Raw genomic sequence first — 72,089 nt, 5'->3', positions numbered from 1 at the left:
GCCAACCGGGTCTCAACACCTTACGACGTGCATTCACAGACACTGTGAGAGGAGACAGAGCGAGCATTGGTAAAGCAGTAATATATATAAATAACACATCATCATTCTACAGCATTATTCGCTCCGCCCATATATGTGACATACAAGCTAGGGTTCGGTAATTGACAGTTATGCATGTAACTTCATTCAGTCTAAACATTTGCTATTTCTAGCCAAGGCTGCAGAGACAGCTTTCTGTTTTGGGGAACACGGGGCATTGGCACAGGGAAGGATATCATATTCTAGCAGGGAGACATTCCAACTAACGTTATCTATTTGCTGCGCTCTTCCCTCCTTCGATAGGAGGTAGCCCAAATAGGCCACCTCCTCTCGACAATACTGGAATTTCTTCAATGATGCCTTGTGACCGTGTGCCACTAAATGATTCAATATTAAGACAGTACCTTCTTTACAAATATCCTCTGAATCTGCTGCTATATGCAGATTGTCAATGTATTGCAATAATATGCAGCCTGCTGGTAACTCAAGCATATCTAGCTGTTCCTTCAATGCTCTACTGTAAATACTTGGACTTTCAGTGTAACCTTGCGGAATACGTGTGAATGTGAATGAGCGCCCTCCTAATGTAAACGCGAACAAATATCTACTGTCTGGATTAACTGGAATACTAAAAAACACATTTTTCAAATCAATCACGCTAAAATGTGAGGCAGAAGCTGGAATCATAGTCAAAATTGTGGTGACATCGGGTACAAGCGGGAATTGTGGAGCAACAATTTTGTTCACCGTGCGTAAGTCAATTATATAACGGTAAGGGATTTAATTACCTCCTTTCTTGTAAATCAGAAGAATCACACTATTACCAATTCTACCAGAAATCTCTTCAATTGCATTTCTGGAAATTAAATCGGACACAATGCATTTTAAAGCTTGCTCACCTTCAATCGAGATGTTGTATTGCGGAATACGCGGTAGGGTAATTCCTTCTTTCCAAAAAGATTTTCTGGTTCCAATTTCAAACATCCTACATCGTTATCATTTACTGCCTATATACAAGCTGGTACTTCACTTAATTTAGTCGGTAATTGCAGAGACACAAATTGCGATACAGGAGTTTGTTGTGTCTGAATCGTCAAGTACACTCCATCAGGAGAACAATAAATGACTGCTTTCAATTTCTTCAATAGATTCAATCCCAACAAATTCTCGCTGCAGTTTGTCGTCAAAAGAAATGGACAAGATTCAGTGAATGGACCTAATGTGATTGGCACTGGCTGTGAAACTGGACTAATTACTGGTGTACCTGAGAACCCTACTGAAACATTGCTATGCTCTGACAGTGGTCTATTTGGAACCTGCTGATGGTCGATCGAACATTTCTGTGCACCTGTGTCCACTAGAAAAATAGGCTCCCTATTCCCAAACTTCATTTCTACGTAGGGCCCTTACTTATTAAAGGGAATAGACACTGGTTCCAAATCCTGCTTCGGGCTGTCCTAGGGGAACAGTACATCATCAGATGTAAAGTCTCCGGAGTAATATGCATTGGAGGGATTATCAAAAACATTTGAACCATTCATGGTGTTCTGTTGCTGATTCTGATTAACTTGATTATCCTGAAACTGTGGCTGCATCTGACTTCTGTTCTGGCCCACTATTCCTGGACGACCTCTAAACGGTCTTCTCAAAATAGTCCCATTTTACCTCTGTAATTGCGGGCACTGTGCTCGCCAATGGCATTCTTGTCTGCAATAGGCACATTGATTTATACCTATCGGACCCCCATGCATGTTGGACGATAATGCAAATTGGACTCTAGACGGTGAGTTTCCGCCACCTCTATTACCTTTGGCTACCTGCTGCAGTAGCACTCTTGTTTTCAAATCTCCTTTCTTCCTAATTTCCTTGTCCTTTTCTGAATTTACTCGGTTCTCATAATATTGGGCCAAATGTAATACTTCACTTTGTGATTTTGCTTGCCATGCGCTTTCAGATGTCATTATCAATGTCTGAATTTCCGGTAACAATCCTCGCACAAATGTATCAACAAATAATCTCTTCCCAGGTTCGGTACTTGGATCTTGACCACTAAAATCTGCAAATACTTCTTCAAACCGGTTAAAAAAAATCAGTCGCTCCTTCCGATTTGCCTTGTAAACAAGCAGTCAATTTATCACAAACTATTCTCTTCTCAGGCACTAAAGTTTTCAATTTTGCTACTATTCGTGAGGGCAAAGTTAAAATTACTTGCAGAGGTTCCTCCCCAGCCTTTCTCTGACTATCGACTCTGATCAAAGTTTCCCATGTATCGCCTAGCATTGGTGCATAATTTATACTTCTAATTAGTTTCCATATGTCAGCAGGAAGAATCACAGGGAACAATAAATCAATGTAACTCAGTGTGAAAACAGATGAATTCAAAACTGATTCAATTTCCTTATAAAAACCAGCAGGATTTTTCCTAATATCAGGGACTGTCTGTTTTATAGTGTTCACTTCTTGTCTAGAAGAGAGGACATGTACAAACTGTGCAATACAATGGGCTTCTATCGTTCGCGCTGGAGTTTGTCCTACGGCGGCAATTTCTACTTTTGGGACAAACATGGGAGGCACCTCCCTCATAGGTAATTGCAAAGTAGGGGTTTCTGAATCCGAGCGTCTATTAAGCAACAAAGCCAAATCAAGGGAAAAAGCAGCAGTTCCAGTGTCAGACAAAAATGCTCTTTTATAAATCATCATCCAATCAGCAGGACAACATGCCGCCTTCTTCATGCATTCATCCTGTAAATATTCCAACATAACCTGTAACACCTGTCTCTGCATTTCCGGTGTGTATTGACTAAACGGATCATGCACTTCAATCGGGGAAATGGCAGCATCTGTAATCCATCTAAGCGCATCTCGCATACAAATTTGCATCCCTTCACTAACAGGTTTCAACGGCGGAAGAAATTGTTTCTGGACATATTACATATGCAGTTGACGCTTATTCATTATATCTTTATGCAATCGATCAAGTTCTCGCGTAAACACAAATATTCGCCCTACATGTTCTCGTATTTTCGCCGCATTATCTTGTGAATTGGAAAGGACAATCAAATCACGTAACTCTTGCGGTATCACCGTATCAGTTAAGTCACTCCATACATTAACAAGATAATCTCCCATATATTCTAACAATACCTGTTGTTCACCAAGGCCTCTATGATCAGATATGGAACTTTGCCCAGCCACTTCATTGCCATCATCAATATACGTCTCAGCCCACTGTTTCAGTTCATCTTTTCGCTCCTTACTAATCGCACTACGAGTCAGTCTAATAGTTTCTCTTTCAGGCCCCACTGATGCAGAACTGCCAGCTAAAGTGTATAACTCATGCTCTGTAGGAGGTGGAGGAAATGATGTCATTGGTGCAGATGGGACGGTTGCTGCAGGTGCAGATGCAATCGTGGGAATAGCAGCAGGAGGAGATACATAGGGAGGCGGTGCAACTGGGTCATTACTTGGATGATCATTCCATCGCTCATTCAGTATCTTATTTATCAATTTGTCTGATGTATGCAAATCCTGTGAAGGATATATTTTCTGTATGTCTAATTGGAAGGCCCTATCCATGTTCCTAAAGGCTTCTGTCTGCTTCTGCTTATCATGCACTAGCGCTTTCATGTGTCTACGTGCGTGTTTCTCTCTACTCTTCAAGCGTTGATTCGCTTCCTTCCTCCAGTCCCTTACAGCGTTGAATTCTGGAGGTCTGGCCTTTTTCTGTAGCAATACTGATTCCAAATTTTCTATGCGTGCTAGTTCAAAGCTCCCATTATTTGACCACTGAATGTCTGATACGCGTCTGGTCTGCCTATGCCAAATCGCATTAAACACTATTGCCCCTATACCATACTTGATGTACATTTCATATGCCGGCGACCCCTCGGGTGGTGCGTCCTGGCCACTTTCCAAAGACTGTCTACCGCAGTGAAAAAATCTCCCTAGACAGGAAGACAATGTCCCAGACATGGTTAACTCTTACCTCTTTCACTTGGGCGTTTGTACTTGCAAGTGGTCCAATATCAGGACGTTTAAGAATCAGGGCATGACTCACCTGATCAATCAATTTGTCACTCAGGACGCAATTCACCCATATACAGACGCAACCAATAATCGTCATGACCATGTGTCTGGCACAATTTGCCTTGCTTCCCGGACCCTCGCCTTGATGCTCTCTGGGCGCTGCTCGTTGATCAGGGATCGGCTGTGTACAGATCTGCGGAGGAGTCTCTAATCACTTCTGCAGGGGCGGCTCGAACACCTTCTGATCCCGGTCCGACAGCTTCGTCCTCGACTTGGCCTTGCCTTCAATGTACGCGATCGAGCATCACACGGAGGGTCGCTATTCAGGCGCCATTTTAGTAGGACCATATATGGAATATATATGGAATAAAGGCACAATAACCATATACTAATGACACGCCAGTCGTGAGGTTTGTTTCCCAAATAAGTCTGGCTTATTTTCAGAGTATCTCAGTCGGCCGACCAGGTCTCAACACCTCACGATGTGTGTTCACAGGCACCGTGAGAGGGGAGAGAGCAAGCATCAGTAAAGCAGTAATATATATACATAACACATCATCATTCTACAGCATTATTCAGTCCGCCCATATATATGACATACAAGCTAGGGTTTGGTAATTGACAGTTATGCATGTAACGTCATTCAGTCTAAACATTTGCTATTTCTAGCCGAGGCTGCAGAGACAGCTTTCTGTTTTGGGGAACACAGGGCATTGGCACAGGGAAGGATATCATGTTCTAGCAGGGAGACATTCCAACTAACGTTATCTATTCGCTGTGATCATGGGCTAAGGGTCAAACAGTTCTGAAGCAGAGAAAATACCATCCTTCGTGAAGGAGCACTGTTAGTTGCATATAATTCTTAATTAACTGCCTTCTACAACAGCGTTTGCAAGACAGGCTGGAACCTGGGTTGCTGATTAGTCGCGGCTTATGTACAGCTTCAAGGCTTTACAGAATAAGAAAAACAATGTATTTCTGCAGGGCTTCACATTCCTGCCTATGTTAGCATTCAGAGTTCAAGCTGTGGCCTTGCACCGTGTGTGGATCTGAAGCACAGAATATATTTTCAGAAGCATTACCGAAAAGAAAAAGGCAGGCAATTACAAAAATGGACTCCCAATGGTCACATTCCGGTTTCATGGTTAGCAATGCTTGTCACATGATGTAATTCGCTTCTGGCCACATACTATTCATACTATGCGGGCTATACAATTGCCTTTACGGTTTCACACTTGCTGCTGTTGCATCGTTTGATTCTGAGCAAACCCACCATTATACTGCTGCAAATATGCAGGCAGGTTTAAAATCCCCCCTCTCAAAAATTGGTCGTTTTGCACGAACCCTTGACTTCTACACATGCAAGCAAAATGCCCTGTCATCCGGCATAGGGGTGGCCTCCTAACCTGCCCATTCTGTATATTCTGACCGCCATTCTGCGTGTATTCAAACCCACCTTGATTGTTCTGAAAACCTCTTCCTCGAAATCCACACCTTCTGCACGGAGTATTACTCTGGTCAAACTGCCTCTGGTTATTCACCTGTGGCATACTTGCATTCTGCTGTGGAGTTGGTCCATCTACACTCGTCAACATTGCCCCTTCAGTGGCATATTTAGACACTTTTTCTGCACTAATTTTGCTTCTTCACCTTTCCGGGCATCATCTTTTTTGCGATTCTTCTCCTGCAAGAGCCTGCAATAGTGCGCAATGGTCAGCTGAATCTCGGATCATGGTTTGGCTTCAATACCCACTAATTTCTTGAGCTGTTTCTGCACAGGTTCTGGTAGCCCTTGGCATAATATATGATAAAATACTGATATAGGTTTTGCCCAAGACTTGCGCGTTTCCAAAGCCCAAGATTCATGAACATTTTGAATATAAAGCAATGGATCGTCTCTGTCCTTCATCTTTTTTGTCATTAGCTCACATATCGGACTTGTCTAGATATAGTACTCGTAGCGCTTTCCAGACTGCCGCCCTGCAATTATTGAATGTTGCTCCATCGTCCATATGCCAGCAGCTCTCTCACCAGGTATGGCTACGAGGAGACCTTTAATGTCCCCTATGGCTAACGTGTTACCTCCCGTCATTTCCTCTAATTCATGTATTCATTTCCCAGTGCCCAAAGTTAACATGGGGAGCTTACACCTTAGGTTATCCTTATCCATCTGGGGCCACGGTATATATTGTGGTCTGGCCCCTCCTTTTTTCAACAAGGGAAACCTTGATGCCCCAAACGCATTCTCATCCCTCATCATTTTTCTGTCCAATGCAGGAACGATATTACCACATCGCTTTCTACCAGGTAGCAATCTTAATCTGCTCACATAAGGCGGCGATTCTCCCCTTTCACTGTGGAATTGCCCCATGGGTCGATATGACTGTGTCAGTGGCTCTGACGCCCTGGTTACAGGTGCGTTTAAATCCGACCATCTGACTTCCTTCTCCATTGAAAAACATTCCTCAGGGACACATACGTCCCTTCTTCCTTCCTCATGGACGGTGTCTCTATATTCGTTTGACATTTCCTGTGCCCAACTTGTACAACTTCTCTCATCGTCATCTCTGCTCAGAGTCAGTCTATCTAAAGACAGCTCCTTTGGCTTCGTACTGCACGAGGATCCCTCTGTGTCATACAACGGAGTGCTTTCAAGTCTATCATTTTTTCCCTTCCCTTTTAACTCCTTCTGGGCTTTCATTTCATGATATACTTTATCGATCGCTTTCCCAATGCTCCTCGAGTCAAACTCGTCTTCTATATTTACTCTAGACGGGCCTGGTAATGACTCATACTCTGGAATAAAATCCTCTATATCATCCCATGCTACTTCTGGCTCAGAATCTCTTATCTCCTTTACTAGGTGCTCAAGATCGCGTGCTCTCTTCCTTCTTTTTCGTTCCAAATCATTAACAAATTCTCTTCGTTTTCGTGCTTCCTCTCTTAGTCTGTCTTCCTCTTTTTTCTTCATATCCCTTCTCTCATTTGCCCTCCGTATCTCCTCGCCTTTGTATTCTTTTATCCCTTATTTTCTGTTCCTCTGCTTCTATCCTTTTTTGTTCTATTCTTTCCTGCTCATCGATGGCTCTTTGCCTATTATCATGCTTTCTTTGCTCTTCTGCTCTCTTGTTTTGTCGACTGTTCCTCTTGATACAACTGCTCTCATCTCTGCCTATCTTTTCTTTTCGCCCCTTCATCTTTCAATCATTCCTCTCTTTCCTTATCTTTTTTATGTCTTGTTTGTCTTGATCTTCACGTTGTCTTACATAGTCAATGCTCTTGCCATCGAGTTTTAATAGAATTTGACCACCCATCCGTTCATTCTGTAAAAGCGCTACCTCATCAGCCTTGTCTCTTTCTCCATTGTTTTATCTCTCTTCCTATGTCAAGCGATGTACTTGCTCGATCACTCCTTTCCTTATCGTGTCTCTCTTTTTCACTTGGGACCTTAGAGATGACATCTTTCTCAGTATCTTTTTCCACTCCTTCATCACTGCTTTGCGCAGGTGACTCATATGCCGGTTTACTATATCCTGTTGCTGCTTTAAGCTCCCTCAATGGATATAACCCATCGTCTTCCTTACTCTCATCTCCGGTTTCTGCCAGGGGATGGGGTGAGCAGAACGCTCCTCATCCCCCTCTTTGCTATAAGTAACCAATCTATAGGCGGCTCTTCCTCCTTCTCCTGTTGGTACATCTTCCAAATTTCTAGACTAGCTAATCACTTTTCTAGCTTCTTTCCTGTGTATGCTGCAGGCAGATTTGGTGTCATATGCTGCAAGACTGCCTTTGATAGCCAGCCTCCTTGTGGCCATGACATAAACATTTGATCTGCGGTTCCTTTGACCCATTCCGTACTGTACTGTTTAAGCTTAAGTGCATGTTTCAGTAATTGTTTACAGAGATGCACAAGTGGAGTAATATCCTCCATCCTTAACTTGTTTACCCTAAGCTTTCGTGTGGCACTTCGTTTTACTTTCCAATCACAGATTTTAAAACACGTTTCAGAAAAATAACATAATATGAGTGAGCACCAATCGTCGCAAGCGCCAATCCCACTACAATGTTGTACTTTAATCTTACTAAAAATAACCATCAGGTTCAATTCTAATCAACAAATAATTTTTTCCACTTATGACGTAATTGTTCATAAACACATAAAACAAACAGACAGACTCAACCGGTTACATACATTTCTTATAATTCTCTTCTTAATACTTATTAGCCCTCTACAAATACTCTGACTGGAGTTTAATTACCCCTTTGATCCCGTCTTTAACCGTGATTGTATCGTAGGATTCCGCTATGGAACTTTGGGTTCAAACATCTTCTGTTACGTCATAACAAACGCAGGCCAGGGAGTATCCTCTTATCGTGGCCCCTCTCACGATTTATGTAATTGCTCGGCAACACTCGAGTCAATATCTCGTTCCCAACATATATTATACACTTATCCTCACGTTTTATTTTATCCCGCCTCCCTCCGTTACTCTCTTTTTTCTTTACTCGTCACCCATGTTTTTGTCAGCTTGCTCAGTTTTTTACTCACCAATATCATCTTTTCCTCTTCCGACTCTCGAGATTGTCCGCCTTTTTTACCGCCTCTTCAACCTTCCAATCGATCTGCTTCGCGTAGACGTGGTAGGGGATTCTATCTGAAAAAAGGGGATCCGTCACACCTGGTCTTGCAAGACAGTTGTTTGGTTTTACACTAGCCACTATTTACGGGGAACTTCACGTTCTTTCAACCGAATGGCAAAGGTTGTGTGATATTACCAAAACTCTAAAGTTTACTCAGATCAATGGCTCTTAAACCATTCTCTCTCTGCTACCAAGTGAACTGGATATTCCAGCCCCTTTGATGTGCATCAATTACCCCTGAGATGGATGGGGATGCAGATCTTACTCATACACCAAATAATAGAGGCGACTCTGGAAGTTGACAAAAGAAAGACTGTTTTAATGTCAATTATATAAAACAGGGTGCATAACGAACATCAATGCAAATGTTCGATCTTAAAACTCAAAGCATTTAAGAAAAAGCTGTACTTTAATAATCAATGTGTGTCATTACTGACGTCTAACCTACGTGTTACCAACATCCTCCTACGTGGCAAACTACAAAAACCTAACAGAGGGAGTGATTGGCACTAAGTGAATATCTATGTATATGATCCAGACTAGTCTAAAAAAGTGCAACTATGTGGTTAGTTACTTAACATCAGGTGGGCAACTAAGCCCTCCTCTAAAAAGGACCACTATGAAGGTCACTAAATACACAACGTCCCATTGGTTTACACACTATAGAACCCTTGAATACACAGGTCCTCTACAATTGGTTGGCACTCTATCCATCTTCAGTACTTTTCCACCTACGTTAGCAGCCTGCAGGCTGGCCGTCCAGATGCTGGTGAGGTTGCCTTAACTTTAGCTTCCCACCAATTAGCATATCAATCCATCACCACCTCAGCAGTCTCCTGTCAATTAGGCCTTTGAACTTCGTCCTTGAAAGTGTTCTTAGCTCTGAGAAAATTAGGGAGTGAGAAGCACAGCCTGCCTCATGCGTAGGTGTGATCATCTTGTTCATCCAACTTCATGCTTCCAAGTAACTAGAGACTATAAAATCAAGCCTTTTTGTGCATTTAATTTTTTATTCCAATAGACCTCTGACGTCTTGCTTGTTATGTTCACTCCTTCTGGACAGAAGGTTTGTTCTTTCACACGATTTTGTATTCAAAGTCAGTCTACTCCAGTTTGATAAGACCTTTGCTTGTTGGGGTTCATCCAACCTCGCCTTTCTGAGCTCCGCTTCTGTAATTCAATGTCTGTTTTTTAAACTGCGACACACTGAATTGAGTCCTTTTGCTAATGTCCAACCTGCTTTAAAACGTTTAGTGGAAACATCTATAAATCTCTCATTCCTATGTATGTATACGTTGGCGTTTGCCGCAATCTCTTTTACTGTAAGTTTAGAGCTAGCTTCACGATTACTTTGCTGCTTGCATTTCTTCTGCATCTGTACACGTGTAAAATGATTTAATATCTTCATCTGTTTCTGTAGCATACGTTTCTACACCTTGAGCCCAAGATGTCACTTATCGTTATTGCTTTCTTGATGCCTTTATATAATATCTGCATCCTCCGATTACTGCATCCTTTTATGTACTTCATCTTCAGCTCTATAGAACATATAGTTGGTAATGGCTGGTAATACTACCATTCATCTTTGCCTTTTATTGGTTCTGCTTCTTCAGGAATCTCATTCAGATGGCCATCATATTTCGTTGTATGTAGATATGGTTTCCTCAATGGGTAACTTGGCCCCCAGATTTTCTTAGGTAATGGCCCTTTCACTGGTACTTGACTGAGTCTATATTATGCTCTTTGTCGATTCAGCTTTTCAGTGTACGTCTTATACTTTGGTTTCCAGCCTTCTGGCAAAAGGGGCAGGTCGATTGAGGCGGGGGTACTTGGCTCCTTCTCTACACTGTGTACAGTTTTGCCATGTTATTGAATCTTACATAACACGTAATCTCCCATTTTGGCTGTTTCTTGGAGCTTCAGGATCTGTAAGTCTTGGGATAGGGGATTAAGACAGGGCAGGGCAAGGATGCTTTGTTGCAATGTTGATGTGTGCAGATGTGAAAAGATAAGGCTTTCTGTAGTGTGTAAATGTAAGCAATTTTGTGATTTGTCTAGAATAGTTAAATTGTGCTTCAGAACGTTAACGAAAATTGTTTGTGTGCGTGACTGCAGTATCTGTCAGTATGGTGTTTAGGGAGCGTGGGGAATTGTGATGGTTTATCTATAGTGGGTTAGTGTGATGTTGAAGGAAATGTAGTGTAGACATTGCATACCATTGTGTAAACTATGTTGTATTGCTGCTGGAATTGTCTGTCAAGATGTGTGAGGATAGAGAATGCTATGTCAGGTGACACTATGCCATGACAAAAAATCAGGGACCACAGTAACTAGTACGTTTATCGGGACATCCCTTTTGCCTGGCCACTGATGCCTCAAAAACGCTCTGACATGGGATTATGCTACAATGCAGTTAGCTATGCATTAAAAACTGACAATCCCACCATGCATTACAACACATCATGGCATGCTGGCAGTTACCATCAAAATATGCATTTTGTATTTAAAATGTATCATGTGCAATGTAACTGGCACTTACACCATTGGTTGCTAATTTGCCACTAGTTATGGGGCACCAGAGAAGTAAATTTGCCCCACCGACACAAAGGGCCTCATTACGAGTCCGGCGGTAGCCATGCAGGAAAAACCGGCAGGCTGCCGCCGGACCCGAAATATCATTCTGTCTCTGTGATTGCCGGAATCACTGTGGCATTACAACCCCGGTGAGCCGGTAATTCCGGAGGCGGAATTACATAAATCCCCATTCCCATGGAGTCCCATAGGACTCCATGAGGATGGGGACAATGGAAACTCTGGTTCCGTCTATGACGAAGCCAGTGTTTCCATTTCCGCCTGCAGGCGGGTGGCATTACTCCCGCCAGGTGACACCTCCCGGCTGCAGAACTCAGAATCAGCCGGCCCGGAAACAACGGTGGTGGAGGATTTACCGCCACGTTGTTTCCAGACCGGCAGACTCGTAATGAGGCCCAAAGTCTCTGAAGGTAGCCCCTTCAATACCATGTGCGATGTTAGAAACCCCCCAAAAGAATATTTCACATCCGTTTTAATTTACTTACTCAGTTTACTCATTTCACCTGCCTCCTCTCTACAAACGGAGCCCTGCCGCATGCTCGCCGGGTGGATTCATGCACCTTCAGGCAATCCTCATGTTCCTGAGCATTTCTGGGGTAAGCCCTGAATTGTGACTGTGATTTGCTGAGGGTGCAGCAATTATTTCGAATTTGGAATGAAATTGTTTATTTTACTACTGGCAGCATGGCGATTGCGAAAAGAGCAACCTTCCTTCTCTAAATACACCCACTGACTGGGTTTTCACTTTCCTGCACTCGTGTGCATTGGGGCCTTATTGAGTTTCTGGCCTTAAAGATGGCCGCACCATTTTCCTTTATGTAGCTGTTTTGGGCTAGCATCTGTCTCCGCCTCCCATTGGTTGCACTGGTCCAGAAGCGCCAATCGCAGCAACCGGGAGGCGGGAGCCGGCCTAGTGTACCAAGGCCCACTACGAGGCCCTGCTTTCCTTTCTCCTGCCTCCTCTCTACAAACAGAGCCCTGCTGCACACGCTCCAGCTGGATTCATGCACCTTCAGGCAATCATCATGTTCCTGAGTATTTCTGGGGTAAGCCCTGAATTGTGACTGTGATTTGCGCCGGATGCAGTAATTATTTTGAATTTGGAATGAAATTGTGTATTTTACTACTAGCAGCATGGCTATTGCGAGAAGAGCAATCTCCTTTCTCTAAATACATCCACTGACTGGGTTTTTACTTTCTTGCACTTGTGTGCATTGTGGCCTTATTGAGTTTCTGGCCTTAAAGATGGCTGCACCATTTTCCTTTATGTAGCTGTTTTGGGGCTACACTCGGTCTCCCCCTCCCATTGGTTGCACTGGTCCAGAAGGGCCAATTGCAACAACCGGGAGGCGGGAGCCAGTCCAGTGTACCAAGGCCCACTACGAGTCCCCTGTCTGCTCCCTGTCCACTTCAGGTACGCTTCCCACCCTCACTGGCCACCTGTGATGCTGTGTGTAACCCCATCCCCCGGTCGCCTGTGATGCTGTGTACCCCCCAGTCGCCTGTGATGCTGCGTACCCCCCCTACCCCCCTGGTCACCTGTGATGCTGTGTGTACCCACCCGGCCTCCCCTGGTCGCCTGTGATGCTGTGTGTACCCCCGCCCCCCTGGTTGCCTGTGATGCTGTGTGTACCCCCCAGGGTTGCCTGTGACACTGTATGTCCCCCCCCTCCCTGGTCGCCTGTGATGCTGTGTGCATGCTTTGTGTACCCCCACCCCCCCGGTTGCTTGTGATGCAGTGTGTACCCCCACCCCTCCCATGGTCGCCTGTGATGCTGTGTACCCCTACCCACTGGTCGCCTGTGATGCTGTATGTACCCCCCACCCCTGGTCGCCTGTGATGCTGTGTGTACCTCCAAACCCCCTGGTAACCTGTGATGCTGTGTACCCCCCCTTCCTGGTCACCTTTGATGCTGTGTGTACCCCCCAGTCGCCTGTTGCGTACCGCCACCCCGGTAGCCTGTGATGCTGTGTACCCCCACTCCCGCACCCTTGGTCGCCTGTGATGTTGTGTGCGCCCCCACCTTGCACATTGTTGACCTTCACATTTGTGTGCTGCTGCTGCCCTGCAACATGGGGTAGGCAGCATGTATTTGCATATTTTATGACCTTCGCATTTGTGTGCTACTGCTGCCCTGCAACATGGGGTAGGCACCATGTATTTGCCCATTGATTGACGTTCGCATTTGAGTGTTGCTGCCGCCCTGCAACATGCGATAGGCACCATGTATTTGCCCATTGATTGACCTTCACATCTGTGTGCTGCTGCTGCCGCCCTGCAACACGGGGTAGGCACCATGTACTTGCCCACTGCTGGACTTTTACATCTGTGTGCCGCTGCCACCCTGCGACATGGTGTAGGCATCATGTATTTGCCCCCTGAATTGACTTTGCATCTGTGTGCTGCTGCCGCCCTGCAACATGGGGTAGGCACCATGCATTTTCCCACTGAATCGACTTTGCATCTATCTGTTGCTGCCGCCCTGCAACAAGGGGTAAGCACCATGTTTTTTACCCACTGAATTGACTTTGCATCTGTACGCCACTGCCGCATGGCTACAGGGGGTCAGGACCAACGGATGTGATCACCATGTACTTGGCGTATGATGTATTACCATTTGCACATTCCACAATGTATTCACCTCTTACGCTTCCTTTTCTGTAACCTGAACCACCTACTGTAACCGTATTCTTAATTTAAAGCGCCTAGATATCTCCGCTATATAAATGTCATATAAAATAAAAGTTTTAGTCTTAGCTTTATGCTCATTTATTTTGTGAATTTTCATGTATTCAGAATGCCTGAAATGATTATCTCTACAATTACCTTTTCAGATAATCATTTCATGTTTCACATTTGTACTCATCATACATCATGTATTAAAAATGTATACATAATTAGGCTTCAGACAAGTGAGGGAAAGTGAACAAGTAGTTGTGCAGGAGACACTTTGTTTTTGTGCTGGTGATTTCCTGCTGTGTGAATATGCAGCCAAACTCAATCTTTGGTGCTGAGCGCTGCTCTTTCTGCCTGGTAGTTCGGCACTCAGCAGACAGAGTCTGCTGCCAATCCTCAAGACCCGCCGGCATGTGCGATAGCGCGTGCAGGAAAGTGCAGAAGCAGTTCTGTAGACCAGTGTGAAATGGGAAGTGAGGCTGCGACAAAAGCAAGAAACAAAATATACTATTGAGCCTCATTGGTGTGACAGAGTCACGTGAGTGCAACGGCTCTGTCTGCCGTCGCGCATGCGCACAAATAAAGTGGGTGGACTGGAGCTCGTCTGAGCATGCCGGGAGCCCGTGTGAAGTAGACCTGTGTCCTGCGTATTCCTTACAGGTATGGGAGGCCAAAGCTGTCAACGGGGGACTGCGGGCATATTGAGAAACCTCACACTGTCAACGAGGACATCTCTGGGTAGGGGCTCCATAATCTGACACCACAATCAGCGTCCGGATTACCGTACCGACGCTTACCAGGAACGCCACCCATGCAGGAAGTTTCCTAACTGCCATTTTGACTGTTGATGGTTTCGGCCCCACACGTGGGGTGCTTGTGCGCCATCCAGCACTTTTTGGGAGCCCACCAGGGCTACCTTACAGAAAGGCCACAGGGGCCACCAGAAAACATCTGTGGGACCTGTTATTTTTCACAACAACAAAAAATGTTCTGTTCAAGCCACAAGCTCAACGCTCTGTGGTTTGCTCTGATGGACACTGCATGGTGCTCACTAGGGCAGAGTAAATGCTGAGAGATACATGGTGGCTGAACTCTCTAGCATAGAGACATTTATTTGCCCTTCTCTTCTAGTGAGTGGACCAAGGAGGAGGGGCAGGTTGCGCTGTGTCATACCCAAACTCACCACAACCCTGCAGGAGGTAGTTCGAGTGTGTGCTGCCCCCTTGGTACACCTTCACTTAGGCAGACTTGCAGCCTTTCACTCAAAGTGTAAGGTGCCTGTGCGGTCCTTGGTCATGAATGACCCAACTGACAACACTCAAGAAGCTGCAGCATCAACACAACTCAGAAAGATGCCTAGACAACAAGTCACACAGCACACTGGCCCCCATGGCTGTTACGCTCACCTGGTATCCACAGGGACGCCACCCAGCCCTGGTTGGATGATTTGCACTCTCGAACCGTCTCCCGGTCCCTTGGTAAGGCCTCTGGTTAAAGATGGGTGTGCAATATAGGAGAGCTGGATTCAATACCAGATTGTCTTTGTTTTCCCACCTCCCTTGGCCTCAACTCCTTCCTCCCCCTTGGGCCTTCTCCTCAACTTAATATTGTAAGAGGTGGATTCTCCGTCCTGCTCCTCGTGGCAGGGACCCGTAGATGTGGGGGTGAGCAGCAACCAAGTTACTTCACTGGTGCAAACCCCCCTGTGGGAATCCAGGCCTGCTGCGACTCCGTAGGTTTTCTGCTTTACAGTCTTTATATGCAGTTCTTATGTTCCTCTTAGTTCGAATAATAATGTCTTGCTTCTTTCCTTTTAGGTATGGAAAGGTATTTTGGTGTTGTCATGCAGTTTGAAGATGAGCATGGGCAGGTAGGCAAATGCGCGATGTGCGCGATGCTGTCCGGTGAGTAATGCGCGATGCGCGGCGCTATTTCGCCTTCTATATTGCTAACCTGTGTCTTTTCTCTCCTTGCAGGTTGCGATGTTCCTCGCCGAGCACCGTAATGTTCCAGCAATGATACTGACCAGGAGATGACTACCCAGGTAAGAATTGTGTGGCTTTCTTCATTCGGGAGGAAACATGAGTAAACGCTTACTAATGCTGTCTTTCTTTCTCCTCTTTCCAGGTTATGGTATTCCAGGATGCATGCGGTGCCGGATGATGGAGTTCGTACCTTCAGGTGAGTGGAACTGAAGTCAGCGATGGATTGAAGACAGGATACTGTTCCAGGTAAGTTTCGTAGTGTTCTTTCTCTCTCTGCAGGTCCTTGGTTTCAGGTAAACTGGCATCAAAGAACTGGACACGGTGAGCGTTACGCTGCCCAGAGCAGAATAACGCAAAGCATGTTCTTCTGTTTGGGTGTGGTTTAAATAGTCTCAGGTAAAGTAGTCCAGGTAAAATAGTCTCAGGCCTGCCACACCCAAAGTAGTCCAGGTAAAGTAGTCCCAGGCCTGCCACACCCAAAAGACTAGACCGCATAGTTCAGTTCCTTGTAACTGAGCTATTTGTGTGCCTCCATGTTGGCTGAACCCCCCCAAGTTAAATAGTCCCAAGTAAATAGTCCCATTCTAATGTTGGTCTTCATGATGGTTATGAGCCAGGCGCCAAAGGCGCCAGGACTGACTCCAAGAGAGTCTTGGATGAGGTGTTAAGGCCTTTGACTTGGCCCTAACTGGAAGGCTGACTTGCCAGTGAGGGCCAGGGGCAAGGGTCATGACAATGGCAGAGTTTGACATGTCAGGCCCACCATCGAAGCTAAGCCAAAAATTTCTGCTGTGGATCAAGAAATTAGAAATATATTTTCAGGCCACAGGAGAAACAGACGACGACGCAAAGGTAGCAACGCTACTATATGCTGCAGGATCAGAGGTGCAGCACATATATGAATCTCTCACTCCCACTGCTGACTTGTATCAGGCTGTGAAGAACGCACTCAAGGAACATTTTTTGCAACTTGCTAACCAGGACTTTGAGTGGTTTGTGATGTGTAGTGAAAAGCAACATGATGAAGACCACTTCTGCGGTAGACTACGTCAGCCTGAGAGCACGTGCTGATGGGAGAATGAAGAGGGAATGATCCGGGGCTCACACTAACGCAAATCCAGGACATGGGAAGGTCCTATGGGCTTGCTGATAGCCGTGCCACAAAAATGGATGCCGCAGTCAAACAAGTGAAGAGTGAGGAGGTATGCGCAGTTGGACGAACAGTGAATGCTGGCCCGCCTCGAACGCGGCGGCCCAAGAAGAAGTCGGATGTCTCACAGGCTTGCTCAAAGTGCGGATATGATTGCCCGCACACGAGTGATTGTCCGGCAAGAGGAAGAGTTTGTGGGTGCAGTGGAGCTGCAGGTCATTTTGCCAGAATGTGCTGGGCTGCCGCCCCAACTGCAATCCCCAGGGGACCGAGTAGAGCGTCTAATCCAACGACACGCAGGCTAAAAAGCATTTCCACGGTGTCAGAGGAGCTCCAGGGTCTGGACATCACAGAAGAAGAGGAGGAGGACGGGGAGTTGTTCTTTATATCAAACATTGACTTGAAGACAAAAATAAAGGCGGAAACCCACTTGCACGGTCAACATCAGCGAGACTCCGACCTCATTCCTGATTCATACAGGAGCATCAGTATGCATACTTGCATCACATCATTACGAGACACTCCCTGGACCACCGGCATAGCTCTCAACTCACACACTTTTGGCGGGTGTCACCCGCCTTGTAAAGGGCTGAATCACCCGCCAACCCTCCTGCATGCCCATTCATTCCAATGGGCGTCTCACCCGCCATAAACAAAATCGGGTGATTTCACCCGCCTTTGCAGCACAAATAGTTGAGAGCTATGCACCGACCTTGGGGGAGACAAAAGCAAAGATATACTCATTTGGGGGAGCCCAACCACTTCCTCTCAGAGGAGTGTTCACAGCTCCAGTTACGCACGACAACAACATCAGAGCAAGATTCTTCGTGACTGACGTCAGCCCTCATGTTACGCTCACCTGGTATCCACGGGCACGCCACCCAGCCGTAGGGACTCTGGTATCGTTCTCTGCAGTTCCCAGGTGTGACCAGTGGGGAAGTTTTGCCTGGAATACAGGTGGGCAATGTTCAAGACTGGGCAACTGGGGTAAGCAACCCCCCACCACCCCGTATGCCTGAAGCCCCTCTGGATCTCTCCTCACCTTGTTGTTAATTCAGGGGTGCTCTCCGTCCTGCCTTCTTGGCAGGGGCGGGTTGTCCTTTGTGGACGAATGCGATCTAGTTACTTCACTGATGCCAGCCCGTTTTGAGTCTTTCAGGTAGGTCTTATTGCTGTTGTATATTGTTGTTATTCTTGCATGCCTTACTTGGTTTAAATAATGTCTTTTTCTGTTCCTTAGGTGCGCAGAAGTCCAATATGATGCATTGGCTGAATTGGGTCTCGCCGGTAAATGATGGCGTATTAAGAGCTTCTTTAAACAAGAAAGAGAGATAAAGGGGTATGTGCCACCAGCATACCCTTAACATCAAGGGGTTCACCCTGAAGATTTTACGACAATAGAGCTGGTGCTCAGTGTTGCTACCCACTGGCTTTAGACCTGTTGGCCCTAGACCATAGGCGTATTAAGAGCGCCTTGATGTGGTAAGTAGACAAGTAGGTAAGCTGCTGTTGTTAACAATGTCCTTTTGTCTCTTTACAGATGCTGTTCTTCCGAGGTTCGCAGGTACAGCTGAACACGATGAGCGTCATGTTGCAGGATTGCAAAGTAACACGAAGCGTGTTATCCAAGTTGGGTGTAGTTTAAATAGCTTCAAGAAAGTAGTCCAGGTAAAGTAGTTCCTAGGCTACCACACCCAAAACACTATACCGCATAGCTTGGTTCCAAGGAGCCAACCTATGTGGATGCCTCCATGTTGGCTAGCACTTGAAATAAAGTAGTTCCCTAAACACAAGTCTTTATTAAGTATGAGCCTGGCGCCAAAGGTGCCAGGACTGGCCCCAAGAGGGCCTAGGCAAAGGATGCCTAAGTTTGTTGGAGACCCGAGCCAAGACCCCTCCTGGCCCATGGGCTTGCCAGGAGGGTTTCTGGATGTGGGTCGTGACACCTCACACACCTTTGAGCTGCACTGCATCAGAGGCACTAGACATTGTTCACTTTGCGCTCTCAGTATATGAGGCAGACATCAGGGACATAATTGAAAGGTTTGCCAACATATTTCAGGGAGTTGGAAAGTTGAAAGGAGAACCCATCAAGCTGCATATTGATGTAACTGTACATCCGATGGCGCTTAAACAAAGGTGCATTCCCTTTCATCTACGTGCACAAGTGGAAAAAGGAATAAAAAGCCAAGTAGACGCAGACATCATTGAAAAAGTAGACGGTCGAACCCTGTGGGTATCCGGCATCGTAGTTGCGACCAAACCCAAACAGCCAGGTGCTGTATGCATATGCGGACATGAGGTTGCCTAACCTCGCCATAAAGCAGGAATGGCACCTGATGCCAACGTTGGACGATGTAGTGGGTGAGCTGAAAGGTGCCAAGGTATTTTCTTGATTTGCAGGGCACACTCTGGATGTTCTGATCTCCTCAGACCTTCCACTTTCTATCCCTCTCATCACACCTCTCTCCTGGAGTGATCACTTTCTCCTTTCCTCACAGCTCACTCTATCCACCCCTCAGGCCAAGCCAACTCCAGCACTGCCACCCACCTTCTTGGTCATCCGACCCATGAAGCGCGTGTCAGTTGAGGCTTTCGCTGCCACTTTCTGACTGCCCCCTCCCCCTTTGGCTGACTCACACCCTGACACAGCCCTTTCCATGCTCCACTGTGCTATATCTGATACTCTCGATGTCCTTGCCCCTGTCATGAGGATCCGCTTGAAGCCCAAAGCCAAGTGCAACTCCTGGTACGACTCAGACCTTGTCAGCCTCAAACGCAAGTGCAGGGTGGCTGAGAGGAAATGGCTTGCTTCAGGTACATCCCCTGACAAACTGTCCTGCCGTCTGCTCGAAGGGAAATACCGGCTCTCTGGCCGCACCAAGAAGAGAGCTCACATCCAAGCCCGCTTCTCTGCGGCATCTAACAACTCAGCCGAACTCTTTAAAATCTGCAAGGAACTGGCCAATCCTGCTGCAGTCTCTACCTCTACTGTCCCTTCCCAGGCCCTTTGCACGGCTCTGGCTTCTCATTTCATCTCTAAAACTCAGTACATCCTGTCCTCTCTCTCTTCCTCTCCCCCTCATTACTCTACTCCATGCTCTTCCTCTGGCCCTTTTTCAGCCACCTATCCTCCCTATTTCTCTGCCTTTCCCCTGTTCTCCCAGATGAGGTTTCTAAACAAGTCCGATCTATGAAAGTTTTGTCAAAACCGGTTCATCCCTGTTCCTCCAAAACCGTCAAGGATCACATTGACTCCCTGGCTCCTGCTCTGGCCAACTTCTGCAACCACTCTTTCGCCACTGGAGTCTTCCCATCCCCCCTGAAGCACTCCCTTGTGCACTCTCTTCTTAAAAAACCATCTGCCGACCCATCCTGCCTGGCTAACTATCGCCCAATCTCCATCACTCCTTCCCTGGGCAAACTCCTGTAAAAGCTAGCCATCTCCCAGCTCAATCCCCACACTGAATCTGTTGGTTGTCTTAATGACCATCAATCTGGCTTCAGAGCTGCCAGAAGCACGGAAACCGCTCTCCTGAACATCTGTGAAGACCTGCTCTCCAGCCTTGATTCCAACACCCCCTGTGTCCTCATCTTACTTGACCTTTCTTCTGCCTTTGACACGGTCAACCATGCCATTCTGCTCAACCGTCTTCGTGATAACCTTGGTATCACCGGTCAGGCACTGGCGTGGCTGACTTCTTTCCTCTCTGATCGACTCTGCCAGGTCCAACTTTGGGCCTTTCTCTCCTCTATCTCTATCTCTACCTGTGGTGTTCCCCAGGGTTCTAACCTCTCTCCCTGGCTGTTCAACCAATACCTGGCACTTCTTGGCCACTGCATTGCCACTCTCTGCCCAAATTTCCAGTGCTATGCGGATGACACCGAGCTCATTTTCAGTCTACACTCAGCCACCTCTTCTCCTTCACTCATCTCTGACTGTCTGTCTGCTATCCAGGAACGGTGTGCTGCCAATGATCTCTGTCTTAATGCCAGTAAGACTGAGATTCTCCTCATCTGCACACCCGCTCCCTCCTTTCCTGTCACTCTCTGGCCGGCCTCTCTTGGCCCTCTTCCGACTCCCACCTGGGGGGCTACAAACCTTGGGGTCATCTTCGACTCCACACTCTCCTTCTCTCCTCACATCTCTGATGTCTCTAAGAAGTCACAATACCAGCTGCACCTCCTCAGAGGTATTCTTCCTTTCCTCTCCTTCCCCCAGAAGCTCACTGTCTCCAGAGCTCTGGTTCTCTCTAGGCTGGACTATTTGCAACAGCCTCTTTCTAAATCTGCCTGCTTCCACTCTCTGCCCTCTGCAACTAATCCAGAACAAGACTGCAAGACTTGTCCTTGGCCTCAAGCCCAGGGATTGTATCTCGTCAGGACTGAAATCTCTGCACTGGCTCCCAGTGGCTGTGAGGATTAAGTTCAAAACCCTCTGCATTGTCTACAAGGCCTTTTGGGGACTGGGGCCTCCATACCTTCAACTCTTGCATCCTAAGTATGTTCCTATTAGGCAAGGTGTGTATGCAGTACCCTCTGGGAACACTACAAACAACTCTGACTACCGGTATAGGCAACCCAACCTTTGGTATAAGCTTGTACTACACAGTTTTGGTAGAGTGTTGAGCAGTCAGGCTTATCTCAAGAGGGGAAATGTGACCTCCAGTGGAGTAACACAAAGATTCACAACTACAGGTATTCAAATAAACTCTTACACTCAAGGTTTCTTGCATAAACAATTATTAACTTATTTATCAGTCGGTTATAAAGCCTTCTTCAGAAGGGAGCAATAGAATATTAACACACAATTACACTTCAATACTGTACACTCTGAGTTTCTAAATCAGAAAAGACCCTTTTGGGATGGGCCACAGACACAACCTACACCCACAGGTGACTTCAATAACAAGGGTGCTGGGGACATTAATATCTTACTGTTGGCATTCAGAACATTCTTAAAAGTTGGTAAAGGGCAAAGGTTATTAGAACACAAGGGATCACAAATATTCATAAGCAGGGCAAACACTTTTAGATCCTCTCAGAACAGTCATACAATTCAATAGGCTAAGCCAAAGTCAATGGGCAAAAGTCTTGTATAGGATGAAGCACTTCTGGTAATTAAATGGAAAAGTCTTTTCACAAGTTCTTAGGAGTCTTTGATGAAAAGAAGAATCAAATGTAGGGCCACGAGCTGATTAGACTTGTGAGTTGTGGAAGTTACAAGCACTTCTACAGCAAGAGGTAAATTCTCTTAGACTTGTTTTACAGTAGTTTAGCAATGAAGAAAGGATGCAGCTGATGACTTCTGTTCCTGTGCAGCCCTGCAGATCTCACTGTTCCTGGGCCTCAGTCGTGGGGACAAGAGGGAGGATGTTGGGGGACTCCTGCTATGCACTGGGATGGTCAAAACTTGCAACCGGCAAACTTCACTTGCAGTGGCTGTTTCGTGTTTCAGCTCCTCGTGACTGCCGCAAATAGCTACGACACGGTTCCTGGATGTTGAGGTGGGCTTTCCTTGCTTCTGGTTTCCCGCACTCTGTTGAGGGGGCTCAAGGTTGGTCAGTCCTGCTTCTTGGGAGTCCGGAGGATCTTCCAAAAACTCTAGGCCAGCTTAAAAGCAACGCACGCAATCTGGTGTTCCTCTGCCTGGCTGTACGGTTTCCAGCAGCAACTCTGTGGAAATTCAACCAGCTCCAAGATAGATGTCCAGGTGGCTTACTTTGGAGTTGATTGGTCCCAACAACTCAAAGGGAGAAGTCGTCCTTGCAGGGGCTTCTCTGTCGATGCAAACTTGGCATTTCGGACACTGCAGCAGGGCTTCACCGTGCAAAGCAATGGTCCAGGAGTTGTAGCAGGCGTCCTCTTCAAGCTCTTCTTCGGCTCCTTCGTCCAGTGGTCGACTCTGCCTTCCAAGCCAAAAGACTTGCCTTTTATTCAGTTCTCTCCCATTCATTCCAGCCTAGCTGTCACTCACCCAGCAGGGTGGCTATCCTTGCCGGACAGTCAGCCAGCCAATCACCACAGAGTGCATTTGGGTCTCCTAGGAGAATAAGCACGGGGTATTTTGGGCACCTCCCTCACTTCATGCCAACTCCAAACACTCTGGAGCCAGAGGCGGGCATCACTCTTGAATCCCGCCAAGGGTGAAATGAACAAAGAGACCAAACCTGGTTTGGCGCTCAGAGAAAATCACTAGAAGGACCTTTCCACAAAGACATGGCGAAAAAAAAGATTGGGGACCATTTTGCCAAAGATGGCTCTGCGCCATTTTGAAAAAGATGGCTCCCGCGGTTGCTTTACTGGAGCCGCGAACGCGGCAAACCATGGTAGTTCAAACAAAACCACTGCCACCAGCTATTCAGTGAGGAAAGGGTAACATAAAAAATGTTACATGAGGATCTACACACAGGAGATACTAAGTAACCCCTCCAGCACTCTGTTGTAAGATAGTGTGTGCTGGCTCTACAAAGTTACAATGGTAAGCAAAGCCAATTTCACTTTACTGCTCTGTGAAACAGTATTTGTTGCCACAAAATCAGTAGGCGGTAGGACTGCTTAAAAAGCGGTATCCTACCACCTAAATCGGTAGGGTTGGCAAGTATGCATAGGCGGTATACTTTCATAAGACTCAAATAGCAATACTGGTGAGGCTCCCCCCACCTGGGAAACCTGTAATGGAAAAGTTACAGAGTACCTTATCTTGTATTTTACAGCCCAGTCAAAAAAATGTAATAATGCCCTGCTTTCTTTTTCCAGGTTCTACCACCCCAATGTACTTGAAAGGCCACAGGAGCACAGGATCCAAGATGACTCTGGGACCCCTGAACATCTCCTGAGGCTATAAAACACTCTTACCTGTCACAGTACTTTTGGTGCCTTTGCAGGTGAAGTGGCAGAGTGTCTTGGCTTCACTCAACGGGACCCCTGAAGGATGGACCCCCCTTGAAAGAAGGAGTTGCTCAGATTGTCGAGGCCAAGAGAAAAAGAGGAACCAAGTGCTTTCGAAAAGGCAGCAGTTTCAGTCTTTGTGGTGGTGTCCATTGAACGGGTGTTATTCCAGAAAGGCCTGACTGAAGAAGATAAAACCCCTGTGAAACTTTGATGCCTTTCAGTGGCGGCGGGTGCACTGGCAGAAGTAGGTGTCCAGTATCAGGATTGTGCGGTTCACCAACTTTTGGATTTTTGATGGTGCAGCCACAGCATGGATCTCTGGGTGGCTTCTGGCAACCTGGACTTGACCACAGAACTGGAGTACAGACCCTCACCAAGGCTGGACCCTATGGATGTCTTCTTTGGATTTTGGTGGTAGGAAACCCACCGGCGGACCTTCCACTGCACACAGCAAATTGGAATCTTCTTCGGTGGGAAGAAGTGGTCAGATGTCGTGTCAGGGATGTCCCTTGAAGGATTCTTTAAGCAGGTGGAATTTTTGCCGCTCTGGATATCAAGCAGCACTATGCCAGGGTACCCCCTCTCCTGGGCGGTTGACCGCAATCTGGCTTCCAGCTGTCACAAACACTCTTCCTGACCCTTGTTGACACAACTCGACTTCTTCGACTCAAGATGTCCAAGCACTTCTCTTCTGGACTCACGAAGACCCCTTCTCCGGATGACAGGCACACAGGACTGGCTTCCAGGGTACTTCTGATAAAGAGTAGCAGGTTCACGATGGTCCCTCGTAGCTTGGGAAGAGGTCTACTATCCAGGTTCTCTCTTGGATCAGTCCTTGGAAGAACACAGCAGCTTCCGGGTTACGTGAAGAAAATGCAGCCGCAGACTTCTTCCTCCAGCTGGGCTCCAGGGAACAGCTTCCTGCTTCAGCTTCGACTTCAGCCTCTGAACATAAATTTCAAGATTTGTTTCTGAACAAATTGGTAAGGGAGAGGTCCCCAGTTGTACACATCGGTTCCCCATTCACTCAACATGTGCCAGGCTCAGGCAGCCAATCATTCACAAGTGCATTCATGCAGGCAGGCAGCCAATCAGGCTCACAGGCATTCAGGACATTCATTCCACCCAGATACCCATAACGCAGAATGTCGATTGGAATAAGCACCCAGCCTTTCAGCACACTACACTGCATTCACTCCATTTCCAGTAAGTGCTGTCTCGGGCACTATGTCATACAACCAAAACCAGACATCCACAACACAGAATGTGATTTCACTTCAGACTCCATTCATACAGGTTCCACCCCAAAGGGGGTACCCACAACACACAGCCACTGGGAAGGCTCCAGTCAGTCTAACAGGATGCGGCCACAGAGCCATATATGGTATTTCCACCCAGCAGCCAGTCAGGAAGAAAGGGACAGAGACGGGGCTTCTCAGGACTTTCAGTAACAAGGTGTAAAGGCAATAGAAACTGTATGGGAGGATCGGTCTGTAGGACCCCCTCCCCCACATTGCCCACCTACGTGAGGCTCGTGGCTCGTCAGCGGCCCCCCATGCACCTGGGCCCGGGAGGCAGGATGGCTGCTGATCGACACATAAGGCCACACGACCCGTAGTGTAACGTATCATAGACGCCATTTTGAAAATGCCAAGACTCCATTTTAGATGTACTGACCAAAGCCCAAGAGAAATAGCCCGCATGCGAAAGCTGTAGCCTGGCCCCCGCTCACCGCGGACAGGGAGCCAGGCACTTCCCCCGCACCTCCACCCCATGGCAGATCCGCTGAAGGCCCGTTCTCACAAGCAACCAGACACGAACAAGTAGCAGAACAAACACTGTATCGTTTACCTTCCACAGTACATCACTGCCCTAGAAGTGACCTGACTTGTAGCTAGAGTCTGGAAAATAACAAGAACCATCCTAATTAAACAAGCCTCGATCCTGCACCTAACCCCCAACATTTAAAATATATGGTGTCTATGACCTCCCTCCATGAACCCCTGCCCAGATCCCCCAGATGAAGTGCTAACTGCACATACCAAACTCCAGCGGTTCACAGAGTTGTTTGTAAATGATAAAATGGGTGTTAGAAAGGGATGAAACTTATAACGTTACTAAAGCGAGGATGGTCCCTGCCCGCTGCAAGACACCATGTGCCCTGAAGGTTTAATGAAAGCTCTTGATAGATCCCACATTGGGCTAACTAATGATTGCTGCTAATGTACAAAGGATAAAGCGAAAAGCAATACATAGAATACTTGTGTGTAATGTAGTGAAACACGTTTTAAAAGTGTGACGGCCCTCAAGTGTGTTGAACTAGTTTTTGCTATAAACGAAAAGGTAAACAAACATATTGCTTCCATGCTCCTGAGTACACGACCCAACCTGACGCTACCTCATGTTTGTTATTCATCTGTCTGTCCTATGAATTATCAGTATGTGTTCAACTAACGTTATGTATCACATGTGCAACTGCCAACCTCCATTGTTACGAATGAAGAAGTATACGAATTTGTAAGCGATAGAAATATGTAATCATCCTAATGCTACTAACTTTAACATCTGTCCCCTCTTATGGTATAATGTACAGCCCAGTGAATAGAGAATCGCTTGGAGCTACAAGGCCATCTCCCCCTCCTCCAGCCAAGGCCCGCCAGGGCTTGCTGTTGCTCGAACAGCACAGCCTCACCTCCCCACATTTCTGCTGGACCCGCTTCAAGTATTTACCTGCCCCATGTCAGAGGCTGCCATGGCTTGGCCAAGTGAATTATGTGCTACCTGGTCCTAAATCCCACCGCCTTTGAGGGGCCAGATATGTGCCCTTACTGATCCAATAGTACTCCTGTTCACCCCAAGTTAACGGGACATAGAGACAGTTGTTCACCCCTGTACTAACATATCGTAAAACAATCCCTCACCACATCTAACAGAATAGAATGACAAGGCAGCTTACCGCGTGCCTTCTGACAAGACACCTGGACTTATGAGACCTGGTCATTAGGTCAAGAGTAATTGTACACTGATGTATTGGTGAAGCTTCACATTGCATGATGTCTCTCCTGTCTCCCATTTGATGTTAGATTAACGCATTGTAGGATTTGCAGGACAACTGGAATTGTATAAAGTGATGTGTGTGTGTATGTGTGGCCACAAGGGCAAAGTGTTAGTGCAGCCACTAATCATCGACACAGACCGTGTCCGGCCTGGCAGCTCCACCCCGACGAGCCCAGCTGACCCGTCCACCCCACGTTGGCACCACGCAGATGTCTACCAATCCTGGAGCAGCTCTTCAATACATCGCCTATAGTTTAGTCAATGCCACCCAATCCCTGAGACTATGTGCCCCCTATAGCTTACAGGATGCATGACGTATTTTTGTAATAAATATGACCGTCTTGGCTATTGTCAGACAGAGCGCTCTTGGTGCTTGCAGAGTCCTTTGTATGCCCTATACCAATTTATATAAAACCCTTTTACTTCACCCGCACTAGGTCCTTGTCTCATTCCCTCCTGGGGTGTGTCCTTTATTGCCTCTCACTGAGGGGGGTTACTGCCTTATGGGGGACACTTGCTTTCAGTGGTGACCCCGAAGGCGTGATTTGTTTTTTTTATTGTCCCCTTTTTGGCACAAGAAGTTCTAGGCGGCATTGGAGACGCAAGGTGTGCCCGATCAAGAGAGCTGCCCGCCTACGGCAACTGGTACGCTTAGACGTGCGCACGCATTAGGCTGAAAGGGTACGGGTCCCGCTCCAAAAAACCTTTTAGTACCGCTCGCCGGAGCCGCGGGGCGGCCATTGAGTGTGAGGCAGCGCTGCCTGGACGGACCCAGTCCGGCGACTCTCGGATCAAGACGGGCACGTGAGTATTAAGTGCGAGTGATAATAAAAGGAGAAGGGGAAGGGAGCCAGATTGTACAAGGTCAGCTAACGGGTACTTTCAACTATTAATACTATTTTCTTTTTCTGCATATGGACATTAGGATAATAAGGTGAAGAAAGAAAGGGAAGATAAAGACGGGAACCTAGCTCTGTAAAGGGTTAGAAGGTGGTGCTGCATAGTGCTATCTTGACTAGTACTGGGAATAAGTTGAATAGTGAAAAATAAAAGTAAAGGTGTCTGTGAAAAGGGAGACACAGTGTATACATTAGAAACTGCTTTTTCTTCTTATTTATTCTGGGTGAATCGATATTAGAGAAAGTACTACAACATCTAAGGGTAAAAGGGGGAGAATTGGGTGAGGGTCAGAGAGCCTTGTCAAGGACAAAAAAACGCAGGGCAAGAGAAGGGAGGGTCATTGTTATGTGTTGTATGTTAAACGTTTGTTGACTGTCTGTTCAGTGTTGCATATGCTAAGTTATTGTTTCAGAAAGTTGTACTGTAAAGAAATAATGTTGCATTAATGGTACTAGAAGGTTCTGTAGTATGGTCATTGTGAGTGTGACCCGTTAAGACTTAAGATTGTAGTATTGTGAACAAGCATTTTAACATTGACCAATTGTTAGTGATAAGAAACACACACGCACGTGAGTAACAGTGACAGTTACAAATAACACAGGAAGGTGAGCAACGAGAGTATAACATGGGGGCAGAAACACCCCTGTCCCACATTTGTAAAAATCTACCGGTTTATGCAGAACGTATAAACAAATACCATGACCAGTGGGTCACGGAATTAAAAGGAGAAGGGCTACCCCAGGTATGGCCACAAGGGGGGTCTTTTGATAAAAGTGTCCTGGACATGGTAGCCACATGTATATTCATAAAATACAAGGGAAAGCAGTTTCATAATAGCAGAGAGATACTAGATCTGTGGAGGTTGTTTGAAGAAGTACCTCCACTCAAAAAGAAGGACATAGCGCCCGATCAACCCACCACTACCACCACTCCCTTGGTGGCAAATGAAGGTGAAGGTAGTGGAAAAAAAGGGTCAACAGAGTTAACACAGCTGTACCCCCTCCTAAACAAACCAGTGCCTGCCGAGGAGTATAGTGATCCCACGTATGTGCCTACCACTACCCCCACAGCTGCCCCATGACCAACTGCACCACCACCATATGAGTGCCCCAGACAGAGTGGACAGGTAAGTACCCCTGCAGTAGACATTGAAAAACTAACAGAAGATTTAGACTCTAGGCTCTCAATGGCCAGAGACGAGTTATCTAGGATAAGAAATATTTGTGAAGAAAGTGGAATGAGCGTTGCAAGAACAGAACAAACGCCTAGGGTGCAAACGATCGACTGGGCTTCTGAGGAAGGGTGGAAGAAGGGGGAAATACTATTTAGAATTCAGGAAGAACCAACTCGAATAATAGAACTGGGACCACATGATCTCGAAGAAAACACAGGAAAGGAAAGGATGGCCACTTGCGGAATGGAAGAACTGTGGTGTGACATCGAAGATGATGAGCAGGAAAATGGAAGTCTGGGAGCAGCAACAGGAGGTAGGTTAGAAAGATTGGATGAGACACCCCTGGGAAGAGCCATGGAAGACGAATGGACTGGGAGGTTACGGAATAGGATGGGAAGATTGGCCGCATTGGGAAGGAAAGGGTCGAAGGTGAGTACAGGAAAAGGAGCCAAGAACAAACTACAGCTCCCATTGATACATAGAGGAGGTGTGAGGCCAAATTACATACCCTGGGCTCAGATGGACAAGGCAAATGTATTAAAATCCCTGCCCCCGTTATCGGGAGGAGCAAGTAAGTGGATATATGCATTTGAGAAGCATACCTTGGGGGTGCCATTAGCGGTAAGTGATGTCAAGAGTTTGCTGGTATCGACAGTAGGTGACCAAGCAGATAGAGTGTGGGCAAAGGTTGGTTTCCTGGGGGTAACACTGGATTGTGACCGCCATGATGGAGCTTCTTTTAATACAGTACGTGCGACAGTATGGAATGCCTTGAGAGATACGTTCCCAGACACACCCGATTTACAGTCAGTGATGCAATGTACCATGAATGATGGGGAAGATGCTATGGATTCAATTTTTCGACCGCAGGAGATGTGGAGAGCTGAGACGGGTACGGCCTGGGACCAATCAAAGTCCCTATTCTACTTTATAATAAAGAGAGGGCTCCAGTGCAGAAAGCACTCGATAAAATAGCAGAGATTGAAGCGAAGGGTTGGCCAGAAATTCAAAGCATAATAGTTCACCACTGCAAAAGAATAAAAGAAAGAGAGAAGGAAATTGCACAAAAAAGGTTGGCAGACGAGGCAAAGTTTGTACAAACGAAACTGGTGAAGGTCCCGCAGCTGTAGCAGCACTCCCCCAAGATAGGGAAGCAGAGGAGGAGGAAGGATTGGTAGCGATACAGGGGAGGATGGCATCAAATTGGGCAGGCAATGGGCAGACACAGTGGAATAGACAGGAGCAGTACGGAGGACCGCAGTGGCAAGCGTGGGCTCCCCGCGGAGGACGAGGTGGGTACAGAGGACGCAGAGGGGGTGGTCAAGGGTATGGGGGAAATGGCGGATATGGGGGGCAAGGTCCTAGAGGGGGACAAGGGAACTGTTGGAATTGTGGTAGGTGGGGACACTTCTCGCGAGAATGCAGAAGCAGGCCAAATAATATGTACCAAGATGATCAACCTTATGGTCACCCCCACCCGGGAAGCCCATATGGATTACCCATGGGAGGGGGACAAGGGCAACAAGAGCAAGGGTACCTAGAACAATGAAGGGAACAACCTCATAATGTACAACAGCCCCCGCAGCACCCGCAAACATATGTCATATACACAGGGCAATCCTTTCGCTACAACGGCTAACGGTGCACCTGCACCGTACGGTGGAGTGGCAATAGCATTAGGTAATGTCTTCAGCCAAGGGGGGACCACGAGACACCCAGCATAGGACAGCCCACAGAGAGCACTTGCGTGTCCTGTACTATCTACGACCTTCAATGCAGCAGAGGAACCATTGATGGGGGCGCAGATAGGGAATAAACAGTTCATCTTTATGGTGGATTCGGGAGCTGAGAAATCCTGTTTGGGTGAAGGCCGGTTTCCGCTATCTAATCGTAAATTGGAGACGCAGGGGTTCTCTGGGGCTGTTGTCGAAGTTCCTTATACAGAAGATTTAGATGTCACTGTGGGGGGGAGACAGTAAGGGCACCCCTATTGTACTATAAACAGTCTCCAATTAACTCATTCACAGAAAGAGGTATAATAAAAAAAAATTGGCATTTATATAGCGCTACGAACCCTCAGGTATCTGAGCGCTGCTTATTATTACCCACAGTGTGTGGTGCTCATTTATCGACCTCGGAAGGATGAAAGGCTGCGTTTGTCCCCTCCGGGATTCGAACCTGCGTTAGCAGACTCTGCAATGATGTCAAAGCGAGTGCTCTACTCGCTCTGCCACTTGACCGGCTTATAGGTATAGTTTGTTCGACTCCAGGGATCTGCCCTATGCGCGTAATGTTGGTGGTGCACGCGCGAGCAACAGCACCGGAAGTGTGCAGCATACCGGTGGACCCTGGCATGTTCATTCAAGGGTTAAAAACATTGGCACGGGTGGTACCAGAATTGAAAAATCTAGAATGGAGAGTGCCTGCGGAGTTCATCTTCTGACTCATAGTACGCCCAGAGATTGTGCCCAGGACAGGGATGTCATTAGATTTTCATGCAGTTCAGATCTCACCCAAAAGAATAGCCATCATTGCAATGGACAAACATGGCTGTGAATGGCGCACGGTATTGTGCATCAATGCCGACATTGCATTGTGAGATCTATCAGATGAAGACCTTTTTACTGATTCAGAAAGTGATGGGGAAATAATAAGGGAAATAGCAATACCATGTGATATCATGATACAGGAAAGACAAGTGCCAGTACAACTAATGGCAGTGGTAGGAGCCCCTCCTTCCTTTTTTGATGATGATATGAAATCAGTGCCCAGTAACCTGTGGACCACACGACCTCACGATGTAGGACTACTGCATGGGGTCACACCAGTTAAAATAAAACTCAAACCAGGAGCCATATTACCCAGGGTAAAACAGTACCCCTTGTCCCGGGAAGCAGAAGAAGGGATAAAAGAGACAATCAGTGCATTAATGGCCCAAGGAATAATAGTACCCTCGAACTCGCCATGTAATACTTGCATTTACCCGATTAAAAAGGGTAAGGCAGGGCGTGGAGGATGATCCAAGATCTACACCCCGTCAATGACGTCATCCAAAAAGAATTCCCTTTGGTCCCTAATCCAGCATCCATCCTGTGCAGCATCCCAAAAAGTGCGTCTCACTTCACAGTAGTGGATTTGAAAAATGTTTTTTTCTCAATACCACTTGCAGAAGAGTGCAGATATTTAACAGCATTTACATTGGGGGGAAAACGATACGAGCACTGCAGGTTACCCATGGGGTACTGCGAAAGCCCCAGCACATTCAACCGCATCCTACATGACGATTTAGGGAATATGACAGCAGATAGTGTGATTATTCAATATGTAGATGATTTACACATCTGCGCAAAAAATGAGGAAGAATGCATAAAAGACTCCATTGCTCTCTTGACATTGTTGGCCCACAAAGGCTACAAAGTTGAGAGAGGTAAACTGCAGTACTGCCAATGCGAGGTGTTGTATCTGGGACAACTAATCTCACAAGATGGCAAGAAAATAATACCAGACAGAGTAGCTGCCATTACAGCAGTGGGAAGACCGAAAACAGTAAAAGAAATGCAAAAATTCCTCGGCATGTGTAATTACTGCCGAGCATGGATATTAGATTACCCAGCATATACAAGACCATTATTACAGGGACTCAAAGAAGCCCAACAAGAAAACACAGAAATACAATGGTCCACAGAACTAAATGATGCTTTCACATTACTCAAAGAACTGATCTCAAGTGCACCAGTGCTCGCAAACCCAGATTATGAGCGCAAGTTCTACCTGTTCTCCCACTGTAAAGGGACCCTCATGAAAGCAGTACTGACACAAAAGACATCCCTGGGACACAAGCCCCTAGCCTATTACAGTGGCACGCTGGACGCAGTAATCCAAGGACACTTCGCTTGCGAGCAATCACTCGCAGCCGCAGCGTTCACCATAGAAAAAAGTGCAACAATAGTGATGGGGTGCTCCGTGACTCTGTTTGTGGAACACTCCATATTTGCAATCTTGGAAAGATCAAAGAGCAAGCTTGCAACACAAAGAGCCACTGCATATGAAATAATTCTGTCTAGTGCAAACATACACATAGTAAGATGTAAAACAGTGAACCCTGCAAGATTCATCACAGAACCATACACATTGGAAGACAGACAGGCACACGATTGTGCAACATACAAGGGGGAGGAGGAAGAAAGCACCGTGGTGAGTGAAAATGCATTAAATGAAGGAGAAGTATTTTTTATAGACGGGTCAGCATCAATAAACTCAGACACAGGTGAAAAGCACGTAGGGATAGCTGTTGTAAGGTTGGAAGAAGGTGAGTACGAGGTGATAATAAAGCAGCGCCTACCTGCCCATTACTCAGCTCAAGCAACAGAACTCATAGCACTAATTGAAACATTGCATGCAGCAAAAGGGTGTGCAGTCACAATCTACAAGAACTCAGTTTATATGACCACTATTGTTCATGGTGGGTTGGCAAGGTGGGGACGGAGGGGGTTCCACAGGGCCGATGGATCACCTGTACAACATGCAGAGCTCCTGAAGGAACTCATTGAGGCAATGAAAGACCCTACCATGGTAGCCATAGTGAAATGCCAGACCCACACCACCAACACAGATGTTATCTCTTTGGGAAACGCGGCAGCAGATGCTGCGCCCAAGGAAGCCTCTTATCTAGTGAAAGAAAGGACAGGTGAGTACTTAATGCCCGAACGAGTAGAGGAAGATCTCCCAGATGGTTATAACACCATGCTCGTGTCACAAATACTAGAGTTACAGGAAGGAGCAAGTAAAGAAGAAAAAGAGCTGTGGGAGAAGAGGGGATGTAGCCAGTCAACAACAGATCTCTAATGGCGTCAAAATAACACCGGAAAGGTGGTGATGCCAGTCAAACTCTTAGAAATAGCCTTCCAACAATTACACCTTCCAGCACACAATGCGAAGCAACATATCGCCACAGAGATACAAGAAGATTGGTTTGTTCCAGGAACAGATATCAAAATTGGCAATGGAGTGTACAACATGCCAGATATACAATTCAGGAATGACCTTAAGGACACTGCGGGGAACAATACCAAAACCAACAGGCCCCTTCAGGGAGCTGCATATAGATTATGCAGATATGGGAGAAAGGTGCAATGGAGCATGGTACATGATAGTGGTAGTTTGTCCATTTTCAAGGTGGGCCGAAGCAGGGCCCTGTGCACGTCCAGATGCCAAGATCGCTGCAAAATTCTTGGTGAGGGAAGCATTCCCGCGCTGGGGAATTTGCGATGTGATTCATTCGGATAATGGCACACATTTTGTCAATGACCTTTTCAAAGAAGTTACAGCTCTGCTAGGAATTAAACATAAACTATGCTCGATTTATCATCCGCAAAGCAATGGCGTAGTTGAGAAAATCAACGGCCTCCTGAACGGGAGGTTATCGAAATTGTGTTTCTCCCTTAAAAGAAACTGGGTGCACTGTCTGCCTTTGGCCTTGTTTGAGCTGAGAAATCAGCCCAGCAAGGACCACCATCTGTCACCGCAAGAAATGGTGACAGGAAGGCACATGCACACAGCACATTCCCCACTCCACAGACATTCAGACACCCACAGAAGCGCCAATGTCTTAGGTGAAGAATTCAATGAATACCTGACAAAACTCACCAGAGCAGCCCGCATGATAGCACGACAGCTTGCACCACCGTTTACACAACAGGAGGGACATGAGGAAATAAGAACCACAGAAAAAAAACCATAGGTCAGTTAATGCCAGGAGAAATGGTGTACGTAAGAAGTTTTGTGCGTAGGTGGAATGCCCCAAGATTTCACGGCCCATACGAGGTAGTGTATTGCACACCGACAGCTGTAAAGGTGAAGGGCCTGAGATATTTGATACATTTAACAGATGTAAGAAAAGCTTATGATAATGTCACGTCAGAACAAGACGAAGAAGTACAAACCACGACAGAAATATCACAATAGAGGAAGAGAATAAAGAAACGAATACACCCCACACATGAACCAAAAAATGCATGATAAAAAGAAAGTAAACTGAACTAAATGGGTTTATGGATCTCTCTCTCTCTCTCTCTCTCTCTCTCTCTCTCCAACCATGGCAACGAACGGGCAGCCCGCAACGAATAACGTTAGGGCAGTTAGAAATACTAATGAGAACTTTGATTTACAGAGATACTTGTATGAGTGCGGATTGTTTGTGTGCACTGTTTTATTTTTTACAATGTTGTTTGGCCTTGTCGTCTACTGGTTTATTGCATTCATCTCTATCGATATGAAAGAGGGGGGAAGGAATGGAACTAATCTGGGGAATAGAACAAAAATGGTTAAAGAGGGGGCCTATTTGATATGGGATGGATTTCAGCTTATATGGGGTTATGATATGAACCCTACTCATGTACAGCCTCCAAATGATACCAACAACAGGCCGACCACACACCACACCCAACTCCCCCATATAATGCATCCAAATACAATGTCTATGGTTTAAATGATTATAACCCCTCTGTTATATCATGGTTATATTACACTTCCGCCACAAAGTCCGCACCAGAAGTTAACCCATCCGCAGAACTGGCCCCCCTATAAATAGGAAGGAAGAAAATGCAGAGATGGCAGAAAGGTTCTTGGCTCTATATGATGAATGGGAAAAGGGGGACGTGGGAAGAGAGACCATGATACCATAATACCACAAGCAGCAAAAAATGCGAAAAGCCACCTTAGAAGCAGCAACAGAAGGAGGGAGGTGGGGAGGAAAAAATATGACGAGTATTCTGGCCTGGGCCTTGACACAATAGAAGACCCTAGACATCCACATCAGTCAAATAAATGGTATGCGGATATGAGCTCCACTGCTAAACAGACAACTAATGAGAGTTGTTATGTCTGTTCCCTGATTCCTCATGCCTCCGGCACGCCTAAGGTCTTGCTGCCTAAAGAACTGCCTCTTGCAGATGCCCAGTGTCTCCTTCATCTCACTCTATGAAGAATTAAGAACACCTTCCAGGCACATGCAGTATCTTTTGAAATGCTGCAAAACAAAAAAACCTGCTATTCGAGAACCAAAGGAGTGATATGTTTAAAAGAACCTTTTTTGTGATTAAAGGGACATTGTTTTTAATAAGTGGAAAGATGAAGTAATAACATGCAAGGCTGAAGCGCTACGAGGACAGCTGGGAGAAAAACTGCAATGGATCGAGAAAACCTGTACACCAGTTTGGAAGGAACACATCACAAAACTGACCTGGGTAGCCGGCACAGAAAAACCGTTTAAATTGCAAAAAGAAATTTCATACAAACTGTGCTTCCATGGCGAGGGGAAAACATCATGGGTACAAATAAGAACTGCAATCGGACACTCATTATCCCAGACATGAAGAAAGGGACAGCAGCACTCATGGACACTTACTGGGTCTGCGGTAAACAGGCATACTTGCACCTCTCACATTCCTGGAGGGGCACATGCTCTCTGGCAACACTGCATTCAGCTTTGATGGTAATCCCGGAGAGCCATATCGACGGAGCAAAAGGAGTGCCAGCTGCCCATCATGCACAGAATACACAACCAACAGAAGAACCGCCATGTATGCCCTGTCCTCGGGCAACGCGCAAGATGTGATATCAAGGCAGCGGAGATCGTCCAACTACTTATCCAAAGCCTCCTCAGACCTGTTGGCACAGATTCCTGACAAGTACCGGCTATTTAATTCCACTGAAACGTTCTTCGCCTCCCTCATCCCGAGTATCCAGGCGCGAGCTAACGCAAAATGGCTACAGACCGCGCACTGGGAGTTGATCCAACTGGGCAATGACATAGAAGAAGGGTTCAATGTGATCAAGGTGGAGCTAAGGGCCCTAAGGTTAATGACCATGCAGAACAGGTATGTCCTAGACCTGTTAACGGCGATGGATGGAGGTGTTTGCCGAAAAATCGGGAGCGCATGCTGCACATTCGTACCTTCTGAAGATGCGGACAATGGCACATTATCACATGTTATTGCAGCGGTGCACAACCTGGGGGAACGAATGAGGAACGAAGGTGGAGCGGACGTCAGCACGTCGTTCGACAACATTTTTTCCTGGGTACCATCCTGGCTGGGGCTGACAGTCAAAATGTTGATGCCCATCGTGGTATTTTTACTCATGATTTTTTGTGTGTGCCAGTTAGGTCTTTGATGCTGCACAAACGCAGTGCCTAATGGTGCAATGATGAAGGTGACAACGCTAGAGGAGCAGCACAGATCGTGCAAGAAGCACAAGTGCAAACAGATGAGGACCCTGAACCCAAGTATAGAATGGTGCCATTATACTATGATGGGGATATAGTGGACAGATTGTACCATACCACAATAAAAGAGCCCCGAGAACGAGAATGATACACAGAGGTATGGGTAGATCTTGAAGGAGATGGGGGGGTGTATATATATGACTTGCACACCGGATGAATATGCTAGGAGGATGCCAATAAAGGGAACACCAGCATGGGATGAAGCGGTTGCCAACGAGAAGGAACGCCAGAGGCTGGGCGAGTTACAATATTAGTTACTTAAGTACCGAAAGGGGGAAATGTATGGGAGGATAGGTCTGTAGGACCCCCTCCCCCACATTGCCCACCTACGTGAGGCTTGTGGCTCGTCAGCGGCCCCCCATGCACCTGGGCCCGGGAGGCAGGATGGCTGCTGATTGACACATAAGGCCACACGACCCGTAGTGTAACGTATCATAGACGCCATTTTGAAAACGCCAAGACTCCATTTTAGATGTACTGACCAAAGCCCAAGTGAAATAGCCCGCATGCGAAAGCTGTAGCTTGGCCCCTGCTCACTGCGGACAGGGAGCCATGCACTTCCCCCGCGCCTCCACCCCATGGCAGATCCGCTGAAGGTCCGTTCTCACGAGCAACCAGACACGAACTGTCACAGGTTTCCCCCCTTCTCACCTGTCTGTGTTCTTTATTGGAGATCTTTGAAGGAGTCTTCTTGCACACAGTTTGGGTCTTGTATAACCCTGTGCGAATGTCCTCAGGTTCCAGCGTGCTTTCAGCGTTCTGACTCCTGGAACGTTCAGAATGTCCGGGAAGTCCTGGAAAACGATGAAGAGTGTACTCAGAGACGGGTACACGGAGATCCGGGATGCAAGAGGTAATAAAGAGGAAGGGAATGAAATGAGGAGGGAAAATTAGGGGCCAGGAACCAGGAATCAAAGAAGGTAGCGAGAGCAAACTACGACAGCACATGTCTAACCACTTCAAGCGGTAGCGTTGAGACACGCGGGGGCGTGTCTTCTTTATAGAACGTGGTGCGTCCGACGCGGAAGCTGGTAAACAACGTTCCATGTTTGACGGCCATATTGGGAGTACTGCTGAGTGCAAGCCCCTATGTGTCAGGGACCAGGAAGTCCAAAAAGGACGCGTCCGATGGTTCATGACAGCATGCCTCCTCCGAAGGCCTGTCCCTCTGGGTTTGCTCGGGTGTATAAGATGATACCTTCTGAGTAATCTGGGGGCATTTAGGTTTGAGATTGGTTCCCAGGTGCGTTCACTAGGAGGGTACCCTTTCCACTCAACCAGGTACTGTAGCTGACCACGTCTGTACCTGGAGTCACATATTCTGGACACTTCATATTCCAGCTGGTCATCGACAATTACAGGGGTAGACCTTGGGGCAGTCCGGCAGGACTGGACGTACGGTTTTATTAGAGACGTGTGAAACACTGGATGGATCCTCTTCCAGGAGTCTGGTAGTTTGAGTCGGAAGGCCACTGGGTTTATGATTTCCTTTATGGAAAAGGGGCAATAGTACCAGGGAGCCAAAGGCCGTAAATGTCGAGGCAGTAGTTTCGAAGATAGCCAGACCTTATCACCCACTGCATAGGAAGGTCCTGGTCTTCTTTTGGAGTATGCATAATGCTTGGTGTTAGTTCGGGCCCTTTCTAAGTGTTCTTTGGCTTCCTTGTGTACGTTGATGAGAGTTTCACTCCAGGAATCGACTGTAGGTACTGGTGTAGGATGTGGGAGAATGGAAGGTAGAACCAAAGGGTGGAATCCTTGGCTGCAAAAAAAGTGGCTGGTCTTGATAGCTGAGTGATCTGAATTGTTGTAGGTGAATTCAGCCACAGGTATTAAGAGTGACCAATCGTCCTCTACCTTGGTGGTGAAACAATGAAGATATTGCTCTAGGGTTTGTTTCACATGTTCAGTAGCTCCGTTAATCTGTGGATGATAACCTGAGGAGAGGGCGCGTTGGATTCCTAGTATACGGCATAAGTGTTTCCAAAATTGAGAGATGTATTGAGGTCCTCTGTCTGATATGATCTTGGAAGGAAGTCCATGAAGTCGAAATATGTGTTCCAGGAAGATTCCAGCGAGTTCTGAGGAAGATGGTAGTTTATACAATGGTGTAAAACGAGCCATATGAGTGAATAAATCAATGGTGACCATGATAGTCGTGTATCCCCTAGAAGGTGGCAATGCCACAATAAAGTCTGTAGGGATGAATTCCCAGGGCCTTGTTGGTAGCGTAGGTTGAAGTAGGAGACCCGCCGGTCTCTTGTTATCATGTTTGTTTTGATTGCAGACTGAACAGGCTTGGATGCACAGTTGGATGTCAACTTTCATCTTTGGCCACCAAAATTGTCTTTGTATTAGACGGAGGGTGTTGGTGATGCCACAATGTCCTGAGTGAAGGGTATCGTGACAGAGATTTATAATCCTTTGTTGTAGTCTCTGTGCGGGAATGACCAGGCCATTATCCTTGAGCAGATACCCGTCCTTTGTTCTAAGATTCCATCGATTCTTCCCTGTAAATTCCTTCCAGATCTCAGAGGACTGGGTTTGCATCCGAATGTCTTCCAGGAGGCTGATTGCTTGGGCTACAAAAATTGTGTGGGGGAACATCTTTGGGAAGGACCGATCTTTAAGAGTTTCACAGTCGGGACGTCGGGATAAGGCGTCAGCAATTATGTTCTGTGTTCCAGGGTCATGATGGATCTGGAACTAGTACTGGGCAAAGAAGAAGGCCCAACGTGCTTGACGACTATTCCTACATTACAGAGATTGCAAAACTTGAAGATTCCGATGGTCCGTACAGACCTGAACAGGAGGTTTTGCTCCCAGAAGTAGATGACGCCACTCTGTGAAGGCTTGACGGATGGCTAACAGTTCCTTTTCCAATACGGAATAATGAGTCTCGCTGGGAGTTAGAGTTTGTGAAAGATAAGCAATGGGATGTTCTAAGTTATCCTCGAATTCCTGCTTTAGAACTGTTTCTATGGCGTAGTTAGAGGCATCTGTCTCCACTAGGAAAGGTCGATTGATGTCAGGTTGAGCCAGGATGTGGGCTTGTGTAAACTCTGCCTTTAATCGTTGGAACGCTTCATCTTGGGCTGCTGTCCAGAGAAAGGGAGTATCTTTTTTCAACAATGTAATAATCGGTTGAACTATCTCAGAAAAGGAAGGTATGAATTTCCGGTAAAAGTTGGCAAGTTCCAGGAAGGATTGAATCTGTTTCACGGTAGTTGGAACAGGCCAGGATAGTATGGCTTTTACTTTTGAGTGATCCATTCCAATTCCTTCTGGACTAAGGACAAATCCTAGATAGTGAACAGTAGAGATATGGAAAAGGCATTTCTCGGGTTTAGCCAGGAGCTTGTGTTCACGTAGCCGCTGTAAGACTGCCTTAGCATGCTCTTCATGCTTAAGATGGTCTTTGGAGTATATCAGAATATCGGTTCGAAAATATAAACAAACATATTGCTTCCATGCTCCTGAGTACACGACCCAACCTGACGCTACCTCATGTTTGTTATTCATCTGTCTGTCCTATGAATTATCAGTATGTGTTCAACTAACGTTATGTATCGCATGTGCAACTGCCAACCTCCATTGCTACGAATGAAGAAATATACGAATTTGTAAGCGATAGAAATATGTAGTCATCCTAATGCTACTAACTTTAGCATCTGTCCCCTCTTATGGTATAATGTGCAGCCCAGTGAATAGAGAATCGCTTGGAGCTACAAGGCCATCTCCCCATCCTCCCGCCAAGGTCCGCCAGGGCTTGCTGGTGCTCGAACAGCACAGCCTCACCTCCCCACATTTCTGCTGGACCCGCTTCAAGTATTTACCTCCCCCATGTCAGAGGCCGCCATGGCTTGGCCAAGTGAATTATGTGCTACCTGGTCCTAAATCCCACCGCCTTTGAGGGGCAAGATATGTGCCCTTACTGATCCAATAGTACTCCAGCTCACCCCAAGTTAACGGGCCATAGAGGCAGTTTTTCACCCCTGTACTAACATATCGTAAAACAATCCCTCACCACATCTAACGGAATAGAAAGACAAGGCAGTTTACCCCGTGCCCTCTGACAAGACACCTGGACTTATGAGACCTGGTCATTAGGTCAAGAGTAATTGTACACTGATGTATTGGTGAAGCTTCACATTGCATGCTGTCTCTCCTGTCTCCCATTTGATCTTAGATTAACGCATTGTAGGATTTGCAGGACAACTGGAATTGTATAAAGTGATTTGTGTGTGTATGTGTGCCCACAAGGGCAAAGTGTTAGTGCAGCCACTAATCATCGACACAGACCGCGTCTGGCATGGCAGCTCCACCCAGACGACCCCAGCTGACCCGTCCACCCCATGTTGGCACCACGCAGATGTCCACCAATCCTGGAGCAGCTCTTCGATGCATTGCCTATGGTTTAGTCAACGCCACCCAATCCCTGAGACTATGTGCCCCCTATAGCTTACAGGATGCATGACGTATTTTTTGTAATAAATATGACTGTCTTTGCTATTGTCAGACAGAGCGCTCTCGGAGCTTGCAGAGTCCTTTGCATGCACTATACCAATTTATATAAAACCCTTTTACTTCACCCTCACTTGGTCCTGGTCTCATTCCCTCCTGGGGTGTGTCCTGTATTGCCTCGCACTGAGGGGGTTACTACCTTATGGGGGACGCTTGCTTTCAAAACCTAGAGGCTACAGTGGCCATCTTGGGTCCCGGGTGTCCCAAAAATGGAGGACACTCAGAGTCACTGCCAAATCAGCATGTAACTGCCTTCAGCCCATAAACTGCTCTGTGGGAAACACACAGGTGCCCAGAAACACACAGAAGGGGTACAAGGATGTAATCCCATCACCCCCCGATAGGTGCCATAAAGGTATCCCATGGGTGTTCTTCACCAAAAGGAAAACATGAAGAGCTGCTCTGCCAGAGCTCCAGGCTGTGCCTCAGTGGTAGCAAACAGACAAAAAAACACAGATACGTGGTAGGGCAGGGACTAGGAGGCCCTGTCCTTCCAAAGGGCATTTCCAGCATCACAGTGTGTATTTGTGGTTCTTTGTGCATGTGCATCTTTGGTCATCACATGATCTGCAATTGAGTTAGTCCTATGGCTTTGAGGAAGTTTTACGGCACACTCTGTCTCTCATAGTGGTACTGGCCTATGTGTAGGGGAACGTGTGCATACTTCAGGTCCGTGTGATGGTTTGTATGATGGCTGACTGGCTGTTGTTCAAATGTGGACAATAGTTAATGTGGTCAGGTGACACATTGAGAGTTGCACAATTTCCATATGTTTAACCAACACTACTGTTGCTAAGCACCTTCAGTGATTTGCTGAACAGGCATGAAGTTCATTGATGCAAATGGTGTGCGTAGGTTGGCGTCTCAACTATGCAGGCTGTGGTGGGCATGGCACTTCTTTTGTACATTTTGTCAGTGATGTTGATTCATAGTGGGGGTTATTTGAGGTAGGCAAGATGGCCTTACTTTCACTTACTTGCCCATATGGCCATGTGGACATTTATTTTGCCATTAGGAAAGGAAGTATTTCAATGGTGTGGGTAGAAAAACTATGGCTAACTCTTGCCATTTGTCGTGCAAGGGCATTGCATGTTTGCTTTCGTTATATCAGTGGTGGATGAGTAGGTTTTACACTGTGTGTCTACTTGAGGCGAGGTGGGTAGACATTTTGTAAAAGAAGATTTTTTATGGAGATGTTTTGGGTCTCTTTTTGAGGATGTGTACACACGTTTAGGTGTCTGGTTGTATATTTTCCAGGACTGGGATAATTGAGGATTCTGGAGACAGCTCATTTACCTCTGCCGATTCACTTCTGCAGATTGCTATGTCTTCTACATAGTGTTACTTTATGCTGCCAGTTTAGGTGGCCCTTTGACACTTGTGTGTCCATGTGGATGTGCTCACACTGCCAAAACAGGTATAGCTTCCAAGCATTGTGGATGATCAAAATGGATTATGGATCCCTTTGATTGAATGGCCTCTCCAACTCACATGAAGATTATATCACCTGAAGGGAAAATTACCACAGTGTAGCCGCACAAACCATGTGGTTGGCAGTTGTGCAGCTGATTGTGACCCAAGGGGAAGCCATGGAAGAGGTAATTGTCTTCAAACCACAAGCACTGCTTCCACCTGATCATTTTGGAGGAAGAAATCTGCCAGATGTAGTTCATGGAAGACACAGACCAGAAGGGTTGAGGAAGGTAAGTGCTAACACACTAAACTGGCCATGGGTGAACAAGGCATTGTGCTGAGCAAGACACCCAAGCTGTTCAAGGCTTTCTATGGTCCCTGAGTGGGTGTTGGGGTCCATTACTGTTGGGTATGTGACTTTACTCTCTTTGTAAGTGATCCTAAATGTGAGCCAGCATGCAGTTATGTGTGTTCTGCAGCCAACTAAATTAGTATGGCAGTGGAAGATTTCTTGTTGTGTTCCTGAGTGCAAGTGGTGAGGAGGGGACATGCTGTCATGAGAAGGCTGTAGGAAAATGACATGGGAGTGGCGGAGGCCTATTAATGTGAGCTGGAGTTTCATCATAGACCTCTGCAGCAAGCCCATTCAAAAGAATTTGACAAAATGGCTGAATGTTTGTGGATGCCTTTCTGGGATGGCTGTCAGAGTTCATGTAGTAAGGACTATGATGGAGAAGGGGGTCCGGAAGGTGTTGACTCCTCTAATTACAGCTTGCCCTCGCTTACGCAGCTTACATGGTGTGACTAATTTTTGTAATCAATTTGTATCATTAGGTTTATTAAATTCGCTGTTCTTGTTACACTAATAGGTAGAAATTAAATGAAATGATATTTTATTTATATCGCACTCATACACAAGTGTTTCAGAGCACGACCAGACAAAGGGAGGGGAACAGGGGAGAACAAAAATAACGATTTTACTAGGCACAGTGACATTGAGAACGCGCAAGTGCATGGGGAAGGGAAAGGGGGGAAAGTGCATGGAAGGGGGGAGAAATTGGAAAGTGCAGAACAGAAGAGAGAACAGAATAAATAATAATGAGTAAAATGAATAAATAAAGGTGATAAACAGTGGCAGTGCAGCCGGCAAGTGGTAAAGTGCTAGTTTAGTTAGATAGGGTGTATCTGATAAGTGCAGAAGAAGAGTGGGTGGGGGGCTGTATGGGTCCAGATACATGCCCCAGTGCAAGGGGTGGCCCGGAGGCAGTGCAGGAGGGTGGCAGGGTGAGCAGGTACCTGGGCCCGAAGGACAGAGGGTGGCCAGGTGCACAGTGCTGAGAGATAAAGCAAATCAGCAGGGGAAAAGACGGGCAAAGGCAGAGGCTAGGAGGAAGGTCTTGAGGTGCTTCTGGAACCGTAGATGGTTCTCCTCAAGTTTCAAGGTGGCAGGGAGGCTGTTCCAAAGGGAGGCCCCAGCCGAAAATAGTTATTTATTGAAAAATAGCAAATATGAGCTCTAGTGTGTGTCTGGTGTCCTATTACAATCAACTACAATTTAGCACTATGTATTTCTGGCCTCGACAATCATAGGGATCCCAATAGTGTATCTACACGGATGTGCCCGCTAGAAAATATTTAACCATGTTATCATAAGGTCTTGAAAACAAGCTGCTCTTCGGATAATAAAAAATGTCTGCTTTAAATAGATTTTAACCAGTACTTGGCTCCTGTTATTTTTACTAGCTATGTTCATGGGCTGTTTAAAGCAGACGGTTATTGTGAAATGCTCTTCTGATTGCTCTCTATCAGTGCCTTCATCGTTACTGAAAGCTAACTCAACCAGCTCTGCAAACTTTACCCCAATCACGGAATTAGTGAGCAAACAATGGAGGAGAGACTGGTAACAGGCAGTGCCCTTCACACTAAGCAAAGTAGGTTATATATTTTTGTTTACAGCAATATTTGTTTAAAGTGGTTTTCCACCAATTTAGAGGCATGCTCTAAAACCTTACAGAAGAAAAAGAAAACATGTAATAAAAATCACATATTTCAAAATGCGCACTGGGTCACTAAAAGTCTGGGAGGAGACATGGTTGATTACACTGTGGTCCTGTACAGACCCCAATATTACACCCTCTGAATGGCCTCAATATCTTGCCTTGCTGTCGTTTGTTACGGTGTGCTTGGTGACAAATCTTGGGGGATCTTTGAAAAACAAATTTCCTTCAAATGCACTCATTAAAACGGCAGATTACCATTTGTATACTCTTTCCTATTCATGCACACTCTTACAACAAGATAATTTAGTGAGCTGTATTTATTGAGTCTTTCTATCAGAAACACTTACATGAGGAAAATAACAATGAGTGGAACTGTTCATTTTCAGGGTACTTTGCAAAGGTCACATATTTTTAGGATTTTGTTAAGGTTGGCTAGGTGATGGAGCCGTAATCATAGTGGAAAACTCAAACGGGGGCAGCACAGTCAGGCGCATAGTCATTTTGGTATGTACAAATAGATATCAAAGAAGATAAATGTTGATAGTCGAATATACAATGGAGTTAATTGTTGCTTCTGGTGCACCATTTATTGAAAGCAGAAAAGTATGTAGGCCTTTTACGCATTCAATTAACGGTGCACCTCATTTCACTTAATTTGTAAGTCAGAGAGGAGGGGCGAAACGTAACCTCTGTTTCTGCCGCTCCCATACTCTCCGCCATACAAATACCCCAGCATTTGCTTCAGCATGGCTTTTCATGCCCGCGGAAATGCTGGGAATTCATATGGAGTCCGTCTGCTTTTTGCACCTGCAAAAATCAGGCAGATTCCATTGTAAACGCTGCCTGCCATGCTCACATGGCAGGCAGTGTTTACTTAATTTGCACTGCAGAGTACGAAAGGGCGGCGTACAATCATGTACACCGCTTTTTACGGACCCTTTTTGCACTCTGTCATGCAAATGAGGAATATTTTGTGGTGGGACCTGTCTACACTGAAGTTTAAGCATAACAGGTCACCACCATCAAAGTACAGGGGACTCGAAAATCAGCCACAATATTTAAAGTTGGGGAGATTCACAGATCAAGGGGAATGCTAACATAGTAGTTACATTTTTTAGGTCAGGAGGAAGGGCATTACACCGCTGGGACTAGAAGAGAGAAGAAGCAGATGTGAGAGACAGCTTGTGAGGAGTAAGGAATGGAGAGGGGAAGAAGCAGATAAGGTTGCTCATGTGGGGAGGTGGGGTAAATGATAGCCATCTGGCAAGGGTGTTGAAGCCAGGGTATTTTTGATTTTTATAATAATGAAATGATGCAGGTAATTATATCTCAGAAAGTGCGGCCTGCTAACCAGATGCCCCTTTTACCCAACTCCATGCCATAAGCATAGTGTACACCTGTGCCCTGCTGAAGCAGTATACGGATCTGCACCACCTGCTCTCCAGTGGCACAGAGCAGGTTCCGGGGTTTCAGGTTGCCTCTTGACAGCTGCATTGACAGTAAAATAACTTCAGCACAGGGGCTGCATTCAAGACATGCACCCCTTTCCGCAAACCACATAACTAGAGAGTCACTCTCCTGGTGGTAGTTGTACACTCTAAATATAACCATCTAGACCTGAGTTTAAGGTATTGTGGCTAGCTTACCTCATAATTATTAAAGCCACATTAAATTGGCATCATTCATGTTTCAGCACTGTGAGCCCATCTCAGCTTTGGAAGGTTTATGTGTATTCTGATCAGACAGCCTGGCTGTGCCAGCTTGCAGGGCAGGAGACTGAATGTGTGCGCCTCTCCTTTGATCCTTTGTGAGGCCTGGTAACTCCTCTCACGAGCAGGATGCAATCAGTCAATCAAAAAATACTTTATTTCGGCCATTTGCCATAAAAGTGCACATAGCATATCATTCATAAGAGCAATGTCATGTACATATATAACCAGGACATACAACAAGATGTATTTTAAAACCATTAAAACCTACAGGTACAGTACTGAAACCAAATTGGGCATTACTTAGCATTTTTATCTGTGACAGTCCGAGATCTGTTTCACTCCAAGAGTTACATTAACATATACCGTTAAGAAAAAGGTCACAGAATATTTTGGTTACTGCCTTAATTACTTTTAAAGTAACCAAGTGCCAGATCTTAGATCCTGTATAAAAGAATAAGGATAAATGTGCAAAGAGTTGGTATAGACGGAGCTCAGCATAGTCTGAAGAAGATTCCACCATCTTGATTATCTCTATATCTCTCATTCCTTCCTGTCTCCTCCTCTTCCATGAGCACAAAGTACTTTGGGTGTGATGTCAAACGGCAAAGGTCACTTGTCTCAAGGACAGGGTTTGGACCCCTTAAAGGAGGGTTGCTTTTGTCCAATCACCTCTGGGCTTTTGCATATAAAAAAGGGGCCTCCCACTCCTCCTTGGATTCACTCTTGAACAAACAATGACTGAAGAATTAATTGGACCTCTGTTGGGAGAGTTGACTTTTGAAAGCCTCCTGCCAGTGAGAGGAAGACTGAGTATCAAAGGCAGAGGCAAGCTCCATTAGGGTAGAGCTACCCATCCGCAGGGCACACCCTCTGCCAGCCACACTGCTGCCCAGGATCTCATTGTGTTGAAGGACCCCTAAAGATGTGTGCTAGACTCCTCTGTGTTTGGGATCCGAGAGCCTGGACTAATCTTGTCCCAGATTCCCTGAAGTGGGACTCTCAGCACCTCATAGCTAAGACAGCCAGGATCCCTGTTTTCTCCGGCGAACGACTGAGGGACTGATTATGAGCTTGTGCTAAATGCGAGGTAGCAATATGACAATCCTTCCTCCAGATCCTTTCACCTCCATTCTGAGGTGGAGGTAGGAGTGGAGGAAAGATGTTGTGGCAGAAGGCAAGAACATGAATGTAAAAAGTGTGCATCTGGAGCGCTGTAGGGTTAAGGTGTGCACCTCAGGCCCAAATGCAAAATTCAAAGACACATTTCTACAGTACAGAAAGTGTCGGCGAGCTTGCAGACGCTCGGTAGCACTTTCTGTAAAGTAGATATGTGTCCAATATGTGTGGAAAGAAAGCATATTTTTAAACTAACCAATTCACTGTTTCACAGTGCACTTTTCTGCCATTTTGTGGCACAATTTTGCATTAGCATTTCAAGGTCATGTTAAAGGAACATCTTTTCTTGAAGTAGCAAATTCTAACTCTTTGTAAGAAATGCTGGGACGAGCAGAATGAGCATGTACTGGCTGCTCTGCACTTTGTGGTCTCTACGGCTGTTGTCAGACCGTAAAGCACTGACATGAACTTTAATCGAAAGTGGGGGTTCCTTGTGAGACCGCCAATTTTATGTTGCATCAGAATATGGTGCTATTTAGAAAGTGTTGTTTTGCCATAGAACATCACTTTTCTATATTTGCACCATTCTCAAAATCAGGCAGTGAGCCATGATTCGGACCTGTTCGAACCTGTTGAGCCAACAGTACACTCCATAGCTGCCTTTCGCACTCGAATAATCTTTGAGCCAAAGTACTGCACTCTCGAGCCAGTTCACTGCCTCACTGCACCAGCTAAGTGTATCATTGCATCAGCTCTTTTTTGTAGCTCATCGCTGCATCCATTGAGTTTGAACTGTCTTTCTATTCACCAGCATCTTTGTTGCCAATCTTAATCACCAGACAAACCAACTCAATCGAATTGCACCCATTGAACGCTGCATCAAACCTCCCGAATTGACTGTGACTCCAGTCACCTGCATCTTCACTGTCAAACTGACCCTGATGGCCCTCATTTATTTATTTATTTTATTTGTTAGGCGCTCGAAAGCCCAGAGGCATCGGGGCGCCACAAAAAGACAAGTACTTAGGACAGAAAACACGACACAAAGAGCCAGGACACTTGGCAAGCCAAGACAAAAAAAAGGGGCTGTCACTTAACTAGGGTAGCCAATTTTCATTTGAACAAGAATGTTTTCAATGTCTTTCTGAAAATAAGGTGATTGGATTCCAATATCAATTGCAGAGGAAGTGTTCCAGCTAGTGGCTGCCCGGTTGGGAAATGCTCTACCTAGGCCATTAGCTTTCTTGTTTGGGTTAACTACAATGAACCCTTGAGCCTTTGATCTCAATGTACGGGCCGGCATGTAGCTGATTATTTTAGATTTAAGGTAGACTGGGGCTTTTCTGTACAGGCACTTATGTGTAAGTGTCAGAGATTTAAACAAAACACAGTCTTCGACCCTCAGCGAATGTAGCTCCCTTCTAGCATTGCTGATATGGTCCGATCTTGCTTTTTGCTTCATTATTCTGACTGCATTGTTTTGAATAAGTTGGTATTTTGTCATGCATTGTTTACTTGCACCTAGTAAGAGTGCATTGCCATAATCCAGGCGGGATAGAATAGTGGCTTTGGCTACGGTGGTGCAATTAACATCATTGAGTCACGGTTTAATTGCTCTCAACAGCCTGATGTAGTATAAACATTTTTGCTCACATACATAGCTTGAGCATCTGAGCTCATAGAGGCTTCCAAGGTCATACCCAAGGTTTTAACCTTACCCACTACTTTGATGTGTATGCCATTTATCAGGAACAATTCATATTCTGATGATAATTTTGCCCCGGCTCGATTGGAGCCGAAGACCATCAGCTTGGCCTTGTTACCATTTAAACACATCCAGTTATGGTCCATCCACAATTTGATGATTTTATAAAGGTCATTACCTGATTGGTTGTCTTTATCATAATCCCTGCTCAGTTCCATCACTAGCTGAGTGTCGCTAGCGTAGTTGGTGAAAAAGGCGTTGATGTTATCCAAAACCTCAGAAAGGAGGCGTAGGTACAGATTGAATAAGAGTGGTGAGAGATTAGCTCCTTGGGGGACACCGCAGAAGATATTGGACTCATGCGAACATTTGTCACCCCAGTGTACTCTGGATATTCTATCCGGGAGGAACAAATTCAACCAACCAATGGCCTCTACTGCCTGTTGCAGTTGCTGGTGATCAAGCAATTCGAAAGCTGCACTTAGGTCAAGCAAGATTAATAAACCTGCCTTACCTTTGTACATGATTCCCAACATTTTAGTCTGCAAGTCAAGCATCACAGTTTCAGTGCTGTGTGAAGCACGAAAATTCGACTGTTGGTGATGTAAATTCTCATTGGTCTATACGTATGCTTGTAATTGCGCAGTGGCAATCTTGTCTATTACTTTCAAAATAAAATTGCAATTGGTAATGGGTCTAAGGTTCCCTGGTTCTCGTTGGTCGAGATTGGGCTTTTTCACCAATGGAGTGATTGTCACCCTTTTGATGTTTTCTGGGACCATTTGGTCCCAAAATGAGGCATTGACTATTCTTGGGAGTAATGGCGCAAAAATGTCAGCGTTCTCGAGTATTATTTTAGGGGGAAGTTTATTCTCTGCACATGAGGATGGTTTAATTGAGGCCAACGTGGTTAGCATGTTCTCAGTTGTGACTGTGGGATATATTGACCCACTCAGATGTGCTTTACCACATCACTTTGCTGCATTGGTGCAAGAAACAACAAAATGGCTGCGCTAACTCCTGTGCGTGCCAGGATCTCAAAATTGCGTTTTTACAACCACCAAAGAAAATGGCTGCATCACCCTGCCACACACATTTCAGGCAGGGAGGAACAGAGTACACACCGCAGGAGTGTGCCAGTGTGCTCTGCAACGTTTAACATTGAATTAAGTGAAATAGGCAACATTGCCTTGTTGAAAACCCCAAAATTCCCCTTAAAATTACACCTTTTCCAACCTTTAAAAATGCTGTTTTGAGGCTAAATCCATCCATGTACTATGAAACTGCTGTGATTGAAAAGGCCCGGCCATGCCCAGGAGAAGTCATTGTGCATTAGCGAAACCATGTCTAGTTCCTGAATGACAGGCCCAGTCATTTTAGCTCGGAAAGAAATCAACCAGGGGCTTTGTTTTCAGTTTACACGAGAAACGTATCTATTTACTTTGCAAAAGTATCTAAAAATCAGCTGTTCAGAGAAAGAAGACTCTATATAGCTGAGCCATGCCTGTTTAAATGTATCCATGCTGCAGAACAACTTCAGCATTCAAGAGAATAACCATAGCTGCATGGCAGTGTGTGAATTTGCTGGAGATGAAAATCGAATTCAGAAGAAAGAAATGTTAGCAGTTTTTAAACACGTGGTAAAATGGGCTTTGCTGACTGAAGAAAAATGGCCTATTTCAAGGTAAATTGCTGAGTGAAGGCCTGCTTACTTAGCAATGTAAAGGGATTATGTGGCTAATGATGATACATGCATAGGCTATTTTTATTCCACAGGTTTGTTAAATCAAAACTCGGAAATCAGGAAATGAAGACTTTTAAATCAACTGGGCTGAGTTGGCAAACTTTATAAAAAACCTGGTCTTCCAGTTGTTCAAGTTCCAGCCCTATAACTTTCTTCAGGAAGAGAGGCACACCATAAACTTCCAGGACACCAAAAGTGCTAATTGCCAGCTTCAAAAACTTTGTATGGGTTAGGACAATGACAGTTCACATGCTCATCAGACATTCATCTGTGCTCCAGGCTGGGACAATAGCAGTCCTGGGTCACCTGTCAAGTGTGAAGGGCAATAAAATATTAAATTAAGAGAGAGTCCCCCATCCTGCTTGGAAGAAACTGCAAGTTGGTGTTAGCTGCGGGGAAAAAATGACAGACAATGACTCCCATTTGTCTTAAGACTATTTTATAAAGAACTTTAAAAAGACTTACATCTCAGCTGTCAAAATTGGTAAACATGTGGAATTTTCACAGCGTAAAAGTGGAATTGTGGGCTGTGTTTGAAAACTTGGTAGAATGTCGTGACACACTCTGGACAGAAATGGTGATATATGTTGTATTACCAGAAAAGCATCTGTGTTGCAAATGTCAAATTTTGTACATACATCCCTGGGAACAATTCACTTTTGTGTATAGAATTGTGGAATTTTAGGCCAAATCTTTAATGTGTAAAATTACCAAAATGTTTCAGAAAGGCAAAACAAGGTCGCACAGACAGGAGTTTTGGACTAATCTGTGCTGCACATCATATGTAACCTGTAGCTATAATTTGCCAAGAGATTGTAAGTGCATAACTGTATGTTTGTGGCAAAATGTAGATTTTAGTTCCAGTAAATGTGGGAGTTTCTGGACATCGTAAAACTCAACTCATAAACCTGACATCATTCCCTTAGAAATCCAACCAGCAGAGAGCAAGGGGGAGATTACTACCCTTGCCCAATCCTATTGGTAGGGGTGTGGGTAGTAAAGCCTGCCCTGTCATATACTGTGATGATGTCACCTGGCATTATAAATAAGAGGCCCTGACAACACACTAAACACTGATTCCTGGCTGAGTCCTGATTTCCTGCCCAGTGTCCTGTCTGTTCCTGTCTTCATCTTGCATATATCCATCTAAACACAAGATCTCAACCACAAGGCCAAGAAATTGCTGATCCTGCTTCAGCTAGGCCTCAATCTTTAATTATCCCAATAACCAAAGGGAAGCTGTGGTGTTTTGGGAAAGCATCCTGAATTTAACCTGGCTTGCTGCTCACTAAATGCAAACCTGCTATCCTGATGCCTTATACTATCCAGTAACCAGGATTGCCAGTCCAGAAGAACTATCCTTTGGTATCCAGTCCCTGCACAGCTGACTCTGTCCCGCTGAGTTTGTCCGGCTGCCCTGTGTTAGACCAGACCCGTGTGGCGACCAGAACCACTGACTGTCCAAAAACCAAACTAAAAGTGGACTGTGAGTATCAATAGAAACCATAGAAACATAGCATACCTTGCCTTGCCTTGTCCTATCCCAATCTCTAAACCATCCTATCCTTACCTTAATAACTTGTAACATTGTCAGAATCCTTATTGCAACCCTGGCATTGATTCCTTGTGCTAGCACCAATATCTTTAATAATTTTGTCTTGTGAAATCCTAAGCCCTTAGTCCTCCCTCGGGTGATCGGACTGGGTCCGCCAGGGCGGGCGCGGAGGTGCTAAGGTTGATTCCGAGGATCAACCCCAGAGCTTACTGTGTCTCAAACTGGTCGCCTAGCCTGAATGCCCTAGGGTAGAGTAAAACCGTCCTTGTCAAAATTGATTTCTGTTCCTTGTTCGCGCCTTCATTTTCTCAAAAACGCACCTCACTAGATCTTACATAACTCCCTCAATTTACCAGCTGGAAACCTCATTTCACTTTCAGATTGTACACCTACTACAGCTACACCCCATCTAAAACCGCACTCCAAATCAGTGAATTTCACCTGTTTTTATTAAAAACCGTTTGGTTAATTTCAGGCAGGAATTTGCCTTTTTGCAAAGTTTTACACGTGTTCATTTTACAATCAAGTGTTTTAAACCTTCCATTCCTTTTCGAATTGTATGCTTTTGTTCAATCTATTGCTTATGATTGCTTGTAACTTTCCAGTGTTGCTCCCATAAATATGTGTACTTATTTAAGGATTTTAGCACACATTCATTGTTTTATTCAGCCATTTCCGAGTGTCAATTTAACATTGCAAGGGTTTCAAATCCGTTTTTCTCTCTTGTTTGGGGAGGGGAGGTTGGATTAGAATTTATTTTCTGATTCCTCATTCCTGATTACCTGCTGCTTCCTTATACCTATTTAGAATTGATTGTTTGTGGGTTGAGAAATATTGCAGGGGGAAAACCTAACTTGAGTGCTATCTTTCCAAACATTCAAAAGTGTCTCTATTCTCTGGTGTTTTCTATCTGTGTTGCTAAAGGGTTAATTTAATTGAAAAACTCACATTCCTATTTGTTGTGGTCACCATATTGGTGATTGCTGCCCCATATATTAAAACGTGGATGATTGATTTGAATTTTAAATAAATATTACCTTTACCTACCAGCCTGGTTCCTGGTCCATATTCAAAAAGGGTGTGTGATATGAGTGGTGTATCTCTCAAATATTGAACCTATATATAACAGAATAAGCATTTCAGTTGTGCGCTGCATACTAGGCTGAGACCAGGGTGTATCCCCGATTTAAATCCTTAACATGATCTCATTAAAGCAGAATTTGTATGAGTATTCAGTTGACCTACTCAGGGGTGGTTGGTTAAGTTTGGTCTTATTAAGTTGGGCACTAGCTATCACTTCTCTTGCTTTGATGATCTTGTTGGTAAAAGCTGCCTGGGTGTTTTCAGACTCTACTTGGGTTGGAACAAAGGTAGGGGCCAATGCAGCAGGCTTATCAATGGATTTGAGAATCTCAAAGAGTTTGCCTGCGGCATTAAAGGATGTCTGAATTTGAGCGTTGAAGTAGTTCTTCTTTGCCTCTGCAATATTCCTTCTATAAGACCTCTCAATTTCCTTCCAGCTATCCTTGTTACAGGGAGAGGGATTCTTCACCCATCTGTATTCTCTTTGTCTTTTTTCTTTTTTTTGCGTTGATAGATCAGATTTATACCATTTCTGGTGGTTGTTACTTGGTCTAACTAGTTTAAGAAGGCGTGGAGCTTTCTGATCAGTTAAAGACGTGATATGCTGATCATATTTGAGCATGATGGTCTCGCATTTGTCCTCATCCTTGAGGTCAGCTGAAATTGCATTGATGCAAAGTTCTAGTTGGGATCTTTCAATTTTTTTGAAATTCTGACATGGAACTTTCTTTGGTTCATTTGCACATTTCTTCACTGGAGTAGGCAAGGTCAGTGTGAATGATACTCTGTAGTGGTCAGATGAGATGCAGGGGGTAGTCACATAACTGTTTGACTCCAGGTTGTAAGTTATGACCCAGTCCAACTGGTTGCCGTTAGCCATGGTAAGGCTGGAGTTCAAAACCTGGAAGTTTATATTATTTAAGGCTTTCTCCAGGCTTATTACCTCTTTGTCCTTTGGATCCCCTCGCCATCGGTTAAAGTCACCTAAAACCAAGGTAGATATATTTGGACCCTTAAGTTAATTTAATAGTTGAGTGAGTTTGTCATTGAACTCAGAGGTGAGAGGAGATCTATAGATAAGAACTATATTCAAGCAATGTTTCAGATGTAGTATTTCACATCCTTGACAAGATGATGCAGTGGGAAACATAAGAAGTGAGTTCTGGATTATCTTTAGCACCCCGCCCCCTTTACCTGTGTCTCTGTTTGTGTAATGAATAGTATATCCTGCTGGGACCGCTATAGCGCAGGTTGGGCCTATAGGGTCCTGCAACCAAGTTTCAGTGATACACACATAAAGTCTAGGTTTTCATCCCGTAAGAGGTCATGTATACATATAGCGTGTTGATTCAGGGATCGCGTGTTCAACAGGCATGCCTTTAAGTTTTTGTCGGAGCTCAGTTTGGAAGGTTTTTCAATGTCTGTGCCATTTTTTATATTGTGCTTTTTTATCTCACGTTTAGGTGTACGTGCCTGTTTCAAGGGAGGTTCAGGTCCCAGTAACAAGCAATACAAAACGGCACGTGGCTGCAGGGGCGTTGCTAGGGGGGGGCTAAGGGGGCTATAGCCCCTGATCTTTTGGTTGTAGCCCCGGATAGAATCTCAGGAGCTACAGCCAAAAGACTAGATAGCCCCCAGTCCCAACAGTTCCAACATCAGCATAGCCCCGGGTCTTTTCCAGACCTAGCAACTCCCCTGCGTGGCTGTAACCTTCCCCCTTCCATGACTTGCAGCACGTGCCGTTGAATAACTTCCAGGCGTTGGAGGTCATGTAAATCGGCCAGTAGGTTTCCCACTTCTTCAAAACCCATGCTCACTGTGTTATATATAATTAGAGCTGGCGAAAAACGACCAGAGTTCTGGGCCGTGGACGTCGGGACGGCGAGGAGCGGCACAAGACCGGCTTGAAACTCGAAGCGCCGGCGCTGAAGTGTCTGACGTTTCAATTTGAAAGTTGCCGGTGCTTCTGGGATTCGTAATCCCAAACTAAGTCTTTCAGCAATCTAAATTAGGTGCAATGACCCACAGCTTCATGTGGAAATCTGGGTTCAGGTAGAATGACTCTGACATCATGGTATGGATGAGTGACTTCTTTATTATGTTTCCAAGCATAACATCCAGTTTCTAGAGTCATATTAATCAGATAGTAGATTCCAGTTCACATAGGCAAGCACCGGCATCCTCTCTCTCAGGCTTACATCTTCAACTCCCCTCCAGAGAACACCGTCATACACAAACATTCCATCCAGTAACATTCCAATGTCACTCATAACACTCACTCCAGATTCCACTAGGATGCAGGAGAAGACAGATCCTTACATATCTCCCCTCCTTAGAGATATCAAAAACACGACCAGCTAACTCAGCATGACAGCTATATAAAACACCCACACACACAGACACCTACACGTTTAATGCACATGCATAATCTCACCAAACAAAGACATTCTGCTAACAACTTCCCAACACCAATGAACGTCCTCACAGCCGTGGGACACACTTTAAAACAATGCCCCTTCCCCTTTCTGCTAAGTGAAGAAGAGGCACCTCCGACTACTGAAATACCATAACTAAACTTTCCACACATAGAGGCACCCAGACCTCTCATACAAATCCTAACTCCAACATCCCACAATAGAACACACACTTAACTCCCTTACACCCTGCAATCACAAGACCCAGGTGTGCCTAAACACACACCACTTCCAACCAGGCTGAGTATATCTAATACTCGGGTAACTACTTCACAAACTCAGTGTCCCCACTACCCCTCATTTGCCCGTTTTGAAAGTTCTCTTCACACAAAAACCTAACTCCGGGAGTACTACACTACATACATACCACTAGTGTATCACATATCACTAGAATCACTCACGTTATACTCATTACATAATCTTCACATATAATGTTCCTAACATTGCACTTAATAACACATTGTACACACTACTTTAAAACTCTTAAAACTCTAGCATGTATAAACCGATCCACCTGAAAAATTAAAATATTAGTCAAGTCATAGCATTTGAATTTAAAACATCAGTGTTTTCCACTCTCAACTAAAATGTCCATCCTGGAAAAGAAAATTATTAGTGCAGCAAACACGTGTCATATCAACTTGAGCCAGGTATCTCTACCATCCTGGTCAATCAACACTGTAATTCACTTTTGAGACCATCTGTGTGAAAAACAATTTGTTATACACGCCAATGACCTAGAATCATCATTTTGCTAAATACCGATTGAAAGCACAGCGGATACTACATGCACTCTACCTTCACTCCATTTACTCCAATTCATTCACACAGAAATGACCAATTAATCAACAAGCCTCACATGACAATGACATATAAGTCAACAACTAAAATTGACTGCTTAAACCAAAATCATCAAAAGCAAAACTCAATTTTCTTCTTTTACTGTTCCTCGTGGCAGCATCTTTTAAAGTCAAAAGTATCTCTGGGGATTCTTGTATAACGCAGTTCCCAAAACAATAAGCACACAGTTCTCCAAACCATAGGCAAAGACACTGCCCCTCTGCTATCCGGCAAGAGACACCATGCCCCTCCTAGGCACATCACAAACTCCAAGCTCTCTTCAAGTCCAGTCAAAGCTCACAGGTGCTGAACCACGAATTCACAATGCCAGCAGAAGGTAGCAAACCCACTTGCACAGGCTCCCAGCCCCACAAGACGCTACTGTTGTGGGCTCCAACTCATTATGGTGTTGCTGCAAATGGGCTCCGAGCCCCTTTATAAGCCCAGTCACAGGCTCCAAACCCCTCCAAGCGCTGGAATGGCCATCAGGTCCCTCCTCTGCTCCAGGCGCCTTGCACATGAGCCACAAGTTTCTTCAGCTTCTTCATCCAACTTCTCTGTCACTTCTAGGCGCAGCTTAGGTTCCCAACCTCTTCTAATACTGCTGCCCTGGGCTCCAAGCCCCCAGCTGCGCAGCATGGCTTCCCATATTTCCAGGCGTAACTTAGACCCCAGGCCTCTTCACTTGCTACTGCCCTGGGCTCCAAGCCCTCCATGCCGCAGCTTGGTTTTCCAAACCCCTTAAAACTGTTTATGGGCCCTCAGCCCTGCCAACGTCTCTTGACTTTCTCTGTGCTTGACCTGTCCAACTGTTGACAGGCCAGCAGGCATCTGGCCTTGGCGCAGCTCCTTATTGCCTTCGCCTGTGCCCTTGGCGCTAGGCCCTTCTGCGCCTACTGCATTTAGCGCTCGCCTTACCTGAGAGAGAGGGTCTTCCTTGGTTTGGGGGGCGGTGCTTGTCTCTTCTTCTGTGCTGTCCCCCCAGCACAGTCAGCATCCTCGTCGCCAATGTGGAAATCTGGGTTCAGGTAGAATGACTCTGACATCATGGTATGGATGAGTGACTTCTTTATTATGTTTCCAAGCATAACATCCAGTTTCTAGAGTCATATTAATCAGATAGTAGATTCCAGTTCACATAGGCAAGCACCGGCATCCTCTCTCTCAGGCTTACATCTTCAACTCCCCTCCAGAGAACACCAGTCATACACAAACATTCCATCCAGTAACATTCCAATGTCACTCATAACACTCACTCCAGATTCCACTAGGATGCAGGAGAAGACAGATCCTTACACTTCACCAAATTCAGCACGCTGGGTATCAGTAAGTCACCCTAACACTATGGTAAGCTGTGTACAATAACAAACTAATCTGTTCTCTGTAAAAAAAGATGCAAAGTGGCCCGCACTGCTTTATAAATCACAGCACGTGTCAAAGTCGCGTCAACAATGTAATGCAAAATTCAAAAATAACAAATTCACAATGCACATAGCGGTAGTCTTGATGCCAACACGCAGCTAAGCAATCAGCACAAGTAAGCCCCGTAGCGCCCCTTGCAGACTAGATTATCGGCGTAGCGCGTTGCATAGAAACCTCCCACTACAAACAAGCCTTTTTCTCATGATCCGAACTCCTTCATACACCGCTACGAACTGCAGAGAACATCAACTCGACCCCAGCTCGACACCTGCTCCTCATCTGGACAGCGTGACTGCTACATTCAAGCCTGCTTCGAACCACGCACAAACATGACAGAGATGCCTGCTTAGATACTTTGGAAGCCACCAAGAACAGCAAAAGGTATTATTTGCTGATAGTTGCCACCATGGTTCATCTTTGGAGCCCTACCAACTGGTTGGGTCACATTTAATCCCTTTTTCGTGACAGAACATATCCTTTTTGGGAGAACATTGTGGTTTTTGATTGGTTTTCACCCCTGTTTCTACTACCCACGAGGCATATTCCTTACTCTGCATATTCGGTGTTCTTTCCACAGGGGTGTTTTGTTTGTAGTGTATTTTATTTGTTCTTTTTGCATATCGGATGTTGAATTAAAGTATATATTTTCTTATAGAGCCTTTATTGGACATCACTTTGTTTTCGACTGTTCTACTTCGCTGTTTGGGTCCCCACTGGATCCCTTTCACAACCCTCTTCAGAGTATAGCCTTTACCTCGGCCAGCGTTCCCCCAACAGACAAAAGAGGTACATCACTTAACGCTGCCTGTTTCATCTTTATTATTGGGGTCACTCTTGTTTTGTAGAGGTGTGAGGGCTTAGTAAGTGGTTTAGCTACTACTCATTCTTGTACTCTTGTGGGGCAGAAGCCATTTCATCACAAGGAGGATGACAATGATTTGTGTACTACATTGTCTTTGTGAAATTAATACATTTTGCACCGTCCATTGCATGAGGCTATCGCGCAACAGGACTTACCAAATTGATTTTATTTTGCTCTAGTCCCCCATATCACGACCCTGTCTCCCTGCTGCTCTCCATGGGTCATCCCCGGAACCCACACCCATCCACCCCATCTCCCCACTCGTCTTATCTGGGGAATAGGTTGGAACCTCCGTCACACCCTCCGTGCCACCCTCTTCATTCACCAGCGCACTCACCCCAATACCCATTTACCTCTTCCCACTCACCACTTGCCTGTTAACCGCACCTCCACCTGTGTTGGGCCAGCCAGTGCTTTTATCATGCGCGCTCCATGTATTCCGGGAGAGGACGTTTCACACTAGATAAGAACACAGCCATGAAATGATAGACGAATACGATTGGGCACAGTAAGGAGTTTTCAACATGAGCTACACGAGGACGATCCTAAACTGATCATACATGACAATGTTGTGACCGACATTTTTAAAACGCTGCAGCAACTGATGCATTCTAAATTCATAAATGCACATTTATCCAGCAACGTAACGGATCATCATTGAACGTTGCAAAAAAAAAAAAGGTGGTCCCACACTTAAAAGTGAAATGGTCTCATCGCACAGCAGGTTGTTACTTGACCAGCACGAGCGATTGAGACCAACCTAGTTAATACATTTTTTGAGTGCGTGGTCCAACTTATTAATATGTATTCCGGAGAGGATGTTTCACACTAGATTACATGCAAAAGGTTGTGGGCCGTGATTAGATTTAAAGATGAAAAGCAAGAATTTGAATAGGGATCACTGTTGCATATCACAGCAGCCAGCATGGAGGCAGTGAGCAGAAGAGGAGCATGTGAGGTTGTAGTGGGCATGAGTTACAAAGTTGAGACTTTTGTTGTCAAACAAATTAGTAAACATGGAGGCCCATGAGTAGGCTAGAGCACTGGTTAAAGCAACAGAGTACAACAGCGATAAGTTAGCAGTGTAGGGATTTTCCTGATAGTAAGCAGGTTGAATCTAGCAGTGGACCTTTTGGAGGTGATGAATTGGCGAAGTGTAACGTTACTGTTAAAAAGACTCAGAGGTTGTGTACTTTAGGGGATGGTGTGAAGAGGTTAGAGGAAAGAATTTTGTGGCAGGGAAGGAGAGGCGTACCTTGATGAGCAGTATGTTAAATGACCTTGATCATGGCTAAGGTAAGCCTAAGGCACCAAAGTGTCGTCCATTGGAAGAAGGCAGATAAGACAGTGTGAAATGTGTGAGGAGTGGACAGGAAGATTGGTGCATTCAGAGGTATTTATTCTCTGTGAGATAGAGAAAGGTCCGTCTGATAGTTAAGAAGCGATCCAAACAAGTATAGAGTATTTGAAACGGAAGTGAGAGAAGGTTGGAATGAGAGAAGGATGTATTATAGGCTTTTGAATGCTCAATAACGAGGATAGAGAAGTGCTCGAAGTAGTAAGCAGTAGTGAGACGTGAATCAGTGCCTTTTCAGTGGAGTGTTTGCAGCAGAACCGAAATTGGATGGAGTCAAATTGATTATTGGCTTCAAGAAGTTTGTGATTCCAGAGGGCCACATAAGAGCATCAAGTAGCAGTATTTTACGCTATATTTTAGGAAGGAGAAAAAACATTTTTAGACAGGAAAACATTTTTTTCATTTTTGACTTTTGCATTCTTGGTGTGATGAAGTGCCCATAACCTCAGAAAATAAATTGTTGAGTTAGCTGGAAGAAGAAACTTCATCGATGTTCTCACTCTCAAATATAGTATCATTTGGTGGCTTACACAAACAGTACTCAACAAAACACAAGATGCATGGCCTGGTTTGTAATACATAAATGTCCCATGTAACAGGAGCCAGAAAGCAGAAAATTATGGGAATGAAGGCAGAGCTAAAAATACAAACAGCAATGGAATTGGAAAAAGGCTAGGGGCCTGGACAAGAATCATGAGGATGTGACTCTAGCAAGCTCTAGGGGAGCCCACACAAATGTTATAATAACAGGGCTGGCAGGAGGCCGTCATGAGTGAGCCCTGTGTCTTGCAGGAGGCAAGTTCCCAAGTCACTAGAGATCATTGTGCATTTCAGTACTCTGTGATAGAGAAGAACCCTGCACGAATATTGGAAACCTAAAGTGTCTTGGTTTTCTAAGATGAGCCTGCACCACTTCAGTGAATCCAATGGTACAGTAGTGGGGTGATTGCCACCAGGACCCAGAGGCAGACAAGGAGTTTGCTTTGCCCTCCTCCCCCAACACCGAGGTGGATTGTTGGCAGATGCAGCAAGGGAGCAAGCAGCAGCCTGTGGACCCATTCCTATGCTTGATCGCCTGAAAGGTAGTTGGGGATTACTCGTCTTCCATAGGAAGTGACAGGTTGAGCTGTGGAGATGCCCTTCTTGGATGAGGAGCGCTCTAGTGTAAAAACAAAGAAATATTGAGGCTGAGTACCACAAAAGGAAATACACCAATCACGGGCTAAAAAGATTCACAGATCTTTATTCTGTACAGTTACAAAGAAACACAGATAGTTATCTGGCTCTCAACACCCCGCAATGAGTACCAGCCCATCAAAGAGAGGAGAGAGAGTGCTGGACATTAGAAACATTCGTGCTTTTATACACTTCTGAGTAATATTGTCCAGCCTCTCTACATGTTATAAATTTGTGGTCTAGAGTTTGTGCCTAGTTCACATACAGCTTATACAATAATATGCAAAGGATTACATAGGTTTGCATTTCCATGAAGACACAATGACGATGTATGTTCTCAAATCCTGCAGCAAGCACTGTTTGTTGTCTCCTCACAATTGCATTCGGCCTGTGTCCACGCTCAAGGTTTGCTTTATATTGTCCCAATGTTTATACAAGGATGAGGATTGTGTGCGCAGAAAATACTTAGATGACAGTTCATATGGAGCGCAAGGTCTCTTTACCCAGTCTAAACAATCGGCTCTTGGACAGCCTAAACATTAACAGAACTGAAAGGTCAGGAGGCTTGGTTGCAAGCTGAAAACATAGTCCACCATTTTAGAATGAAGAACACATGAGTAGAAATCAAAATGGCGGCTAAGTTAACCCAAAAATCAGACCTTTGCAACGCGGTTTTCCATGTAAAGCGATTGGGCTTAGGCCAATATAAATATTAAGGAGGCACTATATAATTACCGTTTGACAATAGGTATGAAAGCACAAGTGCCACTGTGCAGGCCTGCTACAGAAAACATGGAGTGGGGATCCCTGAACCTAAAGATCAGGCACCTCTGGGCTCTCTGCATCTCTTCCTTGTAGATGAGATTTGGTCTCTGAAGAGACATGAGCGCAGGAACAACAGTGGAAGACAATGTGATCAAGACAGTTTCCTGCTGTACTTCTAGCAGAGCAAAAAAGGGGCTTAGGTCAGTGGCCGAATAAAGAGGAAGCGAGCTAGAGGGTCTGTTATTAATCACAATGGGTCTGGGATGGCAAGATTTCACAAAACATCATGCCACCCCTGCCAACAGGAGGGAAAATACAATGACAATACATTAAATTTGTTTACAGGGTACCTTGCTTCCCAAACACCTTTTGTGTCTCTGCCCAGTCGTATGTATTATTACCTATTAAATTACAACATACTACTACCAACTTTTATCCAAAATATCACTTTATTTTCATTTTATAAAATACATATCAATAAAATGCATAATTTATCATGTTTCAGACACAATTCTAAAAATACTTTTTACTTGGACAAAATTGTCCCATGCACAATCTACAAGAAATCTACAGAAATAGACTTGGGCTTAAATAGCCAATGGAGTTAAAAAGTGCTAACTAACTTTATTCAAAATTTGTAGTATACGTGATATGGTGCCCATGTAAAAAGATCTATGTAGGGAAGACTGAGAGAAAAATAAAAATTTGGATAACGGAACATAAAAGCTGCATAAAAAATAGAGTTCATTCAGTTGTACGGATGACCAAAAGAAGCTGGGAATATTGCGTTCACCTGTCAATGCAGACAGGCGTCGACGATAGATCTCTATTGAAAACTTGTTCTATATAAAAATCAAAAGTTAAAGAACCAATGTACTAGGTAACAGATTGTGCATGGGACAATTCTGTGCAAGTAAAAAGTATTTTTAGAATTGTGTCTGAAACATCATAAATTAAGCATTTTATTGATATGTATTTTATAAAATGAAAATAAATTGATAGTTTTGATAAAAGTTGGTAGTAGTATGTTGTAATTTAATAGGTAATAATACATACGACTGGGCAGACAAAAAAAGGTGTTTGGGAAGCAAGGTACCCTGTAAACAAATTTAATGTATCGTTGTTATTCAAAGAGGGCTGTTTAAATTGGTCCAGATAAAAATGTCCTCAAGTCTCTCTGAGGTTTGTGAGGGAAAATACAATGAGACATACTATGGTGGCAATGCTCAGTTACTTCCAGATTGACTGCACACAAACCATCACCTGTACATCACATCTTCAGTGTTCGGTGTTCTACCTCAAAAGCCTGCTTCTCCTGATTGTAAACAGTTTTTAAAACCTGTAAACTCTTAGTCACATCAGTTACATGTTTTACAACACCCTGCACCTTCTCTAAGTCATCAAATGTATGGGGTATCAATTTAGGCATTCCTTTCAAGAACTCAGCATACACCTTCACTACCCTCCTCTCAGTCGCTGGTCAGAAAACTGTGAATTGCTTAGTACTTATGTGAATAATCAAATGTACATCTGATACTAGTGTTGCAATCAATTGTACACAGCAGTCCTTACCTCGAAATAACCTCCTTCCCACCAAACTATATCCAACCCCTTCACCTTCACAGCACACTCTGTTCCCAACTAGTATTATATGTCCATCTCCTAACTTGATCAAACACTGCAACGGAGTGGGCTGTAAAGGCCATAATTCTCAATTAGATCCAAAACTAAACCATTGGTCTGGGGTAATTCCTGGGGCAGACATCAGGTACCTAGAGGCATTATTGGGCAACTTAAATTCCCATACTTCATGATGTGTCACCTATTCCCAGTTACACCCTGTCCCCAATCCGGGCAGTATTCTGCTGACCAGGGCCCATTGTCCTCCGATTAGCCTGTATGCAGTGAATACACATTCATTTTCTTCACAGCAACAACGACTCTACTTCGAGAAATGTCCCTATTACCACAGTTGGGCTGGTATTCCAGAATCTTTTTTCAACAGCCTATGCTGTTAGGGAGAATTCTCAAAATGTGCTAATTTCCCTTACCTTTTGAGACCCCCAGCAACTTTGCTGGATTTCTAGGATTTGATTGTTTTACCTGTGAAGTGTGAGCCTTTTTATCCACTCTTCCATGTATTTTGTGTGTGTTTTACTTTTGTGTTCTTTGGTTATGGAGTTTTAAAACAACTCCATAGGCATCATCCTTTTCTGTGTGTCACACAGCACCTTCAGTGCAGTGGCACAGGGGTGTCTTTTAGACTCCCCAAGGTTTAAATACCTTCTCTGGGACTGAATACCATCTCCCAGAGCCTGTAAAGTTAAATTGGCTTTACTAGTCTCTTTACATTTACTGACCCAGCACACACTATCTTCCTATAGAGTGCTGGAGGGGTTGCCTAGCTTCCCCTGAATCAGAAACACTCATGTAACAGTAAAATGTTACCCTTTCCTACTTTAAATGGCTGGTGGCAGTGGTTTAGATCAATTACCGTGATTGTTTCCGACCGCTAACAACGGTAGCTAAAAATCAGGTCAGCCAAGTTTTTCAATATGGCGCCCCAGACCTATCTGTAAAAACAGACTCTGGGCATCTTTTTTCGCCATTTCATTTAGGAAAGGTCCTTCTTGTGTTTGTCTCTGCGCACCAAACCAGGTTTGGTCCCTTTGTTCGTTGGCCTTTGGCGGGCTTCAGTGCTGAAGCCCTCCTCAGGCGCCTGAGTGTCTTGGATGGACAGGATGTGAGGGAGGTGCCCGAAACTCCATGTGCTAAGTCTTCAAGGAGACCTGAATGCACTCTGGTGTGATTGGCCGGCTGACTGTCCGGCAAGGACAGCCACCCTGCTGTGTGAGTGACAGCCAGGCTGGAATGAATGGGAGAAAGCTGTTTAAAAGCAGGTCTCTGGGACTTGGAAAGCAGAGCCGACACTGAAACGAAAGAACCGAAGACGAGCTGAAGGAAGAGGACTGCTGCAACTCCTGGACGACCGATGAAGCCCTGCTGCAGGTGCGAATTGCCTGAAACTCCAATCGACAGAGAAGCCCTTCAATGTTAACTTCTCCCCTTGAGTTTGGTGGGAACAACCAACTCTCAAGCCACCTGGACACCGTCCCCATCTGGTCGAATTTTCATCAGAGTGCTGTTGAAAACCGGATAGCCAGAGGGAAGGAAACCAGCTTGTGGACTTTAAGGCACTCACACCTTAAACCAACGTCTTGCTAAGCTTTTGGCCTCATCCCTGGGCAGTGCAGGAACCTCCCGACGTCCTCCTTCTTGTCCCCATGACTGAAGCCCAGGAACAGCAAGGTCTGCTCGAACTGCCAGGAACAACTGCCTTCTTCACTAAAAAGGTACGGTCCGGAAATCTTTTCGGCCATTGCGAAAGTGCGTGAAACTTTCCTAACTTCGAAGGCTTGTCCTTCCCTTAACATTCGTCAAACTGTTCGCCTAGCCAAATTCTTCTAAAAACCGTGGCAAAGACTTTACAGTTACTACCAGAACTGTGCTTTCCAATACAAAGACTCTGAACCATTGACTTTGGCCCAGGCCTATGAGATGAATTGCTGGTTGTAGTTTACTGAAACCCTTTGCTCTGCCTATGAATGCATTTGTGCTTCTGAGTCTTATAACCTTGTCTTTTTACCCCTTTCAAAAGTATATGAAGTGCCATTTTGCTCCCACTTCAGGAGAGGTAAACTTGTTCATTTACTTACTGGTTGTGTATTTGTGGTTTATTAGTGTGTGTGATATTGAGCTGCTCTTGCTAGTGTAATGTTTTCAAAATGACTGTGTAAATAAATATATATTCTTTTACCAAGAAACCTTGAGTGTTTTTTTGAATCACTGTATTAGTTGGTCCTATGTGGAACTTGTTCTACTGCTCACTTAAACTCTTGAGATAAGTCTGGCTGCTCAGCCATCGCTACCACTTTACTGTGTAGTACGGACTTGTACCAAAGGTGAAATTGTGCTTACACTTGTAGTGTTAATTGCATGTAGTGTTCCCAAAGGGTACTGCATGTGATTCTGCCTAACATAGGCCAACTATTATGCCACACATCATCTTGAATCAACATCAGCTGGGCATTCAGATAATCCTGTACTTCCTCACATGCCATGCCCCATTCCAAATTACTTCCTGCTTCCATCACACCTTCCATCAGCTTCTGCAGGGCACCTTTGGTAATCTGGCTGAGCGTGGCAATTACATAAAGCTTGCCAATTTGTGCCTCCATTCCCGTCAACTCTGCCCCCGATATGAGCCCAGTTGCCTTTTATAATCAGCCAACATGACCTTCTAAATGTGTGCCTTCATAAATCTCCCACGTGGCAAGTGCTGTATTAGCTCCACTCCACACCTTATCTAATACTTCTCTTTTCTGTCGTCCTTCCAATAATCCCTCCTGCTGCTGTGCCAACCGGATTCCTGCCCCCCTGGTACAATTGCGGTACTGAACAGTAACCTGAAATGCAGACAGAGGGATGGTAAAGAGTACAGTGACAACTGTTGCATTCAACACCATATACCTATAACCAGCCTTTTCTGGGTTTGACACTGATTTGTACCCAAACCATAGATGGTAAACCTGTGTATATGCAAGGAACTCATTTATCAGCATTTCCGGAGACGGTAAATGCTTAATTAGGGTACATGTTCTATTTTATCCAAAGTATCTGAGAAACGACAATGAGCATCTGTAGAGTTAGTGCACACCTTTACCGTTCGGGTATAATTCTGCCCATCTAACATTGTTAGTAAATAGTACTCTAATCGTACTGGCCAAACTTTCCCTTTTCCTACCTCTACGCTAAGTTCATCCATTTCACATAACCCTGGTATCACCACTCTATGCATAGCCATAGATCCAAGTCTGGAGCTGCGCCTGTATTGCCACCATGCTCTCTTCGTATTGTCAGAACTGTTGGCCCAGTACACTGTTTACATTAGTAGATCAGTTTAGAGATTATTTTATTCCTCCTCCTGGTGAAAAGAACAGTTTGGCAGTAATAGATTAGATCAGTGACATGCGAGGGCTCTGGATACAACACAGTTGGTTTAGTGGTTACAGTAATAGGAATGTTAGTGGTTACACATAGTTCTCTATCTTTAAGCTTAGGTTGGGACCTCGCTGTGGGCTCTTCTAATTCTGAGTTCAATACCTTCAGATAATCTTCATCACTCATCCAATTTGGTAGAGACTCACAGGCAGATGGCACTATCCCACTGGGCTGTGGTATAAATCTGAGCCAAAGATCCACCCCACACTCCCAGGCTCTGTTCAAATCACAGGTTCCCCCTTGCCAGTCTACTATCCATAATTTCTTATACCACAGCCAGGCCCTAACATCACTGGTAGTTACTACGTTAGTCAGGTTCTTCATGGCTAATATGGTATGTACAATTGAATCAAATTCTCCTTTAACTGAATTAGCTGAAGTGAACACAAATAAGCAAATCATCAGAGCAATAGGACCTACATTGCAGGGGTTACCACCCTCTTTCAGTAACTTGCATGCATTCAGGTTGGATGTCTCAGAACTTTTACTGACGAGTTTGAGACAAGAAGCACGGTGAAGGGCCCCTTCCATCGTGGGGCCAATGCTGTTTTTTACTCTGGTGGACCTTTATCCGTACACTGTTGCTGAGCTTCAGGGAATGACCTGGAGAGTTTTGTTCCTGTGGCATAGCAGCTTGGACCTGATTGTGAATGAGATTGACAGAAGAGATTAAAGTCGTGACAATTGATCATCTAGCAATTGAAAATCATTTTGAATGTGTTTGAACTGTCTGTATTTACTGAGAATTTGTTTTTCGTTTGTTTTTGCTTTTTGCTTTTAAATGTTTGGTATTGATGAAATAATGCTTTTAATCGTGTTACTGCTGTAATGTGTGAAAGTGCATACTTTGGGCTAAACCACACAATAAATAAATACATTGCAACTCAATGGGCACAGCTTCCATCAGTGGGTCAACAGGAAATCTAATAGGCATTCCATAAGGAATTTCATATGGACTCCTAACAGGAGTACTTCTCATACTAAACAGAACCAGTGGAAGGGCCTCTGGCCACTTCATCCCAGTTTCTTGACACAGCTTAGCCAATTCATGCTTTAAGACCCCTTTCGGTTTCTTAACTACCCCGGATGACTGAGGATGGTGGGGACAATGCAAATAATGCAGAATTTTCAATGTGGATAGCAATGTTTTAATAATGTTATTCACAAAATGTGTTCCCTGATCACTGTTAATACACACTGGTTTTGCGAATCGAGGCTACCCAGAAAACACATTCACAATTACTAGCAAATACTGCCAATGATTCAATTTAGGCAACTGTAAAAAATCTATCTGTAACCCCACAAATTAACCATAAGGGGAACGGTGTGCCTCTTGCCTAACTGGCACACTTTCCCCCACTTTTTTCTGCAAACAAATTACACAGCGTTGTGTGAGGAGTCCATAATGCGAGGCGGACAACTGTTTGATGATTTATCAAAACACGCAATTTTATTCTCAAAATAAATGTAGTAAAATACCTCACTATCCCTACTCTGCTGAGGAATTCCCTGCCTAACCAAAGCTAAGGGGAAACGTTCTAACACATGATATCTGGCCCTCACACTGAGTAACAAATGCACGAAGAAAATATATGGCAATACATTATAACATAAACAACATTCCCAGTTTCGAATAACCTTCTGCTAATGTTCAACAAAAGAAAGTAATGTCTCAAATCAGTTCTTGATATTTCAAAGTCAAAGTAAGGTTTGTTAACCAAAGTTCCAATGATGGCAAATTCCTTCTCCTTGGTGAAATAGCCACTTTCCACATCCACCAAATAGCACTAATGGTAATTCCAACCATGATGTCTCATCACCTCTTCATAAAGACTTGACACAGTTCAAAGAAAATGAAATATCCACAACTGTCAGTAATACAAAGTTCTTGGTTAACAGTGTTTCATTAGTTACAGTTTGAGACTTCACAATGCTATATTTGTTAGGATGACTTCTCAGTGCTGCTGCTTCCACTTCAACAACTTCACCTCTACTTGATTCACTATATGAGAACAGTCACCTTTGTCTCACAGTACTCCACTTTGTTTAGGCTCCTACAATGTTGCATCTACATACAACCATATATACCACCCCAGCTTCAGTACTTCGGACTACTACAACAGCTTCAGTGATGTGTACTTCTAGACTGCCCTTGATAAGATAAACTTTAAAGTACTTCAACACCTTCAAGTAGGTAAGGCACTCTTCCTCTGAATATCTCTCTTCAAAAGGGGAAGCCTCTTTACCTCTCTTGTCTGTCTGTCACAATAACAACCTGGGGTTGTCTTTAAGACTCACTTCTCTCTGTCTTCCACCATCAATGGCACTGCAGATTGTGTCAACTTCAAAATAGTCGTTACAAGCAGCCAGTTTCCCTTCCCCAACTTTACCTTCACCTTTCTGCCGGCTAGCAGCCCAAGTAATTACCCAGAAGCCTTTGTGCCACTCTCTTAGCTTCAGGTAATGGTTGCACACATGTATCTTAGGCAAGTTGAACTGTTATTAACTCCAAAGTAACAGATTGCTTTTCAACTCTGAGAAAGGCTGGTTTCACTTTGAATATTGTGAGACTCTCTGAGAAAGGCTGGTTACACTTTGAATATTGGGGAGACCCTTGGCTTGGGCAATGCTTATTCTCTTCTTCAATAATAGAACACGTTAAAGACTTGTATTGAATTGTATTCTTGTGTAAAAGTAAAGAATAGAGTTCTGTCTTTCTTTGGGAATCACAGGTAGGCGCACACAACCACTCTTTGATATAGTTTTCACAAGTTAGACTTCAATAAATGTTTTATCAAGGTTAGGTATTCGGTAATGGACGTCGCAACGTTCACTCTCCTTAATTAGTGACACACGACCACTCCTTCAATTAGATACAGGGCCTCATCATAAATCTGGCAGTAATCCAGCACAATTACTGCAGTAAATAACATAACCGATGGGTCGTGCGGCGGTATTAGCGCTGCATCACAAACGGGTGTGCACGCACGCACGACACCAGCGGTAACGCTATTAGCGCCTGGCGGTAATTGCCCCGAAGTAAGGGTAACCTTTGAAATATCAGAGCTAATAGCGCTATCGCTGCCGACCCTGGCGCTATTAGCGCAGGTGGAAATTGCCTCATTGCCGGAATGGGAAGCATCACGGCAGCCATTTTGAAAAACACAATCCAGCAAATATCTCCACTTCATGCAGCTATCTTGTCCTGGAAACAAGCCAGAATGTCTCAGGAGAGGATCACAGGCAAGGTGGCTGAAAATCACCTTAGGAAATCTACGTTTAGTGAGGGGGAGCTTGTGGGACTGACTGATGGGGTTGTTGCTCACAATGATGATGACATGGCATCAGAACGTGACCGCTGTGGCCAGAGTACCCCGTGATGGGGAGGACTGTCGTAAATGCTGGAACGACCTCAGGGTCAGGGTGTGTGGACTGCTGTCCCAACACCACCAGCAGTCACTGGCAACTGGAGGAGGAACTGTGGAGCCACTGGTTCTAACCGCCTGGGAGGAAAATGGCAGCACACTGCTGAATATGGAGGGAATAGAGAGAATAGAGGGAGGTGGAGGTGCAGAGGCGGGTGCCAGCAGCCGGGAGGCAGAAAGTGAGTCAACCCCCCCAGCACAAGTGCATGCACAAATGACAGTCTAGCATAAGATGCCCCAGTGGACAGGGACACATGTCAGCAGATCCAGAAGCTGGGCCTGCCAACAGGGTGGAGTGAGGGTGTGGCACATCAGCCACCCTCCACAGCAGCCATGTGGCAGGGCACCCCTGTCTGTAACTGCAGTGGGAAAGGGTGGTAAGTGACCTATCCAAGTGCCATGCTCCTCAAACCTCTACTGGTGCACTCTGTGCCAG

The sequence above is a fragment of the Ambystoma mexicanum genome, chromosome 10 (genome assembly GCF_040938575.1).
Source record: "Ambystoma mexicanum isolate Mex_15411 chromosome 10, UKY_AmexF1_1, whole genome shotgun sequence".
Lineage (NCBI taxonomy): Eukaryota > Metazoa > Chordata > Amphibia > Caudata > Ambystomatidae > Ambystoma > Ambystoma mexicanum.
Note: the sequence above shows the minus strand (reverse complement) of the source record.